This window comes from Arachis hypogaea, chromosome 17 (genome assembly GCF_003086295.3).
Source record: "Arachis hypogaea cultivar Tifrunner chromosome 17, arahy.Tifrunner.gnm2.J5K5, whole genome shotgun sequence".
Lineage (NCBI taxonomy): Eukaryota > Viridiplantae > Streptophyta > Magnoliopsida > Fabales > Fabaceae > Arachis > Arachis hypogaea.
The window spans coordinates 107442658-107514357 of NC_092052.1; the positions used below are offsets into that span (position 1 = coordinate 107442658).

General features: G+C 35.3%; 6 protein-coding genes across 7 annotated transcripts; 5 read left to right on the forward strand and 1 right to left on the reverse strand.

Moving 5' to 3' along the window:
• Positions 1-9609: 9609 nt before the first annotated feature.
• Positions 9610-14112, forward strand: LOC112765381 (uncharacterized). Its single transcript, XM_025811281.3, has 4 exons — positions 9610-10091; positions 13213-13315; positions 13502-13663; positions 13841-14112. The coding sequence occupies exons 1-4, from the start codon at positions 9826-9828 to the stop codon at positions 14006-14008; spliced, it is 699 nt and encodes a 232-aa protein (XP_025667066.1). The 5' UTR covers positions 9610-9825; the 3' UTR covers positions 14009-14112.
• Positions 14113-24198: 10086 nt separating this feature from the next.
• LOC112764224 (probable 26S proteasome non-ATPase regulatory subunit 3) lies at positions 24199-28278 on the forward strand. Its single transcript, XM_025809776.3, has 8 exons — positions 24199-24440; positions 24550-24740; positions 25386-25523; positions 25627-25763; positions 25854-25908; positions 25990-26100; positions 26298-26537; positions 27493-28278. Exons 1-8 carry the CDS (start codon positions 24362-24364, stop codon positions 28003-28005), a joined length of 1464 nt encoding a protein of 487 aa, XP_025665561.1. The 5' UTR covers positions 24199-24361; the 3' UTR covers positions 28006-28278.
• Positions 28279-30160: 1882 nt separating this feature from the next.
• On the forward strand, positions 30161-32467 carry LOC112766842 (expansin-A11). The gene is made up of 3 exons (XM_025812741.3): positions 30161-30533; positions 30632-30953; positions 31815-32467. Exons 1-3 carry the CDS (start codon positions 30398-30400, stop codon positions 32122-32124), a joined length of 768 nt encoding a protein of 255 aa, XP_025668526.1. The 5' UTR covers positions 30161-30397; the 3' UTR covers positions 32125-32467.
• Positions 32468-56657: 24190 nt separating this feature from the next.
• On the forward strand, positions 56658-57558 carry LOC140180673 (protein FAR1-RELATED SEQUENCE 5-like). Its single transcript, XM_072221943.1, has 2 exons — positions 56658-57023; positions 57076-57558. The coding sequence occupies exons 1-2, from the start codon at positions 56658-56660 to the stop codon at positions 57556-57558; spliced, it is 849 nt and encodes a 282-aa protein (XP_072078044.1).
• Positions 57559-66233: 8675 nt separating this feature from the next.
• Positions 66234-68559, forward strand: LOC112766099 (uncharacterized). Its single transcript, XM_025811958.3, has 6 exons — positions 66234-66954; positions 67109-67157; positions 67237-67363; positions 67552-67622; positions 67717-67789; positions 68020-68559. The coding sequence occupies exons 1-6, from the start codon at positions 66762-66764 to the stop codon at positions 68131-68133; spliced, it is 627 nt and encodes a 208-aa protein (XP_025667743.1). The 5' UTR covers positions 66234-66761; the 3' UTR covers positions 68134-68559.
• A 53-nt stretch (positions 68560-68612) lies between these two features.
• On the reverse strand, positions 68613-70431 carry LOC112766098 (UPF0496 protein At1g20180). Of its 2 annotated transcripts, none has more exons than XM_025811957.3 (2): positions 70093-70431; positions 68613-69962 (listed from the first exon to the last, which is right to left on the reverse strand). In XM_025811957.3, exons 1-2 carry the CDS (start codon positions 70142-70144, stop codon positions 68782-68784), a joined length of 1233 nt encoding a protein of 410 aa, XP_025667742.1. In that variant the 5' UTR covers positions 70145-70431; the 3' UTR covers positions 68613-68781. The 2 variants fall into 2 exon arrangements, with proteins under 2 accessions (XP_025667742.1, XP_025667741.1); XM_025811956.3 differs by having other exon boundaries at positions 68613-69965; positions 70093-70393.
• Between the last annotated feature and the right edge of the window lie 1269 nt (positions 70432-71700).

Here is a 71700-nt window from a genome sequence, read left to right on the forward strand (position 1 = left end):
CAAGTTCATGAAAGATATCTTGAGTCATAAGAAGGATTGGAGAGAAACTGAAAGAGTTCTCCTCACTGAAGAATGCAGTGCAGTCATTCTAAAAAGCTTCCCAGAAAAGCTTAAAGATCCCGGGAGCTTTATGATACCATGCATATTAGAGGGTAATTGCACCAAGACAGCTTTATGTGATCTTCGGGCAAGCATCAACCTAATCCCTGCATCCACCATCAGAAAGCTTGGCTTGACTGAAGAGGTCAAACCAACCCGGATCTATCTTCAACTTGCTGATGGCTCCATTAAATACCCATCAGGCATAATTGAGGACATGATTGTCAAGGTTGGGCCATTTACCTTCCCTACTGACTTTGTAGTGCTGGAAATAGAGGAGCACAAGAGTGCAACTCTCATTCTAGGAAGACCATTCCTAGCAACTGGACGAACCCTCATTGACGTCCAAAAAGGGGAGATAACCTTGAGAGTCAATGAGGATGAGTTTAAGTTGAATGTTGTCAAAGCTATGCAACATCCAAACACATCAGACGACTGCCTGAGCGTTGATATTATTAACTCCCTAGTGGAAGAGGTCAATATGACTGAGAGTCTCAAATCAGAGCTAGAGGACATTTTTAAAGATGTTCAGCCTGATCTGGAGGATTCAGAGGAATTGAAAGAGCCTCTGAAACTTCCTCAGGAAGAGGAAAAACCTCCTAAACCCGAGCTCAAACCATTACCACCATCCCTGAGATATGCATTTTTGGGAGAAGGTGACACTTTTCCGGTGATCATAAGCTCTGCTTTAAATCCCCTGGAAGAGGAAGCGCTACTTCAAGTGCTAAGGACACACAAGACAGCTCTTGGGTGGTCCATAAGTGACCTTAAAGGCATCAGCCCAGTAAGATGCATGCACAAGATCCTATTGGAGGATGATGCTAAGCCAGTGGTTCAACCACAGAGGCGGCTAAATCCAGCCATGAAGGAAGTGGTGCAGAAAGAGGTCACTAAGTTACTAGAGGCTGGGATTATTTATCCTATTTCTGATAGCCCATGGCTGAGTCCTGTCCATGTTGTCCCTAAGAAGGGAGGTATGACAGTGGTTCATAATGAAAAAAACGAACTGGTTCCTACAAGAACAGTTACAGGGTGGCGTATGTGTATTGATTACAGAAGGCTCAATATAGCCACCAGGAAGGATCACTTCTCTTTACCATTCATAGACCAGATGCTAGAAAGACTAGCAGGTCATGAATACTACTGCTTTTTAGATGGCTATTCAGGTTATAACCACATTGCAGTAGATCCTCAGGACCAAGAGAAAACAGCATTCACATGTCCATCTGGAGTATTTGCATACAGAAGAATGCCTTTTGGTTTGTGCAATGCACCTGCAACCTTTCAGAGGTGCATGCTCTCTATCTTCTCTGATATGGTAGAGAAATTTTTTGAAGTCTTCATGGATGACTTCTCAGTATTTGGAGACTCATTTAGCTCATGTCTTAACCATCTAGCACTTGTTTTGAAAAGATGCCAAGAGACTAACCTGGTTCTAAATTGGGAAAAATGTCACTTTATGGTGACTGAAGGAATTGTCCTTGGGCATAAAATTTCGAACAAGGGAATAGAGGTGGATCAAGCTAAGGTAGAGGTAATTGAAAAATTACCACCACCCACCAATGTTAAGGCAATCAGAAGCTTTCTGGAGCATGCAGAATTCTATAGGAGGTTTATAAAAGATTTTTCAAAAATTTCAAAACCTCTGAGCAATCTACTAGCTGCTGACACGCCATTTATGTTTGACACAGAGTGTCTGCAGGCGTTTGAAATTCTAAAAGCTAAGCTGGTCACATCACCAGTTATTTCTGCACCAGACTGGACATTACCATTTGAACTAATGTGTGATGCCAGTGACCATGCCATTGGTGCAGTACTGGGACAGAGGCATAACAAGCTTCTGCATGTCATTCATTATGCTAGCCGCATTTTAAATAATGCCCAGAAAAATTACACAACTACAGAAAAAGAGCTGCTTGCAGTGGTTTATGCCATTGACAAGTTTAGATCATACTTAGTAGGATCAAAAGTGATTGTGTACACTGACCATGCTGCTCTTAAATATCTACTCACAAAGCAGGATTCAAAGCCCAGGCTCATAAGATGGGTATTGCTTCTGCAAGAGTTTGATATAGAAATAAGAGACAGAAAAGGGACAGAGAATCAAGTAGCTGATCACCTGTCCCGGATAGAACCAGTAGCAGGAGCATCCCTCCCTCCTCTGAGATCTCTGAAACCTTTCCGGATGAGCAATTGTTTGCTATTCAGGAAGCTCTGTGGTTTGCAGACATTGCAAACTATAAGACACAAGGTTCTCCTTCTGTAACCATGGAGAGGAAGAATGAAAAGCTTCTCTCAATACAGAGTCAAACAAAACCCCCACATTCAAATTCTAAGTTTCGTGTTGGGAGGTTCCAACCTTGCTCTGATTATCTGTGAGGCTCCATGAGAGCTCACTGTCAAGCTATTGACATTAAAGAAGCGCTTGTTGGGAGGCAACCCAATGTTATTTAATCATATCTATTTTATTTTCTTTTTGTTATTTCGTGATTTATTAGGTTGATGATCATGTGAAGTCACAAAAACTACTGAAAAATCAAAAACAGAATGAAAAATAGCATTGAAAATAGCACACCCTGGAGGAGAGCAGTCTGGCATTTAAACGCCAGAAACAAGCATCTGTCTGGCGTTTAACGCCAGAAACAAGCACCAAGCTGGCATTTAACGCCAGAAACAAGCATCTGCCTGGCGTTAAACACCAGAAACAGGCTACATTTGGGCATTTAACGCCAGAAACAAGCAGCAGTCTGGCGTTAAACGCCAGGATGGCATAGCAAGGGCGTTTTACATGCCTAATTGGAGCAGGGATGTTAAGTCCTCGACCCCACAGGATCTCCACCTACCTCACCATTCCAATTCAAACCATTTCCCTCCCATACCCACCCATTCACACTTCTCCTTCTACTCCCTTCTATCTTGTTGTGCTCGAGGACGAGCAAACCTTTTAAGTTTGGTATGAAAAAAAGCGTTGCTTTTTATTTTTCCATAACCATTTGTGGCACCTAGGCCGGAGAGACCTCTAGAAAGAGGAAAAGGAAGGCAGTTGCTTCCACCTCCGAGTCATGAGAGATGGAGAGGTTCATCTCAAGGGTCCATAGTTCAGTGGTAGAGCATTTGACTGCAGATCAAAGAGCTATGGGGGAGGAGCAACAAAGACAAGGAAGAAACATAGAGGAGCTCAAGAGCACCATTGGTTCTTCAAGAAGAGGAAAATGCCACCCTCATTAAGGTGGACCCATTCCTTAATCTCCTTGTTCTTATTTTCCTGTTTTTTGTTTACTATGCTTCATGTTTAATTATGTTTGTGTCTTTACTATATGATCACTAGTATCTAAGTGTCTATGTCTCAAAGATATGAATGTCCTATGAATCCATCACCTTTCTTAAATGAAAATTGTTTTCTGAAAAAGAAAAAGAAGTACATGAATTTCGAATTTTAAAATAGTTTAATTATTTTGATGTGGTGGCAATACTTTTTGTTTTCTGAATGAATGCTTGAACAGTGCATATGTCTTTTGAATTTGTTGTTTATGAATGTTAAAATTGTTGGCTCTTGAAGGAATGATGAAAAAGGAGAAATGTTATTTGATAATCTGAAAAATCATAAAAATGATTCTTGAAGCAAGAAAAAGCAGTGAAGAACAAAGCTTGCAGAAAAAAAAATGCGAAAAAAAAAGAGAGCAAGAAAAAGAAAAAAGCAAGCAGAAAAAGCCAAAAGCTCTTTAAACCAAAAGGCAAGGGTAATAAATAGGATCCAAGGCTTTGAGAATCAGTGGATAGGAGGGCCTAAAGGAATAAAATCCTGGCCTAAGCGGCTAAACCAAGCTGTCCCTAACCATGTGCTTGTGGCGTGAAGGTGTCAAGTGAAAACTTGAGACTGAGCGGTTAAAGTCGAGGTCCAAAGAAAAAATAGAGTGTGCTTAAGAACCCTGGACACCTCTAATTGGGGACTTTAGCAAAGCTGAGTCACAACCTGAAAAGGTTCACCCAGTTATGTGTCTGTGGCATGTATGTATTCGGTGGTAATACTGGAAAACAGAGTGCTTAGGGCCACGGCTAAGACTCATAAAGTAGCTGTGTTCAAGAATCAACATACTGAACTAGGAGAATCAATAACACTATCTGAATTCTGAGTTCCTATAGATACCAATCATTCTGAACTTCAAAGGATAAAGTGAGATGCCAAAACTGTTCAGAAGCAAAAAGCTAATAGCCCCGCTCATCTAACTAAGACTGATCTTCATAGATATTTTTGAAATTCATTGTATATTCTCTTCTTTTTATCCTACTTTGTTTTTAGTTGCTTGTGGACAAGCAACAATTTAAGTTTGGTGTTGTGATGAGCGGATAATTTATACGCTTTTTGGCATTGTTTTTAGGTAGTTTTTAATATGTTTTAGTCACTTTTTATTATATTTTTATTAGTTTTTAAATAAAAATCACATTTTTGGACTTTAATATGAGTTTTTGTATTTTTCTGTAATTTCAGGTATTTTCTGGCTAAAATTGAGGGAGCTGAGCAAAAATCTGATTCAGGCTGAAAAAGGACTGATGATGTTGTTGGATTCTGACCTCTCTGCACTCGGAATGGATTTTCTGGAGCTACAGAAGTCCAATTGGCGCGCTTCCAATTGGGTTGGAAAGTAGACATCCAGGGCTTTCCATCAATATATAATAATCTATACTTTTCTCAAGGATAGATGACGTAAACTGGCGTTTAACGCCAGTTCTATGTTGTAGTCTGGCGTTCAGCGCCAGAAACAAGTTACAAGTTGGAGTTCAACACCAGAAATAGGTTACAACCTGGCGTTCAACTCCAGAAACAGCCCAGGCACGTGAGAAGCTTAAGTCTCAGCCCCAGCACACACCAAGTGGGCCCCAGAAGTGGATTTTTGCACTATCCATCTTAGTTTACTCATTTTTTGTAAACCTAGGTTACTAGTTTAGTATTTAAACAACTTTTAGAGACTTATTTTGTACCTCATGACATTTTTAGATTTGAACTTTGTACTCTTTGACGGCATGAGTCTCTAAACTCCATTGTTGGGGGTGAGGAGCTCTGCAGCGTCTTGATGAATTAATGCAATTATCTCTGTTTTCCATTCAAACATGCTTGTTCCTATCTAAGATGTTCATTCGCGCTTCACTATGAAGAAGGTGATGATCCGTGACACTCATCACCTTCCTCAATCCATGAACGTGTGCTTGACAACCACCTCCGTTCTACATCAGATTGAATGAGTATCTCTTAGATTTCTTAATCAGAATCTTCGTGGTATAAGCTAGAATTGATGGCGGCATTCATGAGAATCCAGAAAGTCTAAACCTTGTCTGTGGTATTCCGAGTAGGATTCAAGGATTGAACGGCTGTGACGAGATTCAAACTCGCGATTGTTGGGCGTAGTGACAGACGCAAAAGAATCAAGGGATTCTATTCCGACATGATCGAGAACCAACAGATGATTAGCCGTGCTGTGACAGAGCATTTGGACCATTTTCACTGAGAGGACGGGAAGTAGCCATTGACAACGGTGGCACCTTACATACAGCTTGCCATGGAAGGAGCCTTGCGTGTGTGGAGAGGAGTACAAGAGAAAAGCTGAAATAAAGAGGACAAAGCATCTCCAAAACCCCCAACATATTCTCCATTATTGAGTAACAAGTATTTATTTTATGCCCCTTGACTCTTACAATTAAAACTAAGAATTATTATTGATATTATATCCTGACTAAGAGTTACAAGATAACCATAGCTTGCTTCAAGCCAACAATCTCCGTGGGATTCGACCCTTACTCACGTAAGGTATTACTTGGACGACCCAGTGCACTTGCTGGTTAGTTGTGCAGAATTACATAGTGTGAAGTAATTTTCGTGCACCAATTGGCAACCTTATCTTCCTCAATAACATTACCATAAGGAATTCATCATTGTAACAAAAAGAAAGGGCCAAGACTACCCTTGAAAAGGAGATTTGGGTGATAAATTTTCTAACAACCAACACAAAAGAGGAGAGTTAAAAATGTTATCAGAACCTCAACTATTATCAATACTCATCAATACTCTACAATCGCGGAGCACATAGAGCAAAAATTCAGGAGCTTCCCCACAGATGGCACATCCATCAAACTTTCCATATGTCTTCTAGCACACTACTCATTCATCAATAGTGCCTGATTCACAACAAATCAACAGAAAGATCTCAATCGTTGCGGAACCTCCATCTTCAAATTTTTGAAAAGAGAGAAGCATTGACTCATCCGTAGGATTTAAATAGACAGCACAAGCCGATTTAATTGAAAAGATACCATTTGCAACAGGGAACCAAGCCAAGCAATCAGTGCCTAACTCTGGTTTGAGAAGCTTGATGGATGCAAAAATGGGATACCAATCTTCCCCCAATAGGGTCACAATACGGTCAAAGTGCCAATTACCATCAATCACATACTCATGGACTCGCTCATCTAACATCTCTTTGGTGACTTCCAGTTGAGCAAAATCAACAAGTCTTCGGATACCAGGAATCCATTGGTCAGGCCAAAAGTTAACCTCAGTTCTAGAACCGATTCTCTAAATAAGATTGTTTTCGAAATCTGTCCATACCGAATGGACACCTTGCCAAGCATTTGGTGCGATTCTGAGTTGTTTAATCCTAGGAAGGAGTACTTCTCCACACCCATACTTACTTCACATCACTTTGACCCAAAGCGCTTCCCTATCATGAACAAGCTTCCAATCTAATTTCATCATAATAGCTTTATTCAGAACTCTCGCTGGTGTGAAACCGAGACCCCCTTGAGATTTTGGCGAGCAAATTTTACCCCAACTTAGGAAATGAGGTTTATTAACCAGATTGGCTCCTCCCCAGATAAATTTACGGTAAATACTGTCAATTCTATCACAAACATTCAAAAGAAGTTTCATAGTTTGCATAACATAAGTCAGAATAATGGATAACACAGATTGCGCTAGAGTGATTCTACTTTCCAAAGAAAGATTCTGAGCTCTCCAAAAATTGAGTCAATTCAACATTCTATCGAAAATGAATTGGAAGTCTTTCTTTCGTGCCCTTCCATGGAGCAAAGGAACTCCCAATACTTGCCAAAGTCAGTCGTAAGTCTCATCCCAAGAGCGTTACTAAGGTTACGTTTCCTTTCCAAATGCATATTATCAGAAAAGAAAACACATGACTTAGCAAAATTAACCTTTTGTCCAGAAGAACAGCAAAAAGGTCTAAGATACCCCGCACCACTTGCACCTGCTCTTTGGTTGCTTTCACAAACAAGACAATGTCGTCAGCAAAACAAAGATGAGAAAGATCCGGTCTACCTCTATTAAGATTAACTAATTCTTAAAAATGATGCTCAGCCGACAAAGAAATGATTTGGATAGGCACTCAATACAAAGCACAAATAAATAAGGGGAGATAGAATCCCCTTATCGAATACCTCTAGAGGGTGTAAAAGATGCTAACGGAGTGTCATTCCAAAGAATTTTCATTTTTGCTGAAGGATAGCAGTGATAGATCATATCAACCAGATTCTCTGGAATATTAGCTTCTGAAAAGGTATATCTGATGAACTGCCAATTGAGACGATCATAAGATTTTTCAAGATAAATTTTAATAGCCATAAAACCATCATCCCCCTTCTTAATTCATATAGAATGTAGAACTTCTTGTGCAACTAAGATATTATCAGCGCTTTGCCTCCCTAAAAAGCCGAAACGAAGCTAGATTGCGAGGAACAAACCAGCTTAGGCATAACTTCTTTCAACCTTTGCGGCATAATGTTAGTAATAAGCTTGTATGAGACATTGTAGAACCCGATAGGCCGGAACTGCACTATAATTTTAGGATTATCCACTTTTGGAATAAGGGAAGTAAAATTACTATTCGCTACCTGGACTTTTGATGATTTTGGAACACTCTATCTACCCATCTGATAAGAGAAGTTTTCAACTACTCCCAATCACTTTGATAGAACATAAGTGGCAAACCATCTGTTGGAGCTTTACAAGCACCCATGGAGAAAAGAGCATATCTGATTTCTTCAAGTGATATATCCCTACCCAATTGCTCTTTTTCTTCATTAGCGAGTATAGGGAATAGCCCGGGATCTTTAAGCTTCCCATATTCACTAACATCTATGTATAGAGATTCAGAAAATAACTAAAAGTGAGATCGTTCCGCTACTGATCATCCTCAATTCAACTGTCTTCTTGATTTTTTAGTATACTCACTTTATTCCTTCTTCTCCTAGTCGTGGCTAGTCTATGGAAATAAGAGGTGTTCCGATCACCATAATTAATCCACTTGTACCAAAAACATTGCTTCTAATAGATTTTCTCTTAAATTAATAAAGCTTTCAATTCTTTTCATAGGGACGTTTGCAAATTCTCCAAAAAAATGTTCACTTCAAAAGATAAACTTGTAGAGATTTTCTGGAGCTTAGCTAGAAACTGTGATTTTCTTCTAGCTAAATTTTCAAAGGCATCTGCATTCCAAAATTTAGCAGCAGACATAAACGACAACTCATTTTTTTTAAGAGGATTTATAGCGCTCCAGCTATTAGCTAGCAAATTCTGAAAATCTTCATGAGCCAGCCATGAAGCTAAAAATCTGAAAGGCAGACATTTTTTGGTCTCCCTATATCTAGTAAAATGGAGACATGGTCAGACTTTAGTTTTGATAAATATTTCGTAGCAGCCTAAAAGAATTACTGAGACCATATGCTATTCACCACATATCTATTTAGTCTTCTTTAAATTTTGCCACGTTGCCAAGTGAAGAGCTGCCTATGAAAACCAATATTTTGTAATCCAGAATCTAATAAACAAGCAACAAAACGATAATGATCTCTTGATATATTTGAATTTCCATCAGTATCAGCATTACTTAAGACACAATTAAAATCACTTCTAACACACCATTCTCCTTATACTTGATCCGCTAACTATTTAATATTAGACCATAATTCTGATTGAAGACCCAGATGCAACGAACTGTATACTACAATCAAGAACCAAGACACCTCATTATAAAAAAAGACTTTAAGATGAGTAAATTGCTTATGAAATTTCTAATAATCAACCTTTCAATTATAATCGTTCCACAATATCCAAATTCCACCTGACCCGACAGTTTCCTCGATGCCAAGAAGAAAACCCAATTACGTATACTATTGGAAAGTTGGCACCTTGAATTCCACACAATAATGTTTCAGCATATTCGTATTTAGACCGCATAATGTGTATAATACATTAATATTGAATGACGTAGGAAGTAGATACTGAATTCCATTCCATAAAATGATAAAACAATGTTTCAGCATATTTGTACTTGGAAAACTTTTTTTTTTGTGACTGCTTGGAAAACTTAATAATGTAGAATAATATATATATATATATATATATATATATATATATATATATATATATATATATTAAAATAATTAATAAAAAATAAAATTATACCGTAAAAAAAAGTGTAAAGAGAAAAAAAAAATTGTTGCCAAACGTACATAATTATATTTCTATAGTTTCATGATAATGACCCAGATAGTGCTTTGGTGTATAGCACTAAAACCACACATGATTTTGACAATTAAATAATTAGTACTACCACAATACTACAAAATAAAAGAACCACATTTGAGTGCAGAAAGAGAAGCCTGAAGCCCAAGCCCGTTGCCTATTGACTCTTGCGTTGTGGGAAGGTAGACTCAGAGATGCAAGCGACGGCGATGATACAGATACTGGTATCATTGGTACTGCAGTTACTGGTTTTGAAGGGTGGTGCCGATTATATTCCGCCGTCAAGATTAGAAGGGTTCGTGTACCAGCCTCGGCCATTCGATTGGGACGACACCGTTCTGATTGAAGCGTTCTACGATCCGGTGTGTCCTGATAGCAGGGATTCTTGGCCCCCACTCAAGAAAGCTATCCACCATTATGGCCATCGAGTTCAACTCGTTGTTCACCTCCTTCCTTTACCGTTAGTCTCTCTTACCCTTTTCTCTGTTTTCTCTTTCCATTATGAATTATGATACTTAATAACATCGCTGAGAAATTGCGTTTTGGCATATTAATTCTTTCTCTAATTATTATTATTATTATTATTATTATTATTATTATTATTGCCCTTGTTATATGTTTGCTTTTTTGAGGGGTCCTTTATACTGTGTTGCTTTTTAGTCAGGAAAAATTCATGTGTGATTGACTGGTTAACTGATTGCTGGTTAGGTGATCGTACAAAAAGATATATCTTGTTAATAAATATAAAAATTCTTAAGAATTTTATTAATTAAATAAGGAATAATTATTTATTTTTAAGATGTTAAAACAATAAAGATATATTCATTTTGTTTAGATTAGCAGTGAAAAGTTCAACCCTTGCACCGAGTACAAAGTTTTAGTATAAGTAATTAAATTTAATCCTTTTTAGTATTGTCATCAAAGACGAAATTCAACCACATACAACAACAACAATAACAAAGCCTTGTCCCACTAGGTGGGGTCGACTACATAAATCAAACAATGTCATTATGCTCTGTCATATATCATATTTACAGAGAGATCGTTTACATGTAGATCTTGTTTGACCATCTCATGGACGGTCTTCTTAGATCTTCCTTTACTTTTCACCCCTTATCCATCTTCCATCTCATCCACCCTCCTGATTGGGTGTTCTGTCAGTCTTCTTCTCACATGTCCAAATCACCTGAAACGCGATTCAACTATCTTTTCCACAATGGGTGCTACTCCAACTCTCTCCCTTTTATCTTCGTTCCTTATTTTATCCAATCGCGTATGACCACTCATCCATCTCAACATCTTCATCTCTGCCACACTCAACTTAATTATGTTCGTGCTCTCCTTTGGCTGCCCAACATTCCGTACCATAAAGCATAGCCGGTCTTATAGCAGTGCGATAGAATTTACCTTTAAGTTTTAAAGGCACTTTTTTGTCGCATATAAAACCAGATGCACTCCGCCATTTTGACCAATATGCTTGGATCCTATGATTTACATTCTGTTAAATCTCTCCATTATCATGTATGATGTACCCAAGATACTTAAAACTTTTAACTTTTGGTAGGATGTTTTCTCCAATCTTCACCTCAATATTAGGATTTTCTCTTCTCAAACTGAACTTACATTCCATATATTCCGTCTTGCTACGGTTTATGCATAGATCATACACTTCTCTAGAGCTTCTCTCCATAACTCCAACTTCTTATTTAGGTCTTCTCTTGACTCTCCCATAAAGACGATATCATCGGCAAAAAGCATGCACCATGACACAGGCTCTTGGATGTGCTCTGTGAGTACTTCCAAGACTAATGTGAAAAGATATGGGTTTAAGGATGATCCCTGGTGTAATCTTATACCAATAGAAAATTCCTCTCTCACACCACCTTGAGTATTCACACTAGTTGTGGCCCCATCATACATGTCTTTAATTGCACGAATATATGCGATCCTTACTCTCCTCTTTTCTAAAACCTTCCATAAAACCTCCCTTGGCACCATATCGTTCGCTTTTTCCAAATCAATAAACACCATATGTAGATCCTTTTTATTACTACGATATCTCTCCATCATCCTTCTTAACAGGTATATCGCTTCGGTTGTGGATCTGCCTGGCATAAATCCAAATTGGTTCTGTGTTACTTGTGTCTCTTTTCTCAACCTCCGTTCTATCACCATTTTTCATAACTTCATGGTATGGCTCATTAGCTTGATCCCTCTATAGTTTTCGCAACTTTGTATATCCCCTTATTCTTGTAGATAGGTATCAATGTGCTTTTTCTCTACTCATCAGGCTTCTTCTTTGACCTTAAAATCTCATTAAAAAGCTTGGTTAACCAGTTGATGCCTTTCTCTCCAAGACCCTTCCATACCTCAATCAAAATATTATCAGGTCCTACTGCTCTGCCATTTTTCATTTACTTTAGAGCCTCTTTTACCTCAAAATCTCGAATTCTAAAATAAATTAAACCATAAACATAAAATTAATAAGTAAATAAATAAAACACAAAATTAAATCATCCCTCAAATGTAATATGTTGTTTCAAATTTTTTTTATTGTGCTCTTCCATTATCTCTACGGCATAAAAAGTCAATATACTTATTTCTCCTACTTTATTTATTTATAATCTTCAATTGTTACCTTTGATTCTCATTCTTTTCTTGACTTGTATTTATTTAGATATATTCATATTTTCTTCATTTATTGAATAATTAATTGGTTCACTTATTTATTTTGGTAATATCATTCCTCATAGGCAAAATAATTTGACTATTACCCATTCACTTCCTCTTTTTCTCTATTTTTTCCAAGTCCATTATAGGATCTGTATGTAAATTGATTTCAAAGAGAGGGTTTACTTTGGACACATAATAATAAATAGGAGCTTTTTAACAAAGAAAGGATGGGTAAATTTTTTTTTTGGTGACCGAAAGGATGGGTAAATGATATCCTAGGTATTATTTTGTGAAATTCTGATTTCCAAAATATTATAACTTAGTTTGGTAAAAATTTTAGAGAGGTGTTTATATTTTTCAAAAATTTAAACACTTCGTCTTATATTTGATAAATAAAAAATTTGTGTATTTATACCTAAAATTTTTAAAAATTAAAAATATTTTTAAAAATACCTAAAAATTTTTTTTTAAATTATTTTATATTTATTAAAATTAAAAAATTTAATATAATTTTATACATTAATTAATATTTAAATTTAATTCTTACATTAATATTTATTATAATATTTTTAAATTTTAAAAATTATTTTACTAAATATATTTATTATTATTTATATTTTTTAAAAATTATTTTTAATTTAATTTATCAAATACAAATATTACAATTTTTAAAAAATTAACTTTTAAAAATTAATTTTTATAAATTACTTTTAATATAAACAACCTTTAAAAAACAAAAAGTTTCACAAACTGTGCTTATATCGTATCATTGGTATTTATTAAGCGGTTGGTTTTGTCTAGTTGTGCCACATGGAGTAGATGATATAAAACCATTGAATTATATATCTCTTTTGTCAGTTTTGTGTATCGGTATATTATAGATTTCTTTTTTATTTTGAAAATTGCAGTTACCATGACAATGCTTATGTTGCGTCTCGTGCTTTGCACATTGTGAATAGATTGAATTCATCGGCAACATTCCCCTTGTTGGAATGGTTCTTCAAGCATCAGGTTAGTATTTGTATTCTCAATCCTTGTTTTAGCTATTAATTAATCAGTAATCATTAGACACTAGACATTGACCTAATTATGCTTTCAGCTTTTGCCTTGTTTGGATGTAAGATCAGCCTTATTGATGCTTATATATTGTTCAAGTTTCTTGCTTAATTACCAATTCTGCTGGATATGATTTATCAGGAGAAATTCTACAATGCTCCAACGAAGAACTTGTCTAGGGCTTCTATTGTGGAGAAGATAGTGAATTCTGCAGCAAAAGTAGCTGGCAGCTCTTATCATACTGCCATAAAGAATGGATTCAATGACACCCAAAGTGATTACCAAACTAGAGTTTCTTTCAAGGTAAGAGTAAATCCCCTATTCAATTCCATCTTATAACAATTCACAGCTCGAATTTTATTAATTATTTGAATACTTGATTAAACTCGTTCATAAAGTTTACCCTTAAATCAAATATAATCCATCATTTTTCATGCTATATTGATACCAAATTTAATTTCTTCCTTGAAAAAAAAGCAGTATTCAACTTCGAGAGGGGTGTATGGAACGCCTTTCTTCTATGTGAATGGATTCTTGTTGCCTGATACTGGATCCGCCGTTGATTACAACGCATGGAGGAAGGTCATTGATCCATTGGTTGGTGCAAAGAGTGTAAAAAATGAAGAATCCCTTCACTACTTCTTGTAAAAGTTGTATGCGCTTGCTGAGTGCCAAGAATAGCGTCTATGCGTCATATTGGAAGTAAACTTCACTTTTTATGAATAACAACCATAAGGGTAATGATGAATTGATGATGCTGTGTGCCTGTGACATTATTTATTCCATTCTTTTCTAAGACAATTTTTCATTCGCTTGTGTGGCCGTGTGGTCATATACCGCATTCAACAAAGTTTTCTGCTTTTGCGACATGCCCTGAGCATGCGGGAATAACATCTTTTGGAAGCCTTATAAAACTGGTGAATTATAAATTTTGAGAGAAATGACAAATGTAACACGAGTAGTAGTACACTTGCCACACACCAGAGTAGTACACTTTCTGGCAATTAATAAAAGCTTGTAAAAAGTCGTTTTTTTTTTTTTTTTATTTTGTTGAACAAAGTCAATAAAGTTGGCACTTTGGGTTATCTAAACAATGGACAATTCAAACTATTCCGATATTCAACGATGCATTTCAAAAGATAATAACATAATGTGCGATTTCACAAAACAGCAACTCCTTCAAGGTGAATATGGGTTGCTTGCATGCCTAACCTCAAATTTGAAGATGTATTCTGCGTTTATGAGTAAAGATTTTGAAACCTAAAAAGGGAATGAAAGGATTAAGGGTGTTGTAAAATAAATAAGGAAGACGGGAAGAGGTAATAAAATAAAATATAAAAATACTATTATCAGTATTTACTAATACTATTATATTACTATAAAAATAATATATTAATATTATCTTAGTAGCATATGAAGAGAGAAAGTAAAAAATATTTTATATTGTAGAAAGAGAGAGAGTATTTGTTTTATTATTACTGTGTCTTGTACGTAAGGTTATGAAACCTTATTTATAGCTGTACAAATTCAACATTTATTAAAGGTTAGTCTTTATAATAATCTCAAATCTCTTTCTTGAAAACTTCAGCCGCCCATATCATTAATGGGCATCCATCTCACATTCTTATCACAACATTCCCTCTTGGATGACCATTTAGAATCATTGCCTCGTAAAAACCTTACTAAAGAAAAATTCAATGGGAAAAAAACTTTAGTGAAGGAAAAAGAGTATAATATCCTTTGTAATAGGGACTACTTCATTAAAAACCTTGTCAAGAAAAATCCAATGGGAAAAAAACTTGACCAAGGAAAAAAGAGTACAGTCTCCCCCTCTTGTCGACATAATTTAATATCTCGAAATCGGCACATCCCAATCTGATGTACTAATTTTTCAAAGGAGGATTTTGGGAGTGACTTTGTGAATAAATCTGCCAGATTGTCACTTGAGCTGATCTGTTGGACATCAATTGTCCCTTGAAGATCATGATTGAAGAAGAATTTAGGAGAAATATGCTTTGTTCTATCACCTTTGATGTATCCGCCTTTAAGTTGAACAATGCATGCTGTATTATCTTCAAACAGGACAGTTGGAGATATCTTATGATCAATTAGTCCACATGATGACTGAATATATTGAATCAAACTCTTGAGCCAAAAACACTCGCGACTTGCTTCATGTATCGCTAGTATTTCAGCATGATTAGAGGAGGTTGCCGTTATCGTCTATTTCGTGGACCTCATTGATATAGCTGTACCACCATATGTGAACAAGTATCCTGTTTGAGATCTCCCTTTATGTGGATCAGACAAGTATCCAGCATTTGCATAGCCAACTAGTTGTGACTTGGATCCATATGGATAAAACAATCCCATATCAACCGTTTCATGAAGATATCGAAAGATTTGTTTGATTCCACTCCAATGTCTTCTGGTTGGAGAGGAACTATATCTTGCTAGTAAATTCACAGCAAATGATATATCGGGTCATGTATTATTAGCAAGATACATTAGCACTCCAATGGCACTAAGATATGGTACTTCAGGACCAAGGATATCTTCACTTTCTTCTTTAGGACGGAATTGATCCTTTTCCACATCCAAAGATCTTACGATCATTGGGGTACTTAGTGGATGTGACTTATCCATATAAAATCATTTCAAGATCATTTCATCTCAAACTCTTCTTTTAGAGTTTTTATAATTGTTGGAATCTCTTCAGGAGTTCCAATGATATTTAAATCATCAACGTACATAGCAATTATAATGAATCCAAATGCAGATTTCTTTATAAAAATACACGGGCAGATATCATCATTCTTGAATCTATTTTTGGCTAGATACTCAATAAGACGATTATACCACATTCGTCCAGATTGCTTTAGACCATATAAAGATCTTTGCAATTTAACTGAGTATAATCCCTGTGAATATTTATTGGATGGTTTAGACATCTTTAGTCCTTCAGGGACTTTCATATAGATATCCCGATCTAATGAGCCGTATAAGTAGGTTGTTACCACATCCATTAAATGCATATGCAGTTTATGATATGCAAATAAACTGACCAAATAACGTAATGTTATCGCATCCACTATAGGAGAATACGTTTCTTCATAATCTATAATGGGCATTTGTGAAAAACCTTGTGCCCAAAGTCGAGCTTTGTAGCGTACAACTTCATTTTTCTCATTTCATTTTCTCACAAATACCCATCTGTATCCAACATGTTTTACATTTTCTGGTGTACAAACTACAGGTCCGAAGACTTCACGTTTTGCAAGTGAGTCTAATTCAGTCTTCATGGCTTCTTTTCATTTTGGCCAATCATTCCTTTGTCGACATTCTTTGACTGATCTTGGCTCAAGATCCTTACTTTCATGCATGATATTTAATGCCACATTATATGCAAATATTTCATTGACAATTGTCTTATTTCGGTCCTATTTCTCTCCTGTAAAGACATAATTTATCGAGATCTCGTCATTTTTACAATTTTCAGGTACCTGAACGTCTTCTGGCATTAAAACTATATCAGAATTTTGGACAACTGCAGGTGTCTTTACTATGTCTTTTTCAACAGGAATAATATTTACCTCTTTTCTCTTTCGAGAATTTGTCCAACTGGAACATCAATTCGAATTTGGACATTTTTTTTCGCTGGTATATAAGACTTGGTTATCCTCTTTATATCAAAAAATGTATCAGGCAATTCATTTGCTATTCTTTGTAAATGTATAATCTTTTGAACTTCTAGTTCACATTGCCCTTATCGAGGATCTAAATGCATCAAGGATGATGCATTCCAATTAAGTTTCTTTTCAGGAAGCTTATTCTCTCCCCCTAATGTTGAAAATTTTGATTCATCAAAATGACGATCCGTAAACCGGGATTTAAATACATCTCCAGTTTGTATCTCAAGATACCTCACTATAGAAGGAGAATCATATCCAACATATATCTCCAATTTTCTTTGGGGTCCAATTTTGGTGCGATTAGGTGGTACAATGGGAACATATATCGCACACCTAAATATTCTTAAATGGAAAACATTTGGCTGCTGGCCAAAAGCTAATTGCATAGGAGAGAACTGATGGTAACTCGTTGGTCTCAAACGAATAAGTGTTGCGGCATGTAAAATAACATGCCCCAAACCGAGGTTGAGAGATTTGTTCTCATAAGTAAGGGTCTAGCAATTAATTGGAGGCGTTTAATAAGTGATTCTGCTAACCCATTTTGTGTGTGAACATAAGCTATTAGATGTTCAACATTATTCCATTAGCCATACAATAAGCATCAAAAGCTTGGGAAGTAAATTCCCCAGCATTATTAAGATGAATTACTTTGATTGGATTTTCTGGAAATTGTACTTTTAATCGAATAATTTGAGCCAGTAATCTCGCAAACGCCAGGTTGCGAGAAGACAATAAGCACACATGTGACCATCTCGAAGATGCGTCTATTAGGACTATAAAATATCTAAAAGATCCACATGGTGGATGAATAGGTCCACATATATCACCTTGAATCCTTTCTAGGAATTCAGGAGACTCAAATACAATCTTTACTGGTGATGACCTTAAAATTAACTTCCCTTGAGAACATGCAGCATAACAAAATTTACTAGATTTAAGAATCTTCTGGTTCTTTTGTGAATGTCCATGGGAGTTTTTAATAATTCTCCGCATCATGGTTGTTCCCGGATGACCCAATCGGTCGTGCCAAGTTATGAACTCATTTGGACTAATAAACTTCTGGTTTACAATGGCATGTGATTTAATTGCACTAATTTTGGTATAATATAACCCAGATGAAAGTGAGGGTAATTTTTCTAATATAACTTTCTTATTTGAATCATGAATTGTGATACATAAATACTCATGATTTTTCTCATTCATTGTCTCAACATGATATCCATTTCGGCGAATATCTTTGAAACTCAATAAATTCCTCAGAGACTTAGTAGACAATAGTGCATTATTTATTATGAATTTTGTTCCTTCGGGAAACAAAATTATAGCTCTTCCGGAGCCTTCTATCACATTACCTAAGCCAATAATAGTATTAACATATTCTTCTTTTGGCACAAGATGGGTAAAATATATATCACTTTTGAGAATGGTGTGCAAACTTGCACTATCTGCAAGGCATACATCTTCATTACATATCCTTGCCATTTTTTTCAAAGATAGGTAATAATAAAATGAGTAGTAATACATGTACAGTCAAATTGAATTCTTGATTGAAATTATTTCTCTAAGAAATACTGTACATAAAAATAATGTCATATACTAAAATTTTATTTCAAAATTCATAAACATTAATATATCATTATTTATATACATCGTATTTGAAACTTAAATACATAAAAAATAAAATTTAACAATAAATTCTTTACATTATTTATTTACATGGATACTTAACAATCCCACATATTAAACTATTCCATCATTGATCAAATGACCAATATTTCCTTTAGGATCCTCAAAGAAATTAGATACATCATAATGAGTAGTAGATTTTTCAGCATCATTTGAAACAAAATTTGTTTCTTTTCCTTTGTTATCCTTTTTCAAAGATACTTGGTAAAGATCGACAATGTGCCTTGGGGTACGGCAGGTACGTGACTAATGACCCTTTCCACCACAATGGAAACACTTATCCTCTGTTGATTTATTTTGCCCAAAATTTCTTTTTTTTATCCCACTTCTGGTGAGATCCTCTCTTGTGAATATAATTCATTTTCCTTCCATAATTTTTCTTGTTACTAAAACCTTGCCATTTACCTCTTCTGGGGTAATTTGCCGCATTTACTTCAGGAAATGGGGCGGCGCCAACTGGGCACGCTTCATGATTCTTTAAAAGTAACTCATTATTGCGTTCAGTAACAAGAAGGTAAGAAATTAACTCATAATATTTTTTAAACCCTTTTTTTCTCGATAATGCTACTGCAGGAGCACATTCGAGGCATGGAAGATTGAGAAAGTTTTCTTCAACATATCATGATTAGTTATCTTTTTCCCACATAATTTCATTCGTGAGGTGATTCGAAACATTGCAGAATTATATTCATTTATGGATTTAAAATCCTGCAGACGCAAGTGCGTCCACTCATATCGGGTTTGAGAAAGTATCACAGTTTTTTTATGATTATACCTTTCTTCAAGGTCTTTTCAAAGATGTGCATGATCTTTTAATGTGACATATTCATTTTTCAATCCTTTGTTAAGATGACGACGAAGAAAAATCATGGCTTTGGCTTTATCCTTCTGGGATGTATTATTTTCAGCCTTAATGGCATCTCCAAGATCCATTGAATCAAGATGGATTTCAGCATCTAATATCCATGATAAATAATTGTTTTCAGATATATCAAGAGCATTGAATTCAAGATGAGAGAGTTTCGACATAATAAAAATTTGTTACCTGAGTCTTCCTAAAAATTTGATCAGAGTCTCGTGTTGATAACATGTTGTAAAATAAGTAAGGAAGATGTAATAAAATAAAATATAAAAACACTATTATCAGTATTTACCAATACTATTATACTACTATAAAGATAATATATTAATATTATATTAGTAGCATATGAAGAGAGAAAGTAAAAAATACTTTATATTGTAGAAAGAGAAAGAGAGTATTTTTTGTTTTATTATTGCTGTGTCTTGTACGTAAGGCTATGAAGCCTTATTTATAGCTGTACAAATTCAACCTTTATTAAAGGTTGGTTTTCGTAATAATCTCAAATCTCTCTCTTGAAAACTTCAGCCGCCCATATCATTAATGGGCATACATCTCACATCCTTATCACAACAAAAGGGTAAATTTGCCACAATATATCGATACTATACTTGCAAACCTCTTATGGCCGATTTGAATTAAACTAATTCTAGGGTTTATTTGAAACGGTGATTTGGAATTGAATGCGAGTCTCAGACTTCTTGTAAGACAGTGTTCGACTTATTGTTGTGCTGAGGTGTCGCTATCCGAATTCCTCATGAGGAGGTTGGGGGTGATACTTTTAAAAGATTCCGATACTTAAGTTAGCAAAAGTTTTAGGCAGATTTTTAGTAGATTAGAATATAAATATACTTGAGGAGTGTCAGTATAATTATAGTAGATTTTTCATCATAATGAGTAGTAGATTTTTCAGCATCATTTGAAACAAAATTTGTTTCTTTTCCTTTGTTATCCTTTTTCAAAGATACTTGGTAAAGATCGACAATGTGCCTTGGGGTACGGCAGGTACGTGACTAATGACCCTTTCCACCACAATGGAAACACTTATCCTCTGTTGATTTATTTTGCCCAAAATTTCTTTTTTTTATCCCACTTCTGGTGAGATCCTCTCTTGTGAATATAATTCATTTTCCTTCCATAATTTTTCTTGTTACTAAAACCTTGCCATTTACCTCTTCTGGGGTAATTTGCCGCATTTACTTCAGGAAATGGGGCGGCGCCAACTGGGCACGCTTCATGATTCTTTAAAAGCAACTCATTATTGCGTTCAGTAACAAGAAGGTAAGAAATTAACTCATAATATTTTTTAAACCCTTTTTTTCTCGATAATGCTACTGCAGGAGCACATTCGAGGCATGGAAGATTGAGAAAGTTTTCTTCAACATATCATGATTAGTTATCTTTTTCCCACATAATTTCATTCGTGAGGTGATTCGAAACATTGCAGAATTATATTCATTTATGGATTTAAAATCCTGCAGACGCAAGTGCGTCCACTCATATCGGGTTTGAGAAAGTATCACAGTTTTTTTATGATTATACCTTTCTTCAAGGTCTTTTCAAAGATGTGCATGATCTTTTAATGTGACATATTCATTTTTCAATCCTTTGTTAAGATGACGACGAAGAAAAATCATGGCTTTGGCTTTATCCTTCTGGGATGTATTATTTTCAGCCTTAATGGCATCTCCAAGATCCATTGAATCAAGATGGATTTCAGCATCTAATATCCATGATAAATAATTGTTTTCAGATATATCAAGAGCATTGAATTCAAGATGAGAGAGTTTCGACATAATAAAAATTTGTTACCTGAGTCTTCCTAAAAATTTGATCAGAGTCTCGTGTTGATAACATGTTGTAAAATAAGTAAGGAAGATGTAATAAAATAAAATATAAAAACACTATTATCAGTATTTACCAATACTATTATACTACTATAAAGATAATATATTAATATTATATTAGTAGCATATGAAGAGAGAAAGTAAAAAATACTTTATATTGTAGAAAGAGAAAGAGAGTATTTTTTGTTTTATTATTGCTGTGTCTTGTACGTAAGGCTATGAAGCCTTATTTATAGCTGTACAAATTCAACCTTTATTAAAGGTTGGTTTTCGTAATAATCTCAAATCTCTCTCTTGAAAACTTCAGCCGCCCATATCATTAATGGGCATACATCTCACATCCTTATCACAACAAAAGGGTAAATTTGCCACAATATATCGATACTATACTTGCAAACCTCTTATGGCCGATTTGAATTAAACTAATTCTAGGGTTTATTTGAAACGGTGATTTGGAATTGAATGCGAGTCTCAGACTTCTTGTAAGACAGTGTTCGACTTATTGTTGTGCTGAGGTGTCGCTATCCGAATTCCTCATGAGGAGGTTGGGGGTGATACTTTTAAAAGATTCCGATACTTAAGTTAGCAAAAGTTTTAGGCAGATTTTTAGTAGATTAGAATATAAATATACTTGAGGAGTGTCAGTATAATTATAGTAGATTTTTCATCATAATGAGTAGTAGATTTTTCAGCATCATTTGAAACAAAATTTGTTTCTTTTCCTTTGTTATCCTTTTTCAAAGATACTTGGTAAAGATCGACAATGTGCCTTGGGGTACGGCAGGTACGTGACTAATGACCCTTTCCACCACAATGGAAACACTTATCCTCTGTTGATTTATTTTGCCCAAAATTTCTTTTTTTTATCCCACTTCTGGTGAGATCCTCTCTTGTGAATATAATTCATTTTCCTTCCATAATTTTTCTTGTTACTAAAACCTTGCCATTTACCTCTTCTGGGGTAATTTGCCGCATTTACTTCAGGAAATGGGGCGGCGCCAACTGGGCACGCTTCATGATTCTTTAAAAGCAACTCATTATTGCGTTCAGTAACAAGAAGGTAAGAAATTAACTCATAATATTTTTTAAACCCTTTTTTTCTCGATAATGCTACTGCAGGAGCACATTCGAGGCATGGAAGATTGAGAAAGTTTTCTTCAACATATCATGATTAGTTATCTTTTTCCCACATAATTTCATTCGTGAGGTGATTCGAAACATTGCAGAATTATATTCATTTATGGATTTAAAATCCTGCAGACGCAAGTGCGTCCACTCATATCGGGTTTGAGAAAGTATCACAGTTTTTTTATGATTATACCTTTCTTCAAGGTCTTTTCAAAGATGTGCATGATCTTTTAATGTGACATATTCATTTTTCAATCCTTTGTTAAGATGACGACGAAGAAAAATCATGGCTTTGGCTTTATCCTTCTGGGATGTATTATTTTCAGCCTTAATGGCATCTCCAAGATCCATTGAATCAAGATGGATTTCAGCATCTAATATCCATGATAAATAATTGTTTTCAGATATATCAAGAGCATTGAATTCAAGATGAGAGAGTTTCGACATAATAAAAATTTGTTACCTGAGTCTTCCTAAAAATTTGATCAGAGTCTCGTGTTGATAACATGTTGTAAAATAAGTAAGGAAGATGTAATAAAATAAAATATAAAAACACTATTATCAGTATTTACCAATACTATTATACTACTATAAAGATAATATATTAATATTATATTAGTAGCATATGAAGAGAGAAAGTAAAAAATACTTTATATTGTAGAAAGAGAAAGAGAGTATTTTTTGTTTTATTATTGCTGTGTCTTGTACGTAAGGCTATGAAGCCTTATTTATAGCTGTACAAATTCAACCTTTATTAAAGGTTGGTTTTCGTAATAATCTCAAATCTCTCTCTTGAAAACTTCAGCCGCCCATATCATTAATGGGCATACATCTCACATCCTTATCACAACAAAAGGGTAAATTTGCCACAATATATCGATACTATACTTGCAAACCTCTTATGGCCGATTTGAATTAAACTAATTCTAGGGTTTATTTGAAACGGTGATTTGGAATTGAATGCGAGTCTCAGACTTCTTGTAAGACAGTGTTCGACTTATTGTTGTGCTGAGGTGTCGCTATCCGAATTCCTCATGAGGAGGTTGGGGGTGATACTTTTAAAAGATTCCGATACTTAAGTTAGCAAAAGTTTTAGGCAGATTTTTAGTAGATTAGAATATAAATATACTTGAGGAGTGTCAGTATAATTATAGTAGAGTAGATAACAATATTTTAGAGTAATTTCACCTTTATTGACGGATAACTGTTCCTTTTATTTTAGGAATTTGTTAGAGTATATCTTTTAGTGAAAATAGAAATAGTAGAAGAGATTTAGAAGAGACAGTTACTTGTTTAAGTAAAACTATATATTTCTTACCACGTCCGACTTCTTTGGATGAACCCTTTATCCTTATTAGATCTGAGTTTATTTCTAGGCCAGGTACGAACAGTTCTAATATTTTAGGTTGTTTTCTGACCAAACAACACATTTAGGTTGTTTTATGGTGAAAAAGAAAGAGAGAATATTTTAGGCTGTAGGTACGTTGATACATAAGCCAGGCCCAAATATTAATCGGGCTTTTATGAGTGACGGTTCAGACGATTATTTCAGTCTGACAAAAAACTAAACGATTACTTCGGCCCAAAACTAGGATTTGGCCCATCTTATGCGGCACGAAACGATGCGTTTGGGAAAGACTTTGGAAGAAACAAGTGCCAGATGTGGACACACTTCTTCTGCTTTAGTCTTGTTGCTTGTTCCTTCCTTTTCCTGCACCGTGTTAGGGTTTGGATCAGAATCTCTCGTTTCTTGCCTTGATTTCAAAGTTAGAAGTAGATTCCATAAAAGATGACTCAAGATCTTGAGATGAAGGATCGTTCAACGCCTTCCAACTCTGTCTCCTCAGCTGTTCCATCTACTTTGCAGCGTAAGATTTTTACTCTCACTACTCCTGTTGCGATTTCGCATATTTGGAATTATGATTCCTACTTTATCCTTGTGATTTTGGATTTTTGGAACTCGATTCGAACTCGCAGATTTGAAGGAGATAGCATCTCTTATTGAGACCGGTTCGTACTCGAAGGAAGTTCGCAGAATTGCTCGTGCTGTTCGCCTTACAATCGCATTGAGGCGCAAATTGACAGCTTCCGTTATATCGTCTTTTCTCGATTATGTCCTCACTACCGGTTCTGAGGCTCACGCCAAATTATCTGCCTATATTCCCAAGGTAAGATTTGCTTACCTACATATCTTAGATTTAGGGATACTTCACTATTTAAAGGGATTTAGATGTAGATTTTTCCTCCTGCTAGGTGTTCATCTGAATTTTTCTTTTAAGTGGATGAGCATGGATAATCGTATTTTCGCCAAATTATGAGTTGCATGGATAATTTTGGCTCCTGGAAATTTGTACTACTAGTGGATGAAATAGCATGAAAATCTATTCCCCGCTTCTTAAACTATGTGTCATTACGAAATTGAATGAGTGAGTAATCTGCAAGATAAATAGCTTGAGTTCAATACTTTACTTTCTGGTCATTAGGTCATACTACTTTGGTCCTCATTATACTAAAATGCTTCTGTTGACTTAGGAACATTGTTCTATTATTGAGTGTGATTGACGAAGTGAAACATTCTTTTAATTAAAATGTCTAAGATGGGTGTTCACCCTGACTAATTACGCAAGTGTGGAAATTTCCCATGGTTGCTTTTGTACATTGATAATGAATGAAGAGGCTGGGAACAGGATGTCGGTCAATAAGGACTATTTTTTTCACCCGTCTCTGTGTGTGTGTGTGTTGTTTGGTTATTTTCTTCCTAAGCTCTTATTTGTTGCAGTGGTTTAATTATAGTCTTGACACTGATTGTATAGGATGAGGATCATGAGATGGAAGTGGATGCTGCTACGTCTGCAATTCAAACGCCAGCTAAACATTTGTTGCCGGAGATAGAAATATATTGTTACCTGCTTGTACTACTTTTTCTGATTGATCAGAAAAGGTACAATGAGGTTGGTGCCCATATTGCCTTTTTTTTTTGGTTTGCTCCCTCCCATCCCTACTAATTGGCATCTGATTAAATGCTAATGTTGCCTTGATTTTTTGCCCCCTTAGGCCAAAGCTTGTTCGTCTGCAAGCATTGTTTTGTTGAAGAATCTGAACAGAAGAACTGTTGATGTTATTGCATCAAGACTGTACTTCTATTATTCTTACAGTTATGAGCTTACAGGAGATCTTGCTGAAATTCGGGGGTGAGTTAGATGCTTATCTATGTAGTGTATTTATTGAGGAGGTTTACGGCTTAATTTATTTTACACGAATTTTGGAATACTTGTTTTCAGAAACCTTCTGGCTTTGCACCGTATTGCTACTCTGCGCCATGATGAGCTGGGTCAGGTTTGTTTCAAGCTTACCTGATTCTTAATGCATAAGCCACAAGGGCACACAATCTTGTACTAACGCAGTGATGCACTGCAGGAAACACTTCTAAATCTGTTACTTCGTAACTACCTTCACTACAATCTGTACGATCAGGCCGAGAAGCTGAGGTCCAAGGCTCCACGATTTGAAGCACATTCAAACCAGCAGGTATTGTAATTTTTTATTGTGTGTTGAATAGTGATTTGGTTTGGGGGGAGATATGGCTTTTGTGGCCATTGTGTTGAACCTTAATGATTCTTAGATTTAGTGTTTTAGCTGTCCCAATTTGTTGTTGGTGTTGTTGTCAGTCTGTATTCTAGTTCATTTTCCTTCACTTATCCATGTTTGTGGTATTTCCCTTTCAGTTCTGCCGTTATCTCTTCTACCTAGGAAAGATTCGTACAATTCAGTTGGAGTATACTGATGCAAAAGAGTCTCTCCTCCAAGCTGCCCGAAAAGCTCCAGTTGCAGCACGTGGTTTTCGAATTCAATGTAACAAGTGGGCTGTGATAGTGCGTTTACTGTTGGGAGAAATACCCGAGCGAACTGTGTTTATGCAGAGAGGGATGGAGAAAGCTTTGAGGCCTTACTTTGAACTTACAAATGTAAGTTCACTTTATCCTGCAAAGTTGGCTGTATTGTTATCTCTCAACTAGTTATGATATCATGTTATGTGAACTTGACCAGACTGATTAGATATATCAGACTGTGACCTCAGAACAGATCTGCAATATTGGGGAAATTGAGATATCCTTAACTCCTTTTCTTTGTTCAATATAAACTCCTAATCTCCTCTCTTCTCTTCCTTCCTTCCATGCATAATTAACTGGAAGTTGAAATTCATGTGCTGGCTCACCTTTTAGTCTGTCTTCACCTATTTTTGGTTCTGGTTTTATTTTTCGTCTCCAACAGACCTGTTTCTATTACTCAATTTCACCATTTGGTGTCTTTTTCTTTTTCCTTGTCATTGTTTCTTTTCTTTGCATAAGTCATTTCGTGCTTTAATTCAATTTACCTGTTATTGCAACATCAATCATTCCATACATTTCTGGTAAAACCATATTTAAAAAAATTGCGTGGAAGAAGCTTCATAAAAAAATTATTTACTGAAGGTTGGATAGATGTTAATTGTTTCTATACTTTGAGGTAATCAGTACCACTCTGGCCATTGATCATCTCTAATCTTTAAATATTTGTTTTCAGAAAGTCCTGTTATTGGGTATTTTAATTTTGTACTGAAGGCAATAGCCCACTGATAAATCTCACTTGCAAAACAGATATCTGAATTACTAATCATCACTTCATCATTACCAAACAGAATTCCATGCATTTGTTAGTATTCTTTGTGTGTGTGTGTGTGTATGTAGTTCCAGTTCCACAATGCTTTATTGGAAGGATATTTCATGAATAGCTGAACACATAATCAGTGTTGTCATTTGATTGCGGGGTTCCCCTTGTCATACCAATCTAGTTATAGCTATATTCTTTCGTGGTTCTTAGTAATACTATTTGCTGCGGTACATCTTTGTGGTTGTGTTGGCTAATGCTGTGGAATTTCAGGCTGTCCGGATTGGTGACTTGGAGCTGTTTAGGAATATTGCAGACAAGTTCGCTACCACCTTTAGTACCGACAGAACCCATAATTTGATAGTTCGTCTTCGGCATAATGTCATCAGGACTGGTTTACGCAACATCAGCATCTCCTATTCCCGCATCTCACTAGCTGATGTTGCTAAGAAATTGAGGTTGAACTCAGCAAATCCCGTTGCTGATGCTGAGAGCATTGTCTCAAAGGCTATCCGCGATGGGGCGATTGATGCTACGTTGGATCATGCAAATGGGTGGATGGTTTCTAAAGAAACTGGGGATATCTACTCGACAAATGAGCCTCAACTGGCTTTTAATTCTCGGATTGCCTTCTGTCTTAATATGCACAATGAAGCTGTTCGAGCCCTTCGATTTCCTCCAAACACGCACAAGGAAAAGGAAAGTGCTGAAAAGAGGAGAGAGAGACAACAGCAAGAACAAGAATTAGCTAAGCATATTGCGGAGGAAGATGATGATGAATTCTGATATCCATTGTCCCGTTAAACTTATCCAGCTGCAGTCAGGATCTCTTTATTTTCAATCTTCTCTCATATTTTTCGTACTAAGAACTTCCATTGCCATTTTATTTTGAAAAGAATGATTTATTCAATTGCTAAGTGGAAGATATCTGGAAATCTTTTAACAAATTGAAATCGTTACTATGCTTTTCATCCTTGATGACGACTGTGGTTTTTAGTAGTATTGTTTGGAGATGTATGCCTTTAGTTATGAAAGAGAAAAATCAACTATTTAGTATTATCATAGTGATTTTATCCAAAATGTTAATCATTTGAAGGTTTTTTACGGTTTGTTGAACTATATAATGTGATAATCTCTCTCGACGGTTTAGTTCAGTTTCTCATCCACAAAGCTCAAGAGACCCGTTTTCTGTCGTCCTGGTTGCGGACACTGGTTTTATCGAGACTCTGGAAGCTTGATAAGTCTGAAGCGAAATATACTTTGCTCGAGTACACATTTTTTTATTACAAGATAATACTGGATCTAGTTTCTCAACTTGCGAAGAAATTGTTTTTATTTTGTTTTTAAATTTTAAAAATGTAATTAATGTTTGTCTTTTAAATAATTTTTTATGCACAAATGTTAATAGAACTGTTTATTAAAATTTGTTCTCTCAAAATAAATGATAAGTCGTTGTTTTTAGATTAGTTGAGCATCAAAAATAAAATTATATTGTTTTACAGATTTTAGTATGATAGTTGATTGTCTATTGCAGTGTTTTTTTAATATTTGTGTGTTAAAAATGATCTCAATTCTCAAGGATTAATGTAAAATATTTATAAGATTTAAGAACTAAATAAAGACTATTAAAATTTTAATAATTAAATTAAAAATCTGAATACAAATTTAAACTAAAATGACTAGTATATTAAATAACATCGTTCCAGTGGATAACTACTTTCTTCTTTTCCTTTTTTTCATGGCAACCAAAATAATGACTTTCTCGAAAAGAGCAATTGCTTGCTTTTTTATAACCACAGACTCGTTAGGAAATAGGAACTTTCAGGTCGGTTTGCTTGACGGATCTGGCTTATCGCTGAATAGCATCGTTAGATTAGATCAGGTAGATGTCACTTTCATAACTTTATAATATTCATTTGAATTAAATGAGACAAACGGGCGTCCAACAATCAATTATGAATTACGCGACTCCGTACTCCCAAAATTCTAGGTGGCCTACTGGATATTATATTATATAAAAAATATTTGGAGTTATAGTTTGAAAATCATTAGTTATAATTTGTTTTTTTTTTTTGTATTTATTAGTGTCTGTTAGAATAAATATATAATATTAGGACTAAATTTTTTATATATAAATAATTTTAATGTAAAATATGAGAATATTTAATATTTTAGTACTTTATAGTTTATACTGTTATAATAATAGTATAAATTGTCATTAATATTTTGTAAAAAATATTATTTTAATTTTATAAAGGTCTATAATAATATATAATACATAGTTTAAATTATTTTTAAAATATTCACTTTTAATAATTTAATATAAAAAATTTAATATTAAATATAATAAATATATAATTATAAATATTTTTAATTTTGATGTTCATTCAATTATATAGTGATATATTAATAAAAATAACTACTTTTTATATTGACCTCCTGAATGATCATCCAAAAAAATAAATATGATTATACGACTATATAAAATATTTTACACCATCAGCATATCAAAATTAAATTCTAAATATTATACATATAAAATTATAAAGGTTAAGTTACATAAAATAATTAAATTATTATTTCTCTAGTATTAATGGGGAGTTTCTTGCTATAGCTAACTAAAAATGACACCCCCAATAGGAAGCATTTTTCAATGTGACCGTGGGTGAATTGGCTCCAATGCATAGACTGTTGCGTCTCTCTTGTGTCCAGAAATAGCTACAGGCCAATTAATAAAAAATAAGGCGATGGAGCAAAATTGGGAAAGATAGACAGAGAGAAGACACGACCAAATGGGGTTGTGGGTTTCTGATAAGTTCACGCCTCCTGTGGGGCGAGGCATGTGGGCTTGAAGGGTAAGTGTAAGAGAACAGAACGTGGGAATTATTGAATGCATGACGCTCAGAACTCTTCAGATTTGGACAGATCAATCTAGTACAAACAATTAACAAATAATAATTTTAATCATTTATTTGATTGCTCTCTTGTTGCAGCGCTCACATGGGCCTTCGTTGCCTTACCGAGTCTACTTTTGTTCCCTTATAAGAAAGATTACCTCTGTGCTTGGAAAGGACTAACGAATGTAAAGAGAAATTGAGTAACCGCATTCACATTTCTTTTTTCTTGCTCTAGCTCAACTACATCTCACTGTGTCTTGAGCATTCAGTAGAGCAAGACAATGGCTAAATCCATGCTTGTTTTTGCTACCTTCCTCTCATTTTGTTTTACTACTAATACTTGCGCCTTCTCACCTTCTGCATGGACCAGCGGCCATGCAACTTTTTATGGAGGCAGCGATGCCTCAGGCACAATGGGTAAGCCACACTGCTTAAGGATGAAAAATTAAGAGTAAATGATTACAAATGTTAGTATAAAACACATTAAATATATTGTGTGTTTTATGTGAGTGCAGGAGGTGCTTGTGGATATGGGAACCTGTATTCAGCAGGGTATGGTACTAGAACTGCAGCATTAAGTACTGCTCTGTTCAATGATGGAGCTTCGTGTGGTGAGTGCTACAAAATTATATGTGATTTTCGAGCAGATCCTAGATGGTGTGTCAAAGGAACATCCGTCACCATAACAGCTACCAATTTCTGCCCTCCTAACTTTGCACTTCCCAACAACAATGGAGGCTGGTGTAACCCACCGCTCAAGCATTTTGACATGGCTCAACCTGCATGGGAAAAAATTGGCATTTATAGAGGAGGGATAGTTCCCGTTCTGTTCCAAAGGTCTGAACATGTTCTGTCTTTGACTCTTTTCTATATCTTCTTAGGTTATCTTTGTTATGCCACTTTTTATTTTTAATATGGAGGAAGGTACGGGGTGTAATAGCATTATGGAGAATAAGGGTGTTTTTCCTGCATGTGGTGTCAGGAGGCTGAAATCGGACCGAAGAATTTAGAGCAAGAAACTCGGACGGTCCGATTAGAGGAGATCTACAATAAACTCGGACGGTCCGATTAGAAGAGATCTACAAAAAAATAATTTTTTAATAAAACTCAGACGGTCCGTTTTGATTTTTGAAAAAAAAAAAAAAAAACTAAAAACGGAGAGTCTGTTTTCTTTTAAAGGAAAAATAAAAAAAACAAAAATGGTTAACGGAGGTCCGTTTTCAGTTTTTTTAAAAAAAAAATAAAAAGTGTAAACGAAAAGTCCGATTTCATTTTAAATAAAAAAAAAAAAATAAAAACTAATCGGAAGTCCGATTTGTGATCAACGAATTTTTTAACAAAGAACTTGGACGGTCCGATTTCTCCTTGTCTCACACCTGTGTCTAACACCTGTATACACCATAACCAAGCACAACTCACACACTCCTCCAATATAAAAAAAAATTAGCCTTGTTAAGCATCTTAAGATAAAGCAACCATTGACATTAAAATCAAAAAATGAGTTAAACTAAATATGTGTATATAAATACATGATGGTTGATTTGGTGACTGATTTTTAATATACACATGGCATTTTTAAAGATCAAGATATAACTTAAAAAACAGGATAGAAAATAAATTTTTATTTTTATTTTTTTTATGGGAAAATCAGATATGTCAATACCAAATCACATGAGCGCTTTCATTATTGTTTTGCAGGGTTCCATGCAAGAAGAAGCATGGAGGGGTAAGATTCACTGTGAATGGAAGAGACTACTTTGAGCTTGTGTTGATAAGCAATGTGGCAGGAGCTGGATCCATCAAAGCTGCGTCGATTAAAGGATCAAAAACTGGATGGATGACTATGTCAAGAAATTGGGGAGCTAATTGGCAATCCAACGCGTATTTGAATGGCCAATCTTTGTCCTTCAGGGTCACAACCACTGACGGCGAAACCAGACTCTTCCAAGATGTGGTTCCACCAAACTGGTCATTTGGACAGAGTTTCTCTAGCAGTGTCCAGTTCTGAAACGCTTTGTTTCATGATTTTGGAATTTCTCATGAATGGCAGAGGCGTGGTTTTAATTTTATAGGAGCAGCCCGCCAAACCCATGAACTGTTCTTGAAGGTCTTAATGAAGAGGCTTATATATGAAGTCATACGATTTACGCGCTTTGTTATCAATAAGAAAGAGTGATATGTCAGCTTAGGAGCAAAGAACAAATATGCATTTTACATAGTTTATATCATACTCTAGATTGTTGTCCTATTGATATGCATAATGTTATTAGATTCTTAGTGTTTGTATCTGTATTGTGGGGGAATTAGGTGAAATTCTATGCTTGTGTTAATTTGAGTTTGAGTTAACTTCTTGTGTTTTGCCTGTTAAATACGCTATACATTATGCTCTTTTAGCTGAGGTTCATAATGGTTCAAGAGAAAGATTTTAGTCTGATTAAAGCACACGAGTTAATAAAGAAAATGGAGAATTAGCGCATTAGCTTTTTATGTCACACTTATATTGCTGCACATGTTTAAGTGCTGAGAGGAAAGACATGAAATCAAAAGCACAAAACGGAAATAATACTATTGTCATGTTCACTCTTTCATTCACGAACAATATTGCTAAGTGTTTACTTTGTATGATAAATTTATAAGTATCGATACGTTTAATATATAAACAAATAATAACAAGCTTTGTGAAATTTATTTTTCACATTAGCATCTAAGTTTTTTTTAAAAAAATATATATTATATCACTACTTTTACTAAAATATCCTTTTAATTAAATAAAAATAAAAAATATTTTTTATTTAATTTTATAAAAGTCTTAAACATCCTTACTTTATTCGATTAGACAAAAATACCCTTTTAAATCAATCAAATTTTAAAATTCAACTAATCCTAATTTTATATTTTTAAATAATTTAAACAACAAAAGAAAAATATATCTGAGAAAAAAAAATATTCTTTCAACTGAGTTTCAGACATCTTCTCAAGTTTTATCGTGTTCTTCTCTCCTCTTCATATCTCTCTCTCTTTCTCTCTCTCCTCTTGGAGCTCAGTCTCTCTCATCTCTCTCACCGTAGTGTCGCACTGAAACTCTCTCCCTCTCTCGTCTCCGGTCTCACAATCAAGGTCGCCGTCGCTCTTCATGTCATCGGTCGTCACCGTCCCGCCCCAAGTCGCGCTCGCGCACCATCCCTACGCTTCATCACCATCATCAGCCTCTCCCTTCCGGTAACTCCCTCTCTGTGATTTCTGTAATTTTAATTATTAAAGCATTGTTGTGATTTTTGTAATTAATGTAACTTGGTTTGATTTCTATGATTTTATATTAGTTGTTGTTAATTTCTGTACAATCACCTCCATGCTTAGCCCAGAGGGAAGCTCGTGAAAGATACGAGACTGCCCCTGCTTCAGCTCAAAAGGGACCCTCATCTTGTTCTTGTTGTTGAGAATAGCCACCACAGGCTTCCAAGAAGAAATTGTGGCAGCATTTAAGTTGGAAGAAGCAAAATGGTGATTGTGGAACCCAGAAACAGAAACACTCAATATTGACATTGTTGTCATGCTTCTCTACTGTTTGACTTTTTATCCTTTCTTCAACCTTCACATCTCTTAGCTCCTTCAATCTTATCAATATCTTGTTTCCTTGTTGAAAATAATATTTTTCTCCATGGTGGACGGGAAGAACGAAGAGATGTCCACTTCCGAGCTATCTGGTGGGGCAAGGATTCATTATATTTTTCAATCCATCTTTGTGAATAGTTTAGAGGTATAATCTGGTATTTACATATGGCATAAAGCTCTGATAGAAAATGAGATATAAGTATAAAGTAACACAAAGATGAAGATATGGATATTTCTAAGTTTTATGGCACCACATGATAAATGAGTATGAAATTAACTTAAAAACAGAATTCTGAAGTTAGATAGTTATTATAAAAATGTTTGTATTTATGTAGATACTATTTTCAATCTATCTATCTTCCCTTGCTTCATCATTTCTTCCTTTGATAATGCAGGAAGCTGTGGCAATGCAACAGATGCAATTTCAACAAGCTCTGCTTATGTAACAAACCATGACTGCACAACAGGCTGCCAATAAAGTCGCCACCATGAAGTCTGCAACAGAGTTAGCGACAGCCCAAGCTGCTGAAAAAAATAAGAAACTGAAAGCTGATGGACCTGAAATTGAAGAGAAAAAAACAAAATAGAAATTCAAGTCTGTTTACTTTGTCAAATTTTCCTAGTGTAATTGTTCTACCAGTGCTTTTTAACTATTCATTTTCAATGTTTTTATTGTTGCAACTAATTCATTTTAGGGTGTCCTACATAAGTATCATGAACCTATTAGAGTAATGCTTGAAACAGATTTGTAAGCTTGGTAAAGGTGCCTGAGGTTTCTGTCATTTTAATGTTTTAGGGAAAAAAAATCATAATCTTGTCCCCATTTTAAAGTTTCCATTCCGTGGTATATGTTTTTATCATATTTAAGAGTTTTGGGTTTAGTGTGAGTGCAATGCATCCTTTGCTTTTTTATCTTTATATATTGACGGAGGAAAAATGTCGGTAAAGATTTTCACAAAAATATTACGTTACAAGTATAGTTCTAAACTGACAATTAAACCTTGATCAATGTTTAAATTGTTTGTCACTTAAGCAAACCCAATAAAATTAACCAAAGTATTTAAACCTCGGGTCGTCTCTCAAGGAATTGCAGGGAAGTATGTTTATTATTGGTTATGAGATTGTATCTTTTTGGGTTTTGAGTTTAATAAGCAAGGAATGTAAATAACAAGAAAATAACTAACAACTAAAAAAAGTCCTAGTAAGGGTTGAGAATCGGAATTCCTATCCTCATTATCATTGTCAATTGTGATGGTAATTGCAAATTGCTCTCACTTAGTTAACCTCTAACAATTGAAGGAAAGTTGACGTCGTGATTTTTGCCTGTATAGAAATTCATAGAAACAGTTGTGTTGTAGATATAGTCTCTAAACTGACAAAAATCCCTTCGTACAAACGTGTTGGGTGTCACAAGTAACAAACCCCTTTAAAAATTGTTAACCGAGTATTCAAACCTCGGGTCGTCTTCTCAAGGAACTGCGAGGAAGTATGTTCTTATTATTGGCTATAAAGGTTATAATCGGGGTTTAGAAGGTGAGAAGCAAGTAATCTGAATGACGAGTGAATTAAATGGCAATTAAGAATAAATAATAACTGTAAAGCGACTTTTAGCAAGGTAGAGAAATTAGAGGTCCAACTTAGTTATCTCTCTCAACAATAATGAAAGTTGAATCTAAACTCCACTTGGTCAACCTTTACCAGGGTAAGGGAAAGTCAAGGGACTAATTAAGTTGACCTTTGAATCCTAATTATTTCCTCAGAAAAGGTTGGGATTATTTAAGTTCAGCGCAATTAGCAAGATCACGATTATCAATTGTATTGAGTTTAATAACTTTTGAGTTACTAAATTCTTAACCAGAACCAAAAGGGGAAAAAGTAAAGTTGCTGGAATAATAGTAAAAATATCCTTAGATGGGAAGCAATGGTAATTTAAGTCAAAGAGAACAATCATAAACTGAAAATACCTCAATTATCATTAATTCAAATAGAAATCTGTAACATGGAATAATTCATAAATAACAATAATCAATTCAAATGTTGGAATAAATAAAGAGAAGTAATATTAAAATAAAATTAAACCTGGATCCAGAGTTACTCTTAAAATAAGAAGAAATCCTAAATCCTAAAAGCGAGAGGGAGGAGATCTCCCTCTCAACTAAATCTAATTCATTGAAAGGTGAAAATATGCGAGCTCCCTAAATGGATGCATTCCCTCACTTCATAACCTCTGGTCTATGCCTTCTGGACTTGGGGTTTGGGCCAAAAAGGGCCTCAGAACTCGTTATGAGCATTTTCTGCAATTTGTGGTGCATGGCCTCTGTCACGCGTCCGCGTGGGTCACGCGGTCGCGTCAATTGGAGCTTTTCCTTACCACGCGGTCGCGTCAGTCATGCGACCGCGTCATGTACGTTCTGCTTAAGGCGCGCGGTCGCGTCAGTCATGCGGCCGCGTCGCTGCTGATTCGTGCTTGGCACGCGATCGCGTCATCCATGCGATCGCGTGGATACCAGTTTCTTTAAAGCTCCGTTTTGCTTTCTCCTTCCATTTTAGTATGTTTCCTTTTTCATCCTTTAAGCCATTCTGCCTTAGAAAATCTGAAACTACTCAACACACTAATCACGGCATCGAATGGAAATAAAGGTAATTAAAATAATTAATTTTTAAAGCTTAGAAAACATGTTTTTCATTATATGACATAATAGGGAAGGGAAAGTAAAACCATGCAATTAATGTGAATAAGTAGGTGAAGAGTTGAATAAATCACTTTAATTAAGCACAAAAGAACTCATGAAATATGGGTTTATCAACCTCCCCACACTTAAACACTAGCATGTCCTCATGCTAAATCCAAGGTAAATAATTAAGGTTAAAGTGATGGAATGTTATGAAATGCAACCTATGCTAAATGCATCTACCTAATGAGTCATGCAATTCTAATTCATCCACTCATATATAAAGCTTACATGTTGCTAAGTTAATTCACATTCTCAAGGAGTTGTGTATATATATATAGCCAACCCTTAAATAATAAAGTACTTTAGCAAATGAGATGGGAAAGAAAACATTGTCCAAACTTGCAAAACAATTAGTAAATTTTAAGCACGGATATATGTTGATGAGTTATTGAACCCTCACTGGATTTTGTGTTTACTCTCTAGTCACTCAGTGTTTATTGGGTTTATTCACTCTATTTTTCTTTTTATTCTTAATTTCTACAGCTTTGTTTTTCATCTAACCAATCAACAATTATAGAATATAGTCATACCAAAAAGTCATGAGGTCTTAATTAAGGTTGTAATGGGGCCAAGGTAAATGTAAGGATTTATGTATATGGTCAAGTGAGCTAATAAGCGAATCCTTAATTAGACTAAGATCTCACCTAACATACATATTTAGTAAAATAAAATCTCTTTACCTATTTTCCCATATTTCCCACTTACTGTTACATGCTCATGTTTTACTTTTTATTTTTATTCCATGTGCATTGTTTTCATTGAAAAATATTTAAATTTTTTTTAATGCACATGATAATCGAATCATTTAGATTTTCTCATGAGCATACTTCCCAAATTTTATTTTATTCCTTTTTACTTTTCTACTTTTTTGTTTCTATTATCCATGTTTCCAAAAGGTTTCCCGCATTTAACTCTATTTATAATTTTCTATCTTAAGCTAAGCAAGGATTCACTTGGGATTTTATTTTCTTTTTCTGCTTAAGGCTAGTAATTTGGCTAAATAGAATAAAGGGGTTTTGAAAGGCTCAAGGGGGCTAACAAGGGTAATGTAAAAGGTAGGCTAATTTGGGGGTGAGTGAGCTAAAATCAAATGATGGCCTCAATCATTCTCTTGGTATGCATCTATTCTATATTCTATAATTGGACATATAGATTAAAGCAAAGTAAAGAACATCAGAATAAAAAGAAATGTGACACACAGAAATGAAATTATGGTTTGAATGCAACCATATAATTTAAGCTCAAGACTCACAGGCTGTGTGTTCTCTAACTCAAGCATCATATATCATTCATATATTGTATGCAGGTTTAGTTAAAAATTCCCATTATTCTCTTGAAAAAAAATTATTTAGGGTAGCTTTTAAAGTTTTAATGTTCCTCCTTGATGAAATGTTGTCAACTAACATGTAATGCTATATATACAAGGTGTGGGTTATTTTGATTCTGTTAAAGTTTCTAGTTTACTTCCTTTCTATATTTTTCTATTTAAACTATACTATCTTATGCTAAAAAGGGTAAACTATACTAATTAATCCACTAATAAATCAGAATTGCCAACTACACTAAATAACTAAAATAAATTAAATGGCTGAAGTATGAACTAAAGATGCAAAATGCAGAAAATAGAGTAAAATACACAAGTAGCAATGTATAAGTACTCAGAAAATAACAATAAAAGAAAAAGAGAAAAATATAGAAAAATATCCAAAATAAAAGAAAAAGTATGTAGTAGTTCACCAAAATAAACGCCAGAGATGGCGACCTCCCCACACTTAAAATGAAACATCGTCCTCGATGCTCAATCAAGCCTGGTGTGAAGGAGTGTCATCAATGATAGGGATGGTAGCTGGGGTCTCCGTGGCGGTGGTGGGCTGAGGGTCTGGCTGCTATGGAGGTGGGACAGACTAGAGCGGGATCTCCGGATTTGCAGCCTCTATCTGGTGCATAACCTCCTGATGCGGGGCAGCCTGCTCTGTGGCTGCCTGCTGATGAGTCTCCGCCTGGGAATGAGGCTCCTTCTCGTGCTCATCCTCCTCCTCGTGCTCATCCTCTGATGGCTCTGAAGGGGTGTCAGGCTCGGAGGGGATGTCGGCGCCCTGTCTGATCATCAGCTTCAGATGGGAATAGCGCCGTCGCTCTCATACCGGCATCTGTTACGGTGCTCCATCTGATCAAGCTGGCGGAATAGACGGTGCACGAGGCGATAGACCGGCTTAGAGGCGGGTGGAGGTGCATTGGTGGCAGCAGGGGCAGCTGGGGCAGCTGTGGATGAAGAGGGTCCAGCAGACGGAGGGGCTGTCTCATCAGTAGCAGTGACAGGTGGTGGTCTGTAGCCCAAAGCAAGGAAGTTCCTGCTGTGCGGGATGATCTTCCTGCAGTCCGCTGCTGGTGGTCTCTCATCGGCATCCTCCCAAGGCACATAAGCCTGACGGCCTAGCCGTGTAACCAGGTAAGGAAAGGGGAGGGTGCCTCGGACGTGGGCCCTGGCCATATAATGCCGGATAAAACGAGGCAGATAAATGTCCTTACCCTCCAGCACACACCAAAGGAGGGTGATCATGGTAGCCGGGATCTCCGTCTCGTGAGTACTCGGCATCACAAAGTTACTCAAGATCTGATGCCAAAGCCGAGCCTCATCATTTAAGTACACTCTCTTGATCCCTCTAGGCATAGTGGTGTTCTGACCCATCTCCCAAGGAACAGCAGGGTCGAGAGCTATCCTTGCCTTTACAGCATCCCAGTCAAACTGCATCTGGCCCATGTCCTCCTCAGCCTGTGCAAAACCATCTGGCTGATCGGACTTGGCGGGGAGCTGGAGAATGGTCTCTATGGCCTCCTCAGTGATCAGAATTAGCTTTCCTCTCAGGTTCACTGCATCTAGGGAAGTAAGGTAGTAGTTGCAATAGAATTCCCGGACCCAAGATGCATTCACCTCTGTCAGTTGTCTCTCCAGAAAGTACCAGCCCCTTTGCTTGATTTGCTCAGTAGTGTATTGCTGGAGGGCCTCTGGAATCTTCAAGGTACGTTCCAGGTATAAATTTCTGGAGTTTGCAAAAGCCGGGTACTTCAGTTCACAGTACCGGTTTGCAAATTTTATAGGATCATTTGCAGGAAGCAGTTGGTTAGCTTTCTCCTGCTGTGTGAAATTCTTCTCCCGCCATGATGTATCGTGCATTAGAGAAATGATGGACTGGGAGGAATCTCCTCTCTTGCGCTTGCCTTTACCTTTCCTCTGTGAAGCAGACATCCTGAAAAACAGAAAACCAGGAATTGGATAAAATCGGAAAGCAAATAGGCAATTAAATAAAAGAAATCCAAGCGGCAAAGGAGAAATAAAATAAGGAAAATGAGTAAGTGAAATATGATTGAATGAATGTTAAATGGAAAGAAAATAAGCAATATGCCATGGTTAGAAAGTTAGAGGAAAGTGAAAATAATCAGAAAAGAGATCAAAAGGGTTAGTATGGTTAGGATTGGAAAAAGAAATTAGTAAATTAAAATCAGTGAGTTAGGAAGGTAAGTGGCATAGAAAAATTCCATATAACAAGGATTCACAGGTAAGAATAGAAGTACTCATAATTTGAACAAGCAGTTTATGAACCAGGAAATCAAAAAGGATGAGAAAGTCTACCATAGCATTCATGTAGTGGTTTGGGTAAAGCAGAGGGAAACAGATTTCAGAAATGCGAAACCAAAACATGAATGAAAACAAATTTTTAAAAAAATTGGGCAGCATTCCGGCTAAAATTGGATTGTCCCGGAAAATAAACAGCAATTTAATTAGTTCATATGAATTAAAAAAATCAAGCTGCATGTACATAGATATAAAATAAACATAAAAACTCAATGTAAACAGCAGCAACATACAAGAAAGCAGCATATGAAACATGATTATAGCAGCAACATATTTGCACATAGGGTAAAACAGAAGTAAGAACAGTGCAAGTAAACATACCTAGATCCACTAACCACAGCCTAAGCTACCTAACAACCTAGAAATCCACTACAACATGCAAGTCTAGCTATCCTAATTATGAACATAAACAGAATAAAAAATACAGAAAATTTACGAACAGATAAAAAATGGTTGCGTGTTGCGGAACCTGGTAAGCGGAAGGGGTGGAACAGGGAAGAAGGTGGCTGCGGCGGCGTCCGGCGCGGTGGTGGTGCACGGCGACGCGGTGGTGGCGGCGAGGGGGCAGGGACGGCGAGGATTTGGGTTGGTGATAGAGGAAGGGAGGGGGGGCTTGCGGGTGGGTGGCGGAGGGGTGGGAGGCTGGGTTGCCGGTGGTGGGGGGCGGTGGTCGCGGAGACAGTGGCGGAGAGGGGAGGGGAGAGGAGGAAGGGAGAAGAAGAGAGGGGAGGGGGTTAGGGTGGCGGCGTACGGGGTGGCGGCAGCGTTGGGGTGGTGGTGTGGCGGCTGGCCGGCGGTGGCTGGGAAGAAGAAGAAGAGAGAAGGAGAAGAGGGTTGGGGGTGAAAGGGGAGGGCTGCGCGACTGATAGGGTTCGCGGGCTGGGGGGTTATATTTTCGAATCCACGCGGCCGCGTGGGGCACGCGGTCGCGTGGTTGGGACGAGAATGGGAGTGACGCGATCGCGTGGAGTGCGCGATCGCATGAGAGGGGGGGGAAAGAAGGGTGACGCGATCGCATGGGTCGCGCGATCGCGTCGCTGGAATTTGTGCTAAACGCACGACTCCAGCGCCGTTTCAGCGCAACTCTCTGTCTCCTTTTGGGGCGATGTGCAATCCATGCGACGCGATTGCGTCGCTCACACGGTCGCGTGTGGTTGGTATTGGGTAGTGACGCGATCGCATGGGGCATGCGAGCGCGTGAGCCAATTTGTGCGAAACGCACAAGGACCGCACGGTTCCAGCCTAACTTTCTGTTCGTTGGATCCTTACGCCGATATATATCACGCGGCCGCGTGGGTGGTGTTTTTCGTGATATGACGCGATCGCATGGGGCATGCGGTCGCGTCGTGCAACCACTTTTTTTTTAATGCATGAAAAGTGCATAATGCAATGACTATCATGGATGCTTATGCATGATTCCAGGTTTAATAAATAAAAATGAAAAAGGAAAAATGAAACAATTAACAAGAAATAATATGAAAAAAAAAGAAGCGACCATACCATGGTGGGTTGTCTCCCACCTAGCACTTTTAGTTAAAGTCCTTAAGTTGGACATTGGAAGAGTATCCTGTTATGGTGGCTTGTGTTTAAATTCGTCCAAAAATCTCCACCAGTGCTTGGAATGCCAATAGCCTCCGGGGTCCCAAACTAGGCATGTAAAGCTTCTGCGCAGCTTTAAACAGATATTCAGCCTCCCGGGATGACGAATGTCAGAACATAATCCATAATCCCAAGCTGTGTTTTTAGATCCGCCTCAGTTTTGATTTGTAAGTTTCCATTCGGACGGGTTAAAGAGTAGAGTCTCACCGTGGCGACCAAACGTCCTCTGTGATCCATGCAATTGAGCACGATACCAATCCGTGTACTTCGAGGTGAAGCGTGGAACCTTATTGAACCTGGTGCACCAGCTCTGAATACGAGCCATTTCCCTCTTACTCTTAAAGCCGCAGAGAGCTCTAAGCTGGCCATCTGTTTCAAGCAAACCATATTCAAGTGAATAAGTAAAATTATAAGTTAAGGATTGTACCCACTTGAAGCTTGTATTGGGTGGTAATGGCCTTGGGATAGGTGTTTTTGGTGGTTTTGCAAGTTCCGTTTCCTTGTGTTCTTCTGTGAATTCTTCCACTTTCTTGCAAAGATCTTCAATTGTATCTGTATCCTGGTCAAAGTCTTCTATGTCTTCCTCATCACTCGAGTCATAGATTGGAGGTTGAGAGAAGTCTACCTCCGCATCATCTTCATATTCACTTGGAGAAGATTCTTCGATCTCAGAGAATTCACTTGCGGACGCAAGCTCATCACTAGGAGAACTAGACTTGTGACTATCATCATCAAGGAAATTTGCTTCTTGGATTATTCCGTCTGACTCTTCATAAATGACTTACCTTGGAGATTGTACGGTATCCTCCTTAGCGTCAACTGTGGCATCTTGGACGGAGTTTTCCTCAATTCTGGATTCCCAAGGAAGTACAGCATTGCCTAGATCTTCAACCAATTCAACCAACTCTTCTTCTTGAACAATGACAGCTTCTTCCACTTGTTCTAGTATGAATTCATTCTCTGTCTTGCCCGCTGGAGTCTCTAGTATTTCTTTCATGCTACGCTCTTCATCGGGATGTCCACATGGAGCTGCGGTTGATCCTTGTATATTTAAGCGCCTAGTAGCCCATTGAATTAGTGCTTGCTCCAGCTGTTGAACGGTTGTTTGAAATTTAATCATTGTTTCTTTTAGGCGATCCTTTGCTTCACGATTTTCCAGACTTGGACATGATACAAAGGAAAGTGGTGACGATCGGGAACGATTGGATTGGTATTGGGGTAAGGAAGGATCATATGATGGCGAATGGTGAAGAGAAGCTTGTGAGTGTGGTGGTTCGAGGTTATGTTGAAAGGATGGTTCATATGCACGGGGTGGGGCTTGCTGGTAGTTACAAGGTTTTCCACCATGTCTTTCAGCTGGGTATGCACGGTAGAATGGTCTCTGCCCAGGATATCTCAGAGGGTGTTGCTGCCTAAAGGGTTGATTAGATCCTCTTGGTTCCATCCATTCTTGATTGGTCTGACCTTGATGCACATTCCTGCTGTAACTTCTATTTCCTTTAACAATATTAGAACCAAACTCAAAGCGAGAGGGGTGAGAGTTCATAGTAGCAAATAAATATAAAGAGGAAAAATGAAAATAAATAAACAAGAAAAAGGAAAATATTTACAATAACCAATAATAAGGCACACGTTAGCAGTTCTCCGGCAACGGCACCATTTTGACGTTAGGATTTTTGCCAGTAAAGAATGTCATAAAAACAGTCGCGTTGTAGATATAGTCTCTAAACCGACAAAAATCCCTTCGTACAAACGTGTTGGGTGTCACAAGTAACAAACCCCTTTAAAAATTGTTAACCGAGTATTCAAACCTCGGGTCGTCTTCTCAAGGAACTGCGAGGAAGTATGTTCTTATTATTGGCTATAAAGGTTATAATCGGGGTTTAGAAGGTGAGAAGCAAGTAATCTGAATGACGAGTGAATTAAATGGCAATTAAGAATAAATAATAACTGTAAAGCGACTTTTAGCAAGGTAGAGAAATTAGAGGTCCAACTTAGTTATCTCTCTCAACAATAATGAAAGTTGAATCTAAACTCCACTTGGTCGACCTTTACCAGGGTAAGGGAAAGTCAAGGGACTAATTAAGTTGACCTTTGAATCCTAATTATTTCCTCAGAAAAGGTTGGGATTATTTAAGTTCAGCGCAATTAGCAAGATCACGATTATCAATTGTATTGAGTTTAATAACTGTTGAGTTACTAAATTCTTAACCAGAACCAAAAGGGGAAAAAGTAAAGTTGCTGGAATAATAGTAAAAATATCCTTAGATGGGAAGCAATGGTAACTTAAGTCAAAGAGAACAATCATAAACTGAAAATACCTCAATTATCATTAATTCAAATAGAAATCTGTAACATGGAATAATTCATAAATAACAATAATCAATTCAAATGTTGGAATAAATAAAGAGAAGTAATATTAAAATAAAATTAAACTTGGATCCAGAGTTACTCTTAAAATAAGAAGAAATCCTAAATCCTAAAAGCGAGAGGGAGGAGATCTCCCTCTCAACTAAATCTAATTCATTGAAAGGTGAAAATATGCGAGCTCCCTGAATGGATGCATTCCCTCACTTCATAACCTCTGGTCTATGCCTTCTGGACTTGGGTTTTGGGCCAAAAAGGGCCTCAGAACTCGTTATGAGCGTTTTCTGCAATTTCTGGTGCGTGGCCTCTGTCACGCATCCGCGTGGGTCACGCGGTCGCGTCAATTGGAGCTTTTCCTTACCACGCAGTCGCGTCAGTCATGCGACCGCGTCATGTGCGTTCTGCTTAAGGCACGCGGTCGCGTCAGTCATGCGGCCGCGTCGCTGCTGATTCGTGCTTGGCACGCGATCGCGTCATCCATGCGATCGCGTGGATACCAGTTTCTTTAAAGCTCCGTTTTGCTTTCTCCTTCCATTTTAGTATGTTTCCTTTTTCATCCTTTAAGCCATTCTGCCTTAGAAAATCTGAAACTACTCAACACATTAATCACGGCATCGAATGGAAATAAAGGTAATTAAAATAATTAATTTTTAAAGCTTAGAAAACATGTTTTTCATTATATGACATAATAGGGAAGGGAAAGTAAAACCATGCAATTAATGTGAATAAGTAGGTGAAGAGTTGAATAAATCACTTTAATTAAGCACAAAAGAACTCATGAAATATGGGTTTATCAAAAGTCAAGTGAGCAAATCAACTTGAGTTCACAAATCCTAATCAAAGACTAGAGTTAGTGAAGCTCAAGCCAACTAGTAACTTTCAATCACCAACTGAATCTCCAAGGATCTTTGCCTCTCAATTGGTTGACAGAATTTCCAACCGTCTTCACCAAGCTTGGGCAAAGTTCAACCCAAGATATGAGTCCCCATAGTTGGTCTTTACATAGCGAACCGGGATCCCATATCTTGTCTTCACACCCATCTTCGATTTGGTCTTCATACTCTCTCCTTCCGGGTGGTTGACATATAGAATTCTCTTTAACATACCAAGCCTTCCGTTGAAACCCATGCAAAGTGGTATTCTTCCAATCATCGTTCCTATGCCTTGAAACCTTGACCTTAATGAGCCTAATTCCTAACTTGCAACCACTACACAATTCTCTTTTTCCTTTAAGTCCACAAAGAGCTCTAAGTTGTCCATCCGTTTCAATCAAACCATATTCAAGCGAGAAAGTAAAGCTTATGGATAAGAATTTTACCCACTTGAATGTTGTGTTGGATGGTGACTCGGGAAGGGAGACCTCCCCACACTTAGATAATGCAAGGTCTACTTCCTTGTGCTCTTCTTTAGTTGTTTCCACCTCTTTGCGAGCTTCCTTGATTTCACCCTTTCCCTTTTTATCATATGACTTGGTGTCGTCTTCAAGAACTTTGATTTCTTGCCTAATGGGAGGTGGTTCCATTTTGGATAGAAATTCATTAATGAATAAATCCATTTCTTGGTCAACCTCTTCATATTCTTCAATTTCGATATACACCATGTCAACGTTTTCCTCTTGGTAGCTCTCTTTCTCATTGCTCACCAAGGGTATGGGAGGTTGTGCACACTCTTTTATACTTTCAATTCTATGTCCAATGGGAGAGGATTCCATTGTTGAGAGAAATTCATCCATGATTGAATCCATCTCTTGATAAACCTCTTCCAAGTCTCCAACGATGATATGCCTTGGGGGTCGCGCACCTTCCTTATCATCAATATCAAGCTTCTTGGAAGAGTTCTCCATGATGCTACATTCCCACGGACTTTCAACATCTCCGAGATCTTCAACCACTTCTCCCCTTTCTTCAATGATTATAGGTTCCTCTAGTTGCTCCAATACAAAATTTGACTCCTTTTTCTCCACCGAATTTTCCAATTTCACCCTCATGCTTTGCTCTTCTTTTGACTTTCCACATGTGGTCACGGAAGTACCTTGAGTGTTCAAGCATTGGTGGGCTAAAGTGTGCACCACCTTGGTCAAATTGGTCACAAACTCAAGTGTATCCCGCTTCATGGCTTCTTGTCCTTGGAGTAACAAAGTGAGAGGATCGTCTATTGGGGCTTGTGGTGGGTAGGAAGGTTCGTTGTTTTGGAAAGAGGGTTCATAGTAGGAAGGTGGTTCTTTTTGGTAAGGTTGTGGAGATGGTGAGGGTTGAGGTGGTTCATGGTAGTCATCTTGATAAAGTTGTGGTGATTCTAGAGGTTCTTTCTCATAATGGCCATAAAAATATGGTATGGATGATTGGTTATATGATGGACATGGATCATAGGGTGGTGCCTGGTGATGAAAGGCTTGTGAGAATGGTTGAGGTTCATGTTGAGGATGAGATTCATAGGCATATGATGGTGGTTGTTGAGTGTCACAAAAAGAATCATCATAGCCGCTAAGTTGGCATGCATTAGGATGGAAATTATACCTATAAGTATTCGGAGGTTGTTGCCAATAGGAGTGATCAATTCCTTGAGGCTCCTCCCATCTTGGAGTGTTCCATCCTTGGTACACGTTAGCATTAAAGTCCACATTTCCTACAACACAATTAGAGCCAAACTCATAGCCAAAGTGAGAATTCATTATGGAAAAGCAAAATAAAACTAACAAAATCTAGTAAACAAGCAAAAGACAAACTATTTACACTATTCACATATGTACAATAACCAATAACATAACACCATTGCTCATCCCCGGCAACGGCGCCATTTTGACGAATGGATTTTTTTGACGGTTTAGAATTTCACAAATGAATTCTCGTTGCAAGTATAGTTTCTAAACCAACAATAATCCTTTCATGCAAAAATTTGTTTGTCACAAGTACAAACCCCTAAAATCTATAAACCGAAGTATTTAAACCTCGGGTCGTCTCTCAAAGGACTTGCAATAAAGTGTCTTGTTATTGGTTATGAGTTATTTTGGGGTTTTGGATGAGAGGCATGAAAAGTAAATGGCAATGGAAATAAACTAACTACTATAAAAGCTCTTGGCAAGATATGAGAACTAGAAGTCCTATCCTAGTTATCCTTCTCAATTGTGATGAGAATTGTTCATTGCCACCACTTAGTTAACCCTTACTAAAGAAAGGAAAGTCAAGTGGATGAATTAACTTGAGCCACAAGTCCTAGCCAACTCCCAAGGAAAGACTAGCTTTAGTGCACTCCAATCCAATTAGCAATCTCTCCAATTATCAATCAACAAAGGAATTAGATAACTCAAGTGTCACTAATTACTCTACCTAGGCCAAGAGGAACAAAATCTACACTAAAATCCAACCAAGCATTTCATCAAACACTTGGAAGGCACAAAAGAAAAGTATAGTCAATCACAACAAGAATGAATTCTAACTACAATTGAATGTAAAGAATTAACAACAACAATCAAGGAAATCACAATTATCATGAATTACCTCAAATTGCATTATTGAAAGAAAACCAAGGAACAACAATATATCCAAAACAAAATGAAGAATTACAATTATTAAAGCACACAACTAGAAAGAGGAAGAGGAGAAGATTAAGAATTGGTAAATGAAAAGTGAATCAAAGCATGAGTTAAACCTAGATCTAAGAAGAGAGATTAACCTAAACCTAATCCTAATCCTAGAGAGAAGAGAGAGCTTCTCTCTCTAGAAACTAACTACAAAGCTCAAACTAAACTATGACTAATGATTAAAGTATGAAAAGTCCTAAGTGATGAATGATGCCTCCTCCTTAATCCTTCATCCTTTTATTCCTTTTCCTTAGCAATTTGGCGCCAAAAATGGGTTCAGAAACCCTCTCAAATCGCCAGGCACGTGTTGCATTAATGAGGTCATGTGCCAGCATCGGCGCGTGCGCGCATGGTACGCGTGCGCGTCCCTGGTCGATTCTGCAATGTGCGCGCGAGCGCCTTGTGCGCGTGCGCGTGCATGGCTGACTTTGCTTCTTTGACTTTTTATGCTTCTCTCCACTTGTATGCTTCCTTCCTTGCTTCCTTTGATCCATGCCTAGCCTATTTCAACCCTGGAATTACTAGCAAACACATCAAGGCATCTTATGGAATCAAACAGAAAGTAGAATTCACCAAAATAAGGCTTAAAAAGTATGTTTTTACACTTAAGCACAATCATGGAAGAGATAACAAAACCATGCTAATTCTTAGGCTAAATGTGACAAAAGGTTATCAAAATGTTCTAAATTCAAGGCAAAACAAACTGTCAATTTGGGGTTTGTCACCAACCAACAAGAGACTTTGACAATTCAAGAGTCTCCAAATTACTCAATTCAAGCTAAGAATACAAAAATCTTATTTAAAATCCAACCAAGCATTTTATCAAACACTTGGTAGGCACAAAATAAAAGCATGGTAAAATTACAACAATAATAAAATCTAACAATTACCAATTGAAAGAAATTAACAATGACAACTAAAGAAAGCAATAACAACATGAACATATAAATTGCATTAACAAAGATTCAAAGTATCAAGAGTGCATAAACATAAGGATAACAAAGTGAAGGAAATAGCATGTAGAATTGAAGAACAAAGGTGCTAGAACAATAAATTGCAAGGAATTGTAAATAAAAACAGAAATTAAATCTAAATCTAAGAAGAAATTGGAGTAGAAACCCTAAAACCTAAAATTGTGTGAATGAAAGTCAGTTTTCCTTCCAGCTCCACTCTGCAGGCTCTAATATGTATTTCGGGCCTGAAACTAGGTCAAAAGCAGCGCAGAAATCGCCCCCAGCGAATTCTGTTTAATGCAGCACGTTACGCGCGTACGTCGCTGGACTTTTCACTGGCCACACGTAAGCGTTAGCCACGCGTGCACGTCGTTACCAGATTTTGAAATCCTTAATTTCTTGCGTTTTTCTACTTTTGCATACTTCTTTTCCATCCTCGAAGTCATTCCTGCCCTATAAACCCTGAAAATACTTAACAAATATATCACGGCATCGAATTGTAATGAGATAGGATTGAAATTAGCAAATTTAAGGCTAAAGAAACATGTTTTCAATCATAGCATAAAATTAAGAAGGATTTGTAAAACCATACAATTTATATGAATAAGTGTAAGAATAGTTAATAAAATCCACTCAATTCAATACAAAATAAACCGTAAAATTGTGGTTTATCATATATATATATATATATATAAATATTTATATATATATATATATATATATATATATATATATCTAAACCTTTGTATTATAGAAGATACAATCAATATATATATATATATATATATATTACATAATTGCCTTTGTATTATAGAAGCTTGCAGTTTTATGTGACATAGCTATGAGGTTGAGTAGCATATTCTTTTATTGTGAATATGCATTCTCATCAATCTTAAGGGTTTCCCTTAATGTGTGCAATTACTGGGCATAGTATTTTAAAATTGTTGCATGTTGATCTGTCTTTAAAATAGATGGCTGAATGGCTGTAGAACAAGAAAAGTTTAGATAGTGGTGACAAAATCTTGTTTGTATATTATTTCTTTTTGTTCTTCATTTTCATATGCTAACAAAGATCTTTAGTTCATTAATTAAAGCTTGTAGCTGATGTATGTTTCTGAGGTAAATAAAATAGGCCTTTTTTATTCCATATCATCTTTCACCAACATATGATTTCACAATTTAAAACCTTATTCACCAACAAGAAGCTAATAATTACATTGGGTATGCTTTTGAAGTTAAACAACTTGAAGTTCGACCTTGAATTCTTAAACAGAGGAGTAAGATGTAAGAACCAGAGTTTTCACGTAAAACCATTTTAATAAAATAATTTTAGTACCCGGAATAAATTCAAAATTTAGAAGTTTTAATTTGAAAATATAATGGTGAAATTTGATTTCAATGAATTTTTCTGAGTTGGAAAATGTATCTTTTTCAAAAAGCTTTTGTAAAAGTGCATACTGGCGCTTAAGCTAATAGTACCGACTCTAGTCTATCCAATGCTGCGTATTTTGGAAAATAAGATTTTAAAAAGTTGATTTATTGTTTTGAATGGACAAAAAATATTTTAGAATTGAAAACCAGGCATTAATCTTAAAGGTTTTGGCCCAAAGTGGGCCAAACGGACCAAAAACGCTACACGGTTGGACCGAACTCAAGTTGGGCTTATATAAGGCAATAAATGAGCCTAAGAAGCTCATTTTAATACCAAGAGAGAGAGAGAGAGAGAGCTTGGATAGGAAGAAGAGAGGAGAAGGAAGCCATTGTTACTATTTATCTCCCTCTTCAAAACTCCATAACTTTTGATCCGGAACTTCGATTGATGAGCCATTTACGACCACGCGAAGCTCTTGTCGATCTCTTCGATTCTATTTAAGAAAACTTGGTAAGAAATTGCGTCTCAATCCCCATGTTCCAGCCCTAGAATTTTGCATTTTTGGGGTTATAATTTTGAGTAGATTTTGTGGTTTTGCTTGTTTAGGTGATCTCTAGTAGCGGATAATTGTTAGATTTTATCTCTAATCTCATTGGTTAAGGTAAGGTTTCATTGAATCATTGTGTTTAGTTGTTTTATGTATATTAGGTTTTGATTTTTGATACATATATGATGTTAGTTGGGCTTTGGTGGCTTGTTGGTAAGTTGAAAGGTTGTGCGGTGTGCTTTTTGGGGGGAGCGGCCAAGGTATGGCTTTGGTCTCTTCTATGTAATATGTAATATCAATGGATACTTAGGCTATTTGACTTTAAGATAGGTTTAAAGATGTGATTGTATGGTTAATTGTATATAAATATATGCTTGATGATGGTTGGATGTTGAATGAATGGGTTTAAATGTGATAAGTTACATATTATTAGATGATGATTATTGATGAATTGTGTTGGTGGGTGTTGAGATTTGAAGATGGATGTTGATGATGATATTGATTGTTGAAATTGATGAGGAATTGTAGTGGTTGTTGAATTTGGTTGGTTGATGATGTATGATTAATTGATGTTGTTGAAGTTGTTGAATAATGTTGTTGATGTATGATGTGTGATGAATTTGGATGAGAAATATTGTTGATGTTGCTAAACAATATTGATTATTGATATTGAGGATGAATGAGGTTGATGTTGATGAATTGAAAGTGGTAAAATGGTTATTGTTAAATGTTGGATGAGAAGGAGTTTTAGTGTGAAATCATGGATAATTGGGTTTGAGAATTGATGATACGAGTAGTGGATTATGGCTTAAACGGTAAAACCTCATGTGGGATGGAGTTAAAGTAGTTTATGATGATTGAACAGGTTTGGATTTGGTTTTGATTTTGAGAGTTGGTTGAATTGGAGGTTTTTGATAAAAACTGGTTTTTAGTGAACTTTGACGGGTCATAACTTGTGCCTCACTTTTCAAAATTTGTTGAAATTGTTTAGAATTAAAGTTCATTGAAAAGTCTTCAAATTGATACAAAGTTTATAAAATTTGAATTTTTGTAGAGGAAGTTATGATCATTCAAAGTTTGGTGTCAAAATTTGAAATTCTTCAAAGTTGCAGAATTTTGTGATTTCTGGTATGTGCGCACGCACAGCCTTGTGCGTACGCACAAGTGGGGAAAGGCCTGCTGGTGAGAGCGCTAGCACGACCTGTGCGCGCACATATCCAATGAAGTTTTACAACTTGTGCGCACGCACACGTTGGGAATGTCAGTCTGTTGGGGGCGCTAGCACGCTTTGTGCGAGTGAACAGAATTGTGAAAATTGGTACCTGTGTGTACGCACACCCCTATGCGTACGCACACCTTTTTAAAATCCCTTTGGGCGTGTGCACGCACACCCTTGTGCGTACGCACACGCCCTGTTTCTCAAACTCAAACTTTGTTTTTAACTATTTCACCTTCCCAACAAGTTTGTAAGCTTCTGTGACACCATTTTAAGACTCTTGGGCTTATCTTCGGGTATTGAAACATGAGAAATGTCCTAGGAGGTTTGATTTGGTGTTATTTTGAAAAGTTAGAGAACGGAGGCTTAGGTTTCTGGTGTATTGAGAATGGATTTGGTGGATTGCGAAGGAAGAATGGTATATGAATTGAGAAATTGACGAACTAGTGAGTTTGAAACGGAAAGTTATGAATTGATGATGATTGTGATGAGTTGAAAACTTGAAAATGAATGATTATGGTTGATGGAATGAGTATGAGTGGAAGTGTGCTATGAGTAGGGGCCTCTGAGATTGAATACGTGATTATGATATGCATTGTTATCCGTCATAGGGGCTGTGGTAGTCTCCCACCTACGTTCGGATATGAGGCTTGAAGCTGGGCTTCTCACTCATGTTTATCGCTCAAGAGGAAGGTGGTAGGGCACTCTCCCTCGGAATATTTTTCCTCTGAAAGGAGAAGGTGGTAGGGTACTCATCCCTCGGAATTATACCTCCTGAGCGTGTGATTTCTCTCTGGTTGCAAGGTGGTAGGGCACTATCCCTCGGAATTATGCAGCATCCAGAAGAAGGTGGTAGGGCACTCTCCCTCGGAACGTTTTCCTCTGAAAGGAGAAGGTGGTAGGGCACTATCCCTCGGAATTATTCCTCCTGAGTATGCGCAACAAAGAGACTAATTCAGGAGTTGCCGATCGGATTATGAGTTGGGTTTGGCACTACAACCAACATGTGATATCACAGCCAATAGGACAGACATTCATCATGTGCATCTTCTATATGTTTGCTTGCTTTGATTACTTGAGTTTTCCTACTTGTATAATATGCCTACTTGCTTCTTGAATTACTTGTTATATATATGAATACTACTTGTGTTTTCCTTGCTTGCATTATCTTTGTTTGTTTGGTGCTGAGGAGGTTAGGTAGGCGGCGGCGATGGGATCGCACGAAGGGTAGGTTGGTGAAGACTGTGGGACAGCGGTGACTAGTTTTAGTTAGAAATCCCCTAAGATTAGATACCTTGTTTATTATTCACGGTTTAAGTTATTTATTTCGTTAAGTTTGGATATCTGTTTGGTATGAAGCTCTAGGATTGCCTCTGGCGTCCCGGGGTCTTACATTTTACATTACTGGATACTGTTACCATACTGAGAACCTCAGGTTCTCATTCCATACGTTGTTGTTGTTTCTCAGATGCAGGTCGCAACCCACCTCAGTGAGTTGCTTGATGGTAGCAGAGTGGAGGATCTTAATCTATTATTGTTGTCATTTTGGTTATTTTGATTAGTACTCTCACTTTTGTATTTACTTTTGCCTTAGAGGCTTACTTTGAGAGTGATATTCTGTATAAGCTGTTTTACTTTCAAAACTCTGTATGTCTGTATTTAATTAGTTGGCCTAAACTCCGCAGGCTTAGACTATTATCTTATGATTATTATACTCTTGTATAACTACATATATCTTGTTACCTTAAGTAGTGGATCTTATCTTTTACGCTTGTAGCTCGTGTGAACGTTCGTGCTTTGTAATGCCATATTTGAGCTTATTTTATTCATCGGGCTTCTAGAATTATTATTCCTTCTATGTGTGTGTGTGTGTGTGTGTGTGTGTGTGTGTGTGTGTGTGAGCCTTAGAATTGTCGTAACTCTTGATTAACCTTTGCTTTATGGCATGAGGTAAAGCTTAGGGTAATTAGGGTGCTACATGATGTATGCATACACTTATCTGATTGAGGCCTTGTTTCACTATAGCTCACACTTCCATATGGTCTTACCCTATCATTACCCTTGCAACCCCATGTTGAGTCTAATTTACCCCATTTATTCTTTATATTAGCACATCACTAACTTTAAGCGTAAAACAATAATGTCCTTAATTTGAATCGTTGATTAGCTTAGACTAGTGAAGTGTACATGAATTAAGTGTGGGGAACTTGAATTGGAGAATACATGTTTAGGAATTTGGGTATTGTATATTCTTATGTGAAAATGTGAATATAGTTGGGCACTTGTTCATGTATCTAACATTTTAATCATATGCCTCCTTTATGCATACTAAAAAAAAAAGAAAAAAAAAGAAAAAAAAAAGAGAAATAAAAAGGGGACAAAATGCGCCAAGTGAAATAATTAAATTAATTCATATGATTGGTATTCAAAAGACATTAAGGTGCATGAACTTGTGACAAATAAAAATATTCAATGGGTAGTAAGTTTTGCATTGTAATGACTTGGAATGTCCTAGGTTAGGTAAGAAGTTTAGGTTAATCAAGGATTTGGATTTTAGTCCACTTAACCAAATACATTCCTACCTTAACCCTAGTCCCATTACAACCCTTGAAAAGACCTCTTGATATGTGTATTTGTGCATTAAATTGTGATTGATTGGTAAAAGAAAAGCAAGTCTTATAATGTAAGATTAGTAGAGAACCGAGAGAATCGACCTTTAAACACTTGAGTGACTAGAGTGTATACACTTCTAGTGAAGGTTCGATGCTCGATTCTGTGTTTCTGCCTTTCATGAGCTTTCTTCTCACAAGTTTACTTGTACCTTATTGTGTGATTTGAATTAGTAGAATCCAATTTATGTTTGTCTTGGAGAATTTGTTTATTTTTAACCAAGTAGGTAGAAGCATCTTAGCATATAGTTGCATTCATATAGATAGGTTGCATTGCATGAGTCTTATTTTCCCCCCTTGATTCTTTTGGTCTCCTTGAGCTTAGCATGAAGACATGCTAATGTTTAAGTGTGGGGAGATTTGATGCACCACTATTTTATGATATATTTTGGACTGAATTGAGTGGGTTTGTGCCAATTAATCTCACACTTATTCATTGAAATTGCATGTTTTTCATTTCCTTCCTAATTTTGTGTTATGATTGAAAACTTGCTTCCTAGGCCTTTAAATTATCAATTTTTAATTCTCCTTTATTACCATTCGATGCTGTGTTTGTGAGGTGTTTTCAGGTTTACAGGGTATGAATGGCTTAAAGGATGAAGAGGAGGCATGTCAAAGTGGAATGAACACAAGAAACTAAGGAGCTGAGCAGCGAGGATCGACGCGCACGCATGACTGACGCGTGCGCGTGAATTGGCGCATCTAACAGTGATGTGTACGTGAGAGCAACGCATAAGCGTGACAAGCGCAGAAGTCCAGCGACGCGTATGCGTGACAGAGCGTCACGTGCTGCACCTATCAGAACTCGCTGGGGGCGATTTTTGGGCTGATTTGGACCCAGTTTTTAGCCCAAAAACATAGATTAGAGGCAGGGGGCAAGCTGAGACTGAAGATACTTTCATTTTCACTTTAGTTTTAGTTTTTAGTTTAGATTTCTAGAGAGAGAAAACACTTCTTCCCCTAGGGTTCTTAGTGTTCTTAGTTTTGCTTTGGATTGGATATTGAGAGAGCTACTACTACCTTCGATTGAAGTCGTCATCTCTATAGTTTGCTTTTCTAATAACTCAATTACTCTTTTCTATTTAGTTGCCCTTCGTTCATATTTGGATATTGTTGTTTTTGAACTCTATTAATGCAATGAATTTTTTTTATATTTAATTCTATTACTTGTTTAATTTATTTTAATTAATTATCAGTGCCAAATTGATTTTATTAATTTATTTTAATTACCATATCTCCTATCTACTCCTTTTACATGTCTGTGAAAATGGCATTCATGTTAATGGAGTAGATCTCCCAACTTGGCTCAGGAGTTGATTAATTGGAAACCCTTGAGTTGTAATACTCAAGTATAATATGTAATTGAGAATTACTGGCTAACTCAATTTTCACTGACTTTAGTCCTTCCCTAGGAAGTGACTAGGACTTGTGAATCAGAGTTAGTGCTACCCACTTAACCTTCCTTTGTAACTGCAAGAGGATAACTAAGTGGAAGCAATAAACCTTTACTATTGCACTTGGAGAAAGACAACAAGGATAGAAATTCCAATAATCTCTCCTAACCAAGATCTCTTATTTCAAATACATAACATCTCTTGCTATTGTTCGCTGCTTTAATTTCTCGCTATTTATTTTTCCGTTCTCCACCTCAAAAATTACTCAAAAAATTCCTAACCAATAAATTGCACCTTGTGTCAAATCTTTGGGAAACGACCTGGAAATTCTACTCCCAGTTAATTAATTTTAATTGTGACACAAATTAAATTGATAGTGGAAATTTCGTCGGTTAAGACTGTACTGACAACGCTGTTTTTATTAGAAATTCTTAACTGGCATTTTTTCACCCATCAAGCAATTTATGTTGTTCATGTGAATTATCCTTAAATAGATATTAAAAACTGTTAAGACCTGAGACATGAAACTAAAGCACAAGCTATGGCACTTATATATCACATCATAATCATTTTACGCTACCAACAATCGGAAAAATGCTTAGTTTAGATATTATTGCAGTGAAATTAGATACCAGTTTTATTCGGTTTAAACCGAGTTGAACCATAAAAATTAGTTTTTAACAAACTGGTTTTATTCAAAAAGTGTAGTTTTAGTTTATTGATTTTAATTAAAAATCCTGGTTTATTTAAAGTAGTTTTTGTTCAGTTTTAAGCTTAGTTTTGTTAAACTGGTTTTCTTGAACACCCGTAGCCCCGATAATAAATAATGGATTTCATTAATTATACAAGAAGCATTATATGACATGGAAATTGAAGCGAAAGAATACTTTGGTGACCATGAAAGCAAGGATGATGGGCGTAAAGATGGGTTCGAATCGGATGAAGGAGGGGGGCCAGATGATGTCCTTCGAATGGAATTTAACACTCCAGATGAAGCCAAGTCCTTTTATAATAAATATAGCCGATTAAAGGGATTTGCTACGAGACAAGGGAGGAAGTTAACAAATAGTGCAGGGGATATTGTACGATACACATTTGTGTGCACTAGGCAAGGGTATCGGGAGAAGAAATGGCTAGAGATGGCTAATCAAAAAAGGGAGCACAAGATTGTGACTCGTTGTGGTTGCCTTGCCGAGATGAGGATAAAGAAAAGATGGGAGTGGCAAATGGTACATGTCTCGGTTTGTGGATGAGCATAATCATGAACTCACATCTGGCAAGTTCATCGATTACTTGAGGTCGCACAGGCGGATATCTGATGTAGAGATTGTACAAATGACTAGCATGAGGGAGGTTGGTATCAACATTCCTAAAATATATGAATTCTTCGCGGCACAGATTGGGGGTTTTAACTTTGTGACATTCACAAAGCAAGACATGTATAATGAGGTGAGGCGACAAAGAGGAATGCAAAAAGGAGATGTAAGCGCTGTAATTCGATACTTGGAAGGTGTATCCCGTGTAGACAACAGAATGTTTTGGAGGTACAAGGTTGTGTCTGAAAACAATCTTTGTGACTTGTTTTGGAGCGACGGGCGTAGTCAGTTTGACTATGCAATATTCGGAGATGTTCTTGCCTTCGATGCTACTTACGGCCGAAACAAGTACAATTTGCCTGTTGTTGTGTTCTCAGGAGTTAACCACCACAACCAAACATGTGTCTTTGGATGTGCAATGATCTCGTGCAAAACACAAGAGTCCTAAATTTGGGTTCTGCAACAGTCTTTGGAATGCATGAAAGGAAATGCCCTTAAGGCATTCATCACAGATGGAGATACCTCAATGCGAAATGCTATACGTCATGTATTCCCCGAAACCCATCACAGGCTATGTGCTTGGCATTTGCTTCGTAATGCGATCTCCAATATATGTGACACACGATTCACCAAGCTATTTAGACACTGCATGCTTGCGGACATGGAGGTTGAGAAGTTCAAGGCGTAATGGGAGGCGATGCTGGATGAGTGTGGGGTTTGAGAAGTCGAATGGGTGAAGGATTTCTACCGCAAAAAAACCGCATGGGCGACAACATACATCAGAGGCCGATTTTTTGCTGGCATAAGGACAACGTCCCGTTGTGAATCTCTACATGCCAAGTTGGGTAGGTTTGTGGAGAGTAGATATGTGGTCCTTGAATTTGTCACGAACTTTCAAAGATGCGTTAATTTTTTGCGAGAAAATGAGAACGTGCTTGAATTTCGTTCATGGTATAGGACTCTAGTCTTGCAAACTGAGTTTGTTGAGCTTGGGAAGGATGGGCGGACAAAGTACACGTGGGAGATGTTTTGGAGATTTGTGAAGCTCTTAAAAGGTGCGTTCGAATTCACATATGTGGATGCAATAAAAATGTTGACGGCGAAGTTTATTCTGACTCGATAGCGGTAAGCATGTGTGCCTAATGTTTGACGTACACAGCAGAATTATGGTTGAACAAGTGATGGAACTTTCTGTGGAGGTTCGTGATAATGGTGGTGGTGGTGCCGATGGCTCAAATCAGCTTGCACGATGACCGTTGCACTATGTTAGTCCAGTCCAGGACATGGACATTGAGAATGAGGAATTCAATGAAGAGTACGTTGCCGACAGTCATGAAAGTGGTTCTTTTGACGATGACGACGACGATGAGTTCATACATGAGATTCCTGTTGGTGGATCAGTTAGATACCTTTTGCCTGTTCCGCATCTAATTCCAGAGTTATTAGTTGTACCCAACCAGTACCATACATTGGATTTGGATGCGATGCACTAGAAAACTCCGTTTTCGAATATGGGGGCCGACGATAGCATCCAAGAGTGCAAGTGTGTGACTAACCTACCTGGGTAATAGCAAGCAAGACCTCTGTTTAAAATAAAAACTTTTATAAAGATTCGATTCCAAACTAAATTTTTTAGTATGTCCAAATATATTCTAACAAATTTAAAATACAACTTAAATAAACATCACAACATAATAAATAAGTTATAAAACCAATACTTAAAAATCCTCTCTGAATTTAAAGAAAATATTAACTAACAAAAATATTTAATTAACTAATCAAATCAAAGTAATTACTTATCTAACTTTCACTATAAGTAAATTATATACCTAACTCATGTTACTAACTTGCCAACTAACCTAAAATGTGTTACCTCAATATCATCCAGTCTACTCATGTGTTAAAACACTAACTTTATAAAAGTTCTCAAAATAAAATCGCATACACTTATTAATTTGAACAATAAAGATAATATTAATCTCAAAGTTGATAGCTCCCGCAATGTGCCAACTAGCGTTGAGGTAGTTGATGTTAGGGTCTCGTGCGTCCGTGCGTGCCATAAGGTCTAGGAAACTAATAAATATCAAGAAAACGGTGCAAGAAAGAGAGAAAATAAAGGGTCAGGGGCTCTGTGAATGACTTCCATTTATAGATGCTCTTTAGACTTATCTCGTTTATCACGTTTCTAAACATGATACGTTCCCACGTATTCCTGCCTTATTTCGTTTACAGACATTTGATAAAAATTCATAAATATCCTCAAATTAACATTATTTGTAATTAAAATATTTATTTTATTTATTTAAAAAAATCCTATAATATGTCTTTTTTTTACTAATTGTGGTTTGCTCTGGAAAAAACTGTGATGTTGCTAAACAAATCAAATTGATTTTATAAATTACTTGAATTATATAGTTTAATTTTCTATATTATTTCAAAAATTCACTCAAAGTGGAAGATACAAACACCATTCAATCAAGTTACTTTGAGTTGGTCGAGTAATTAGTTTATTTGTCTTCTTAAATAAATGTCAAAAATTTAAATTTCACCTTGTTTATGCACCAACTCATTAATTAGCAACATACTTTTGAATAAAACTTAAATTTAAGACAAATTAACCTTGACCTGCCAAACCAAAAAATATCGTAAAAAAAAATATTTAACCATGTTATACTTTTAATAGCAGGTTTGCTTTCTTGCTTCAATAATCACTACATTCATTGAAAATCACCTCATTTATGAGAAACAATATTTTATCTTAATATTGAATAATTGATTGAATTGGGTAATTTTTTTGAATACTACATAATTAAGTTTTAGATTATTTTACATGTAAATTAAAAATATTACTATGTTGTTGTTATATCTGTTTATTGAAGTCATCTATTCTATTATATAAAAATCGAGTTTTTACACTTAATGATAAAGCTGACGTGGCATGCTTCTGAGAGTATTTTTTAATTTATTTTTTTAACTCATTAAATATAATTCATTACGATGGCTTAATTATATCAACTAATTGATTTGATTAGATATTTAAGTATCACACAATTTAATATTATGTATATCAATTAATTAAATATAATTGTTAGAGTATAATTAGGATCAATTAGATCGATTAGAATTATTCAACATATCTAAATATTTATTATAGAATATTACATCTTTATTATTTCGATTCTCTTATCACCTATAAATACATTTCTATATTGTATCATTCTACACAACTTGAATACTCACAAACATTTTTTCTATTGCTCCCTCTTCCCTTTCTAATATGGTATCAGAGCCATTGTATCCTCCTTGAGGAGGATAAGTTGATTTTCTTCTGGTAAAATCACTATACTTTTCATACTTTTCTTCCGTGCCATTTTTTTCCTTCTCTTTTGTCAATTCTTTGATGCTTTTCTGACCTCACCAATTAGCTCATCCACTACTTATTCTCATGGAGAAACCATATATTTTTCGTCACCTTTCGGTAGTTTGTCATCTCTTCACACTTTGTCATTTTTCAACAGTTTTACAGGAGTTTGCCATCTTTTCAGTAGTTTTCCGGCAGTTGGCCACTGTTACGGCAGTTTCGTCTGCATTCTCTTCCGGTAGTTCTGTCTGCGTTCCCTTCTGACAGTTTCGTCTGCACTTCCTTCCGGTATCTCCGTCTGCATTTCCTTGTGGCAGTTCCGTCTGCGCTTCCTTGTGGCAATTCTGTCTGCGCTTCCTTCCGGTAGTTCTGTCTACGCTTTCTTCCGACAGTTCTGTCTGCGCTTTCTTCAGGCAGTTTCATCTACACCTGTTCTATCATTTTATGCATTTTTTATTTAATTGTTTCAAATAAGTTTCAAACTCAAGTTGTCACTTGAGTTTGAGGAAGGATGTTAGAGTATAATTAAGATCAGTTAGATCAATTAGCATTATTTAACATATCTGAATATTTATTATAGGATATTACGTCTTTATTATTTCGATTCTGTTAGCACCTATAAACATGAAAGAATAAAATTGTAAAAATAATCTTTTTATTACTTTGGATATTTTAACTCTTTTTTGTTTCCTTTACATGTAATTTTATTTTGCGTTAACTTTGTTTATTTAATGATAAAATATACTCATGTTAATTCTATCATATAATAGTTTGTTTTTCTCCTGTGTATTTTGATTTGTATAGTTACTATTGCTCTTCCTGTTTTTGTTTTCTTGAATTGTTCTTTATTTTTTATGACTAGATAATTTAAATAAAAAGTAAAGAAAGAAAGAAAAAAAACGATGGCCAAAGGTGGAGGCTAGAAGTCTAAAGCAGTAACATCATTCCTCAACATTATTATTATTAGTACGAACTTTATTATTTCTTTTCTAACATTCTTTAATATGAGCTTCATTTCTTTTTCTTTATTATTATTATTAATACTTTTATTATTTTCTTCTCTAATTATAAATCTCCTTATAATAATTTTTTGATAGAATATTTTTTTGGTCTAATAGAATTTTTTTCCTATTTTTTGTCAAAAATAATTTATATTAGGAAAAAAAGAAGATACAAATTAAACTTTCAAATTCAAATTTAAATAAGATGTGCAAAGGGTAACTATTTAATTTATTTGATAGATTTAAACTCTTTGTGTTATCGTCATTGAAAATTATAAATATTATTATAAAATTCTAGATATTTTTTATATTATTATTCTTAAATTATACATTATACTGTGTATTTAAAGAGTTTCATCTTTTTTAAAATAAGTGTGACATTATATACTTTTTAGGATACAAAGGGATAATGAAGTTGAAGTGAGTAACAAAATTGATTATATAATAAGATACAAATTTTTAGAATTTCTAACACAATTGACAAATTTTTAGTTTCAAAATAAATTTTTACTCTATTTTTTACCTTTTATTTGATTTTTTTTATAATTTTTTCTTGATTTTCTTAATTAATTATTATTGTAATAATTCATCACAAATTTTGTAGAGAAAATTTATCAATTATAAAATACAGAAGACTTAACCAAAAAATTTAAAAAATATTGATTAATCACAAAATAAAAAATATGAATTGTGCTTTAATTATGTTGTAAAATACAAATTGGGGCTATTTAAAATTAGTTTTTTACCATTAATATTAACTTAAATTATAATAAGGTAAAAAGTAAAAATTGTATATAATAATTTAATTTAATTATTTATACTACCAAAATTATTCTTTATTATATCCCATTTATTTTTATTCATTGGTAATCTTTAATTGTCTATTTTAAATAAAAAATTGAATGAATTGAATTGATTTTTTTCAAATTATTAATATAATTATTGTGACATTTTTTTTGCTCAGTAATATTTTTTAATTTATTTAATCTGATTAATCATCTCTTTCTTATTTTATGCTAATTTAATTAATTAGAGTTAATAAATTTTAGTTATTTTAATTCTTGCAATTTTTTATTCTAATAAAGTATTTCAATTAATACATTAATACAATTTTAATATTTATATGTCATTAATAATAATAATCTCATTTTAAACTGATATTTTATCTATCTCTTTCTAATATATATATATATATATATATATATATATATATATATATATATATATATATATATATATATATATATATATATATATATATATATATATATATATATATATATATATATAGAGGGTAGGATAGCATTCACCATATATATATATTAGAAAATTTACTATTTCTTTATACGATTAGATTAGACATATTTATATTTAATTTATTTGATTGATTACTTAATTAGAATTAATTATATTAAAAGATTAAGATTATGATAGATTATCATTATTTTATTACTTTTTATTTTGATGTTAATTCAGATATTTAGTTTCTTATTATTATTATTTTTATTATCTTATTCTCTGTGTTTATTTCCATAAATCTTACTAAATTAAATAAGATACAGTATATTTTCTTTGTATTCTTCTTTTATATACACATAAAATTTATTAAATTATTTATCTTCCGTCTAATAATTTTGTTTCTCTTCTATTTATATTTCTTTCCTTCAATATTTTATTGATTCTTTTTTTTTTAAAATTTTACTTTAATTTATGTATTTGTTCTTATTACACCTAACTTTTTTTATTTATATGTAATATACATTCTTATATATATTATAGAAATATGATTTGATTCCATTAACTTGCCAAATTTTTTTAAAAAATCTAAAGCTAAATTATAAAAATATATTTATAGATATTTTAATTTTTTAACTAAAAAATATAATATTTTTTGCCATATTTGTTGAAATCCTAAGTTAAATATGAATATTGATTTTTGAAATAGATTAAATATATTTTTTGAATTTTTTATATCTAAAAACAATGTTCAATATTAGAATTATTTAGATAGATAAGTAATAGTGAATATAGAATTATTTAGAATTGATAGAACTAAGTACATCTTTTTATTGAAAATATGAATTTAAAAATATTATATTCAAGTCTCAATAGTCAACCTCTCATTGAACCATTGTGTGTTCAAAAGATTTTTGAAAAAATAAAATAATTTTAAGTATATAATTTTTTGTAAAAATTTAATTAATTCAAGATATTTATTGTCATTGATTAAAAAAGTAAATTGAAATGATAATTTAATATTTTTATACTCTTAAAATATTATTTATTTATTTTTCTAACATTCTTTATCATCCATTGATCATATTAATATAATTTAATTCAATAAAATTATTTATTATAATTTGATTGAATAAAAATTCTATTTTATCTGAAAATTTTAGGATTTCTCAACCTCAAGATCATCCATGTTAAATCATTAAGAAATATAACTGAGAGCGTGGAAGCGTCCCTTCATTCGAGAGCATGATTGATATCAAAGAGCTTGGCTCTTGTGGCTCTTTAATCTTCATCAACCAAAACCTTCTGTATTCCTGACAGGGCTGAATCACAACTCTACTACGGGAAAAGAGCTACAGAGACGAGTTTGATGTGTTGGACACCAAAATTCTGAAGTCATTATTTATATTTGAGTGTGACACTCATTAAATTCTAAAACTCAAATAAAATAATATCTATTGTTTTAATCTCATTTATCCAAATCAAAAGTAATAATGACTTATTTAATTCAACAGTTATGACGATAAATGAGATCATCGTTATATAAGTCATTTAATGTGAAATTACTTAATTTGCAATTATAAATAATATATGTATTACCCATGAATATATTAAGAAATAATAATTTCCTAACAATCTTCCACTTGGGCTATATATATATATATATTTTTTTTTTTTTGAGATAATCACGTCTTATAAATTTTATGTGCACATCTGAATATTATTTACCTGATTACTTTAATAATATGGTCTGTCTCATATATTAGTTACGAAATTACCGTAATTTTTATCACATTAGTATTGCAACGAAACCACGATGATCGCCATACTAAAATACTAAACCACATAAATCAAATTTGGATGAGAAAATTTAGAAATTACATGCAAAAATGATCTCATGCATGCCTGGTCCAACTTGAATAAAAAATTATTTTATTCGGTAACAGACTCAGATGAAACTGCAACGGCAACGCCCAGACTCATAGCGACAGCGACTAAGTGATGAGTCTGTGAAAGAAGAAGAGAAGAACTTAACAGACTCAACGACGGTAACAGAATAAGAGAGAGAGAGAGAGAGAGAGAGAGAGAGAGAGAGAGGTGGCTATGGGCTCAACGACGGTAACAGAATAAGTAGCGATGGTGACATGAGTTGTGAAGGAAGATGGGAACTGTAAACGGGTAGGCGGCAATGGGCTCAGCAACAACGAGAGCTGTGAGGTTTTTTGTGAAGAAGACGAGAAGAATACTCTGGGTAAAGGTGACTGTGTTTCTCTTGCATAGCTATTGAGTATGGACTAAAGATGTGAATCACTGAATCTATGATGTGAGACAAATTCTAATTCCTAAAAAGTGTTTATATGTATATATCTAAGGCGGGTACACCATAAACCCGACCATGCCATGTCATAAGCAAAATTCGTCCCGACTAGGGTTAAGTTATTATCCTCCCCAGTCGGGTATGGACAGGTCGGGTACCCGCGTATTTGGGTACTCCTGCTAAGTTTAACCATGTATTGATGCTCTATTTATTAAGGGTTTACCGTTAGCTAACGGATTGTTACACACAAAATAAAATTCTAACTCCTAATAGTTGTTTAAACAGACGAATGAGATGATCACTAAACAAACTCAAATTGATTAAAATTTTTAATATTTTAATATTAAAAATTCTGAGAGTTTAATTTTAATTATAATTTTATAAAATATTTATAATAATAATTACTATATATTTTATTTAAATCTTTTACATACATATCTTGCACATTTTTAATTATAAAACAGAGGTATATCACTTACGAATAATTTTAAATACGTTTAAATATCATTCATATATATATATATATATAAAAGTTCTTTTTTCTTGATTAGAGAAAAGAAATATTAACTAATTATTAATGAAAAAAAGTTGATTCTCAAATTTTTTTTAAACTTTTTTTATATGAGCTACCTTTCATTTTTTAATAGTATTTTTGAAAATAGTATTTTGTCAAAACTGAGAAATTTAAAGGAAAATAATATTTTTTTTTTGTTTTTTGATAGGACAAAAATTAATTTGTTGTAGATCGTAATTCGATTTAAGAATTTATTGATAGCCAATAATTACTATATGCTCAATGCGAAATTTAAACTCCTAACACTTACTTATACAGACTAATTAGCTAACCACGACTAACCTAATTTGGTTAAAGGAAAATAAATTTATTAGTTAATTGTTAACCTTATTTTTTGTTCAGGAGTTAATTGTTAACTTGAAAGAAAAAAAAAGTTGTTTGCAGTTTCTTTTTTTTTTTTTTTTTTGTTTCTCACGGTCTCCCTCAACCCAGTAGGTCAAGGACTAATCCGTCGCGGTACTGAGCTCCATTTAAGGGTTTGCCGCTGGCCAATGAGTTGCTGCATGCACAAGGCGGGATTTGAACCCCCGACACTTGCTTAAGCGGACTAATGAGCTAACCACTAGACCAACCCAACTTGGTTGCAGTTTCTTTTTTTAACATAAGCCCCTTCCCCTTTTCTTTTCCACTAATTTTTGGTCAGAAGAGCTCTCTATTTTTGGTTTACAAGAGGCGCCAAAGGCCCAATCAGAAGAACTCTGTGTTTTTATACATTTTCATTGATTATATTTTTTCTGGAACAGGTTCAATGAAGAAGTCTGTAGGTCTAGTCCATTAACTAGTGACAATGAGACAACAAATGAACAAATGAAAAAGAAGAAAGGGTTAGTATCAAACTTGGATTGGTCAGTGTGAGAATTGGAATTCCGTTGTTGTACGCAACAACTTAACCGAATAAAAAGAAAAGAAGGGAGGGTTGAAAATTGGGATTCGCATGTTGTTCCTGCGATTTGAAGTACTTCTACAGTTCTACTTTCTAACTAACTGGTCTGTCTGGTTGGTTACGGGTTACCTCAACTGACCTCACCTGAAACCTTAACGTGGTGGTGGGCTGGTGGCAACTGCCTCTGGCTCTTTCCCAGTTCGTAAAGTGCTGCTTCACTCTCCTCATTTTCCTTTTTTTTTTTTTCATTTAAATTTATATACACACATAATAATTAATATGTCCAACCACGTCATCGAAGAATCGAACTCTTCAGCAACCAAAGAACTCGAACAAAAACAAGAGAAGGAGAAGGAAGAAGAGGAAGATGAAGATGACGAGTTACGAAAGCTCCTACTCCCCGATGTCTGTAATCTTCCTTCAGTTCCTCCTTCCGCCGTTGAATCCAACTTCGCCATTTACTTCGCTCTAGGTACTCTTTTTTTGTACGCTCAAATTGAAACTTTTTTTTCCTTGACATAAACCCTAAACCTCTGTTCCATATTGATGTTAATGACAATTAATGAATGAATGAATTAATTAGTATTGTAAATCTAACTGCATTGCTCTGTTGTTTCGATATTCAGATTTTATGAAGCCAGGGCACGATCAGTACGTTTACCGGCACGCCAATGGGTATAATATGATATAATTGTTAGCCACTTAATGTTTCTTCCTTCACGTTGCTAATGGTTTATTTGATTTTATTTTAAAGCTTGTGTGTGATTGGTTTGGCTCCTTCCCACGTTTCTTTCAAGGATGAAGGTGGAATCACAGCCATAGATTTCAATGTGGGAAAGTCTGATCGCAGTGGGGTCAAGGTCACTGGAAAGCGTAAGAAGGTATGTTTAAACTTGTCATCTATGACGAACATATGCCAAGCTTATTCTGATAAATGTAAATTCATATCTGTTTATTACTAATAAATCATATCTGTTTGTTGACAATGTACTAATAAATCAATGAGGTTGCATCATAAATCATATTACTGCTTTCTATATTATTAAGATATGGTTTATTATTTATGTAGAATGCTCAACATTTTGAGTCCAACACGGCTTTGTGCAAAGTTTCTACCAAAAATGATTCCTATATAGTGAGGTAAGTTCCCTAGCATGTATGATACAACCTTTATTTATGTCTATGGGTTACCTCTGAATTCTTTGATAACCTGAATTGTGGGGATTTGCCGTAGGTGCTGTGTCAAAGGCTCCCTTTTGGAAGTGAACCAACAACTGATCAAGCAACCAGAACTACTCAATGCTTCGGTAACAATACTAAATTCTTATCCTGTTTTTCATTAGATCATTGCTGTGATAATGCAGATAAACTTTTACTAGTCCATTTGTCTTTGAGAACAATTGGTACTGCTGCTGAGTATTTGCAAGTCTGTGAATATAAGTTAAAGCACATACTCCAATTTTCTCTTACTTGTCTTCACCTGAATACCATGTGTTGGTACCATGAATTATTCAATTTCATGTTATCAATACTGCAGGCAGACAGGGAAGGATACATTGCTATTATAATGCCAAAACCTGCTGATTGGCTTAAGATCAAGGCCTCCCTTGTTAGCGTTGAGGAATACAAGAAATTGAGGGAAGTCAGTTGAATTAGAACCATGCATTCATTTATGATGACACGTTGAAGGAGACTGTGAAAACGCATGCTACCATATTTCATTACTTAATCCATGGTTCCCCATATGATGCTTCAAGTTCTGTGATCTCAGAAAGCTACAAATTTGAAGAAATCAAAAAACATTTAGGTGCTTATTGTGGGAAACCTCTTTACAAGACTGTGGCACAGTCATTGGGGCTCGACCGTGTTAGTTTCGGCACCAATGAATAGATTGATTTTGATGCTACTGTAAGACCGTTCTTTAGAGTTTCCATTTTGGTTTTGGTTAGTTTTATGCTTTGTGAACCTTCTTTACCCCGCAAATGAGGATATCAGGATTCGGAATAAAAATTCAAAGCCGAACACATAATTAAATAAAAAGCTGTGCAATAAAAAATCAGTATTACTTGATCTGAAATTTTATCAGTATGAATATATTTGGTTCGCGGTAAAAATGGCATACAAATCATATTAGTTTTTGTAACATTTCATATTGATTTCATTTGTGAAAAATTCCATCTATTTTTACAATTGACCAAATATATATGTGTCATAATATATATGCTCTACTAAAGGCAAGTCAAAGAATTACAAAAAATTATTTGAAAATTGAAACTAGTTGAAACTCAAAACCACAATCTCAGTTAAGGGGATGAAGAGCCAGGCCACTTGTGAGACTTTCCTGTTTCAAAGGAGTGTGTGACGACACAGAAATTTGTTCTTGTTCCTCCATCACAATTTCTTGCATAACAAGTTTTCTAGATCTGTTTATGGTGAGGAAGCACAGGTAGGTATGTTCTTCAAGCTCTTCCAACTGATCCAAAAAGTTGGACTCATAGTCGTGAAACTCCCTCACAACCTGTTTGAGTATTTCAAACTTGCCATTTCCGCTCTTCAAACATATATCAGCAACCTGTCTTCGGTGTTCTACCTCATTGTGTAACCTATTAACCATACGGCTCATAGTATCCAAATCGTTAATTAATATATAAACCCCTCTTGCAGCAACATCAAGTTGCTCACAAAGCCTCTTATTATCATTAGAAGAAGGGGTTCTGCTGAAGTTGAACCTCTTCCTCATCAACCCAAATGAGCCACCTATTATACACGGTGCAGCCACAAAGCCAACAATGCTATGGAATGCAAACACTATTAAAGCAACAACAAGAGCACTATACGAAGCAATAATAGCAATTCCTCCAACTTTCTTACAAACTCTCTTTATTGTTAACATTCTTCGAACTTTCCCTCTCTTTGACTTTAGCCTATGCAGGAGTACCATGTACTTGTCGTGAATTTCACGGAACATCGTGGGACTAATAATGGACAAAGGGTTCTTTTGCAATGCAAATGAAGCAAGATCTCCACAAATAGCTTTGCGGGGTTGGTCATCCTCATCTATGCCATCAAGAACACTTTTACTTAGCTTGATGATCCTTGTAACCTTTGCATAGGCAATTCGAGTTTCATGGATACCTTGGAGGATTGTGTCGCAACATTGAGATGCTTCTAAGCTGGCTTTGAAGTATTCAAGCACAAGATGGTGCACCTCTGACCTCTCCACCATGTTTGCTATAACTTCTTGCCGCGGTTCAAGTAAATACTCTGTGAGATGCATGAAGAAAGGAAGCGGAGAAGACGTGGAAGATGATGATGATGATGATGAAGAGAGGCCTGTGGTGCTTCTTATCTTTCTGAGCTGCCCTTGGAATTTTTTGCATATTTCGACGTAGGACTTTGTTCTGAATGCTTTCAGGTATTCTTCATTCAAGTTCGGCTTCCTATAAGATTTATCTTCATCTTGGGTTTTCGGTGATCTACCTGCTGGATTTTTAGTAAATTAATTAATGAACAATTTCACTAATGTTTAACCCAAAAAGTTAATGATCATGTATATATATAGTAAATGAGGCAAGGATAAAATTAAAGAGCTGCAGAAATAAAAACTCACCCGCTGCTCTTTGCAAGGAAGAAAGCAATCTTCTTCTTGTTGGTGTCATCATCTCTCGAACAAAGCATATATAAGAGGTCAGAGATATTACTTTTTTGATGATGTTGATGAATGATGATATTAATTATTCTTTTGCTTCCTAAATAATGCTATATTGTACGGTATATATAATCCGATGGTATTATGGGGAACGATCTGGATTCTAGCGAAAAGAGAGAAAGAGAGTCAGAGAGAGGTGTCTTGGGAAAAAATCTACAACAAGAGAAGTAACCCGTTGGCAATCGGAAATGCCGCAAATACTAAATTCAATTACGTATATATGTTATATATGTTGTGATTATTATTATTATTATTATTACCATTACCATTACCAATGGCTTTAATCACACGTTAGCTTAGCTCACACGCTCTGTTCTCCTACGTGGAAGCTGAAGAGATCCGATCCTTCTCCATCTCATAAGCTCATCAATCTATCCGTTTACATTCTATTTGATTGATTCACAACGTAACATAAGTCAACTGACACTTTAATTCCCATGGTGTTCATTGTTAAAGCCAAATAAAACATACATTTTCATTTTTTATGAAGAAAATAATAGTATCCAGTGGATATTGATATATCTTCATGTAAAAATAATAAATATAAATTAAAAAATATTATTTGTACAATAAAATTCAATCTTTGATCAATTTTTAATATTATTTAATTATTTTTTAATTAAAATATATTCTTATTTTTTAGACACATTGATAATTAAAATTAATTTAAATTTTAAAAACTAAAATTTTTTTAACTTTCTACCTACTTTACAGTTATTTATTGTTTCTTTCTTTTACATTCCTTTTCTCTTTAACACGATTTTCTTCTATCTTGCTCTCTTATACAAAACCGCTTCTTTTACTATTCTTACTTATGTTATATTACGTAGTAGTTGTAAAGGCTAGGTTCATTGGTTCAAATGAATGAGTTTTAGATGTGTGCATGAACCAATTTAAAAAATAGGATATTATTTTGGATGTGTTGCAAGTCAATCTAATTAGCATTTGAAAAAAATGTTAACCAAGTGTAATTTATGCACAATGAATGAACAATTAACAAGTTGGACACACTGTACAAACAAGCAAAAACACTTATTAGTAGTCGTAGTAATAACTCCACCTTAAGAAGTTGAGGACGATGCTTCAAATTTATTCTTATTACAGATCCCAAAATTTATAATATTACATATACAAAATTATACCTTTACACAATTCAAATCACAAGCTTGCACACCAAATAACAAATAATCAACAAAAATCACCAATAAAAACAAATTAATCCTCAACACAAGTATGAGATTAGAACAATCAGAAAACAATAAAACTCACATAATATTTTCTTACAGATAACTAAAACTCACGTAAACACATTCAAAACTCAGTGAAAAATGTAAACACTTCTAAAATATAGAAATTGCACATACAAAAATAATTTAACATTGCAATATATATGAGAATCTCTTCAAGCCATTTTAATCGATTTTTAATTACAAAAAAGAATGTTATACAAAATACTAAGAAAAACAATGGTGTCAGAGAATGCACAAAAACAAACTCTATGAACAGAGA

Excerpts from the sequence above, each read along its gene's own strand:
- LOC112764224 (XM_025809776.3), top strand. The coding sequence starts at position 24,362 with ATGACTCAAGATCTTGAGATGAAGGATCGTTCAACGCCTTCCAACTCT. Across the intron at positions 25,909-25,989 it reads GCCATGATGAGCTGGGTCAG|GAAACACTTCTAAATCTGTT; the intron begins GTTTGTTTCAAG and ends GATGCACTGCAG. Across the intron at positions 26,538-27,492 it reads CTTACTTTGAACTTACAAAT|GCTGTCCGGATTGGTGACTT; the intron begins GTAAGTTCACTT and ends GTGGAATTTCAG.
- LOC112766099 (XM_025811958.3), top strand. The coding sequence starts at position 66,762 with ATGTCCAACCACGTCATCGAAGAATCGAACTCTTCAGCAACCAAAGAA. Across the intron at positions 67,623-67,716 it reads AATGATTCCTATATAGTGAG|GTGCTGTGTCAAAGGCTCCC; the intron begins GTAAGTTCCCTA and ends GATTTGCCGTAG. Across the intron at positions 67,790-68,019 it reads CAGAACTACTCAATGCTTCG|GCAGACAGGGAAGGATACAT; the intron begins GTAACAATACTA and ends TCAATACTGCAG.
- LOC140180673 (XM_072221943.1), top strand. The coding sequence starts at position 56,658 with ATGGAAATTGAAGCGAAAGAATACTTTGGTGACCATGAAAGCAAGGAT. Across the intron at positions 57,024-57,075 it reads AAAGATGGGAGTGGCAAATG|TTCATCGATTACTTGAGGTC; the intron begins GTACATGTCTCG and ends ACATCTGGCAAG.
- LOC112766842 (XM_025812741.3), top strand. The coding sequence starts at position 30,398 with ATGGCTAAATCCATGCTTGTTTTTGCTACCTTCCTCTCATTTTGTTTT. Across the intron at positions 30,534-30,631 it reads CGATGCCTCAGGCACAATGG|GAGGTGCTTGTGGATATGGG; the intron begins GTAAGCCACACT and ends ATGTGAGTGCAG. Across the intron at positions 30,954-31,814 it reads GTTCCCGTTCTGTTCCAAAG|GGTTCCATGCAAGAAGAAGC; the intron begins GTCTGAACATGT and ends ATTGTTTTGCAG.
- LOC112765381 (XM_025811281.3), top strand. The coding sequence starts at position 9,826 with ATGCAAGCGACGGCGATGATACAGATACTGGTATCATTGGTACTGCAG. Across the intron at positions 10,092-13,212 it reads GTTCACCTCCTTCCTTTACC|TTACCATGACAATGCTTATG; the intron begins GTTAGTCTCTCT and ends TGAAAATTGCAG. Across the intron at positions 13,664-13,840 it reads AAACTAGAGTTTCTTTCAAG|TATTCAACTTCGAGAGGGGT; the intron begins GTAAGAGTAAAT and ends AAAAAAAAGCAG.
- LOC112766098 (XM_025811956.3), bottom strand. The coding sequence starts at position 70,144 with ATGATGACACCAACAAGAAGAAGATTGCTTTCTTCCTTGCAAAGAGCA. Across the intron at positions 69,966-70,092 it reads TTCCTTGCAAAGAGCAGCGG|CAGGTAGATCACCGAAAACC; the intron begins GTGAGTTTTTAT and ends CTAAAAATCCAG.